The following is a 72,089-nucleotide window of genomic DNA, read 5'->3' as shown; positions in this document are numbered from 1 at the left end:
GAAGTCAGGGTTTCTTTCCTATTAGCCAAGTCTCTAGGAAGTAGCTAGCGTCGAGCTCCAAATGACCCACTTTGAGTAGGAACAAAAGATTCAAAGCAAATTTATGTTGCACTTGGTTCATAGAGAATGGGAAACGAGAGGGATGCACCGCTCAACCTCTCTGTCCGTAGGGCATTGTCCCACTCCGGTCCCCTAAAATTGATGCCACGAGGCATATTCCACGGTGGATTCCGTGCCACGGTGGATTCCGTGAGATTTTACGGTGGATTCCGTAAACTTAGATGACCGGGGCTCATACACAAAGAGGATTCTTTGTGCGAGAAGTTGAAGGGGACGCCTGTCCTTTTCGGGCGTTTATTAATTTAATATGCATTTTACGGAATCACCCGCTATGGAATCACCCATGTACACAAGCCAGGAGGCATATTCCACAGTGGATTCCGTGCCATGGTGGATTCCGTGAGGTTTTACGGTGGATTCCGTAAACTTAGATGACCGGGGCTCATACACAAAGAGGATTCTTTGTGCGAGAAGTTGATGGGGACGCCTGTCCTTTTCGAGCGTTTCATTAATTTAGTGTGTACATGGGTGATTCCATAGCGGGTGATTCCGCAAAATGCATATTAAATTAATAAACGTTTATGAGTTTAGAGTGCGCACTCGTAATAAATTAAGGTTAGGATTTATTTCTAACCAGTTGATTTATTTATGTAGCTGAAGATTGCTAGGTATTCACTTTTGTCAGTTTAATTGTATTATTTTACTAACGATTGTGCATGCTTTTACATGGTTTTTTGTGCAAAAAGGTAGAGTTCATTGTTCTTGGGGACCTTCCGGGATTCACTACGTGAGCATACTGCGTCCGATCTGCGCACCAAAAATGGCATGAATTGGGTTCTAATTTAACAATACCTAAAGTCATCCGATGATAAATCCTTGTGAGAAGCCTCCCAGTTCTCTGGGACCATCCAACCGTAGGACGGACCCGTCGGGGGATTCTGTCCACCCGCTTCCCTTGATAGCTTTAGTTATCTAATTAGATCCTACCACATTTATGTGTGACATTTAAAATCGGCTTCATTAATTAAACATTTTAGGTCACAGAGTTCGTTCACATAATTTACAACACATACACAAAAACAAAACAAGCAGTCCTTTGATCAAACAAGTTCCTTACTTATTTTTAAGTTAATCTTTGTCTTCTACCCATACGGGAGAATTATGTATCCCTTCTGTCCAACAGAAGTACCCGGTCCAAATCTCATGGCACCAAAATTTCCATCCTTTATCTAGAATAGGATCTTCCAATGTCCTAGACATTGGGCTCACGGAGGTCTTCAACTCCATTCTAGACCTAGCAAGGAGTGTCCAGAGCTCCAACTGACCCGCAAGCTATCTAGGAGTGAAACATCATTCTTGTGGTTGGCCTTTTCACCACTCAACCTTTGGCCCATGAATCGAGCAATGCCCTCTAGGGTTAATCCGCAGTGCGATCATGGAGGTGATCCACCCGTGCAATATATCCTTCCTTAATTAGATCCTTTAAGAATCAAGCACAAACAAGGCATTCAGACCTAATATCATTTTTCAAGAAAACATTCCTTTATTTCCATGGGGACTTGTCATCACAGACCCTTGCCATGCATTTACCATAAATTACAAGCACTTGGAATAATCATCCAAACAACAACTAACAACCAGTTGAATGTAAAAGCATTGAGGATGTTGTTCGATCAACCAACAAAACCAATTGCATTCTTTCCAAGCAATGCAAGAATAGACGACATAACATTTCCATTGTATATTTGCTCTTCCCCTTCGGATCAACGAGCAATTCTATATACATTTTACTTAACACTTGTATGCACAATTTTTAATGTCATGATTATACCATTCATAACCCTTGCCCAATTCTTCCTTGTAATTTCTCTATCAACGAATAAGCCACATGCAACTAGGTGTAATTAACTTTCCTTAATATATACACTTTGCAAGCTCCATCTTACAAATATGTGAGACGAAAAGATCTATACTCGTGCATCATAGTATGGGCCTAATGTATCTCATATGAGAATCAAAAAAAGCATCTATCAATTTGAAAATGCATTACTTACGACCGGTACCGCAATTGGATTGATAGTGATGCGTTCGCCCGAAGCTCTATTGTTGCTGGTTGTAGGATTGTCATCCTCACGCGACATTCTTCGCTTGGAGGCCATCGTCCACAAGTAGACTCAAGAGACTAAGAAGGTGGAATAGATTCGAGATGGGAGAGTGTAAGAGAAGATGGTTAAATCGAGGATCGAGATAAAGAGAAATTGTGCAGCCTCTCGGGGTAACTCTTCTCTCTCTCTCTCTCTCTCTCTCAAGATCTCTCTCACAATCTCTTGGAGGGGTATACTCTCTCCCCCTCTCTCTTACAGCCTTTTGGGGTCTCCTTATGCTCCCTTGTATCTCCTCATGCCTCATATTTATAATGAATTAGAGACAAGGGGATAAGTTTGAGAACAAGAGTGGAGGGGCTCTTAGAAGACTCAGTGATCTGATGCTCAGATCATAATTTGATGGTTGCATTGGCTCCAAAATGGGGGTAAAACCCCAAGACACTTGATTAGAAAGCTGTTAGTTCACTCCTTTTTCTTTTCTCTGTTTGAAGTACTGTCTACTGCCTATAGATTGCGATCGCGGCACGTGCGATTTCACAAATCACTTTTCTTTATTTTTCTTTTTATAAATTCTCCAAAACTAACTAAAACATCACTTGTCTTTTCTTTTAAATGACTTTTAGTTCTATCTTTTTAGGATAATATCTAAATATAATAGTTTTTTTCCCCCAAGAATCTAATATTTTTGGACCAGTCAAACTATACACATTAATACTAGTGATTAATATGGCTCATAAGTCCCATTCACATTGTACTTTTTATGAAGGGTGGCTACGGTCCTTATCAATCCAAGAAAAATGTCAGATTTATGACTCTCGATTTTTTTAAATATATTTTTAATTGAATGAAAATTATTAGCTATTAATGCTAGTTAGTTTTTACCTTAGTTAGTCTTTAGTTAGTAATCTTACTAACTTATTCATTGACTAACTAACTTTTGAGCTAACCAACTAACTTTTATTGCGTGGAAATATTACATAGATTTTGTAAAAGTATTGTGCTCTTTGGCCAATCAGTGTTTTACAAAACTAGTAAGGTATGTTAATGTGACACAAAGCTGAAAAGTGAAAGCGCTAAACTAATTCATGAAACTTATGGTAGCCCAGGATAATACAACTATCACTAGTCCTAACTAAAATTTAGGAAAAGAAGTATCTCCTTAAGCAAGTTAAGCCACAGAAATTCGATGGCAAGGGCAAAGACGTGGAAGCCGAGGTACAAATTTGGATTGAGTCCATGGAGAACTATTTTTTTTCCGCGAGAACTACCCCTGCTAAATCAAGCTATGATTGCCAAGTTGAAATTGTTGCCTTGTGAGGCACGCATGTGGTGGAAAAAATGGTGTAAAGACCAGGGACTTGCTAAGACAGCTATTACTTGGGATTGCCACCAGCTTATCGCACACCAAAAATGAATGAGTTCTTTAACTTAAGACAACTGGGAATGAGCCTAGATGCCTATTACTCAAAGTTTATCTCACTGCTTAAATATGCACCTTCCATGACTATTGCTCAGTAGGTGTCTAAGTTTTTTCACGGATTGAATCCTCCTCTGAACACATGCCTTTAATCTATGCGCCCAACTAATATGTAAGATGCTTTGATTCACGCAACACCTCTTGTTTAGGAGATTTATTCAAAGGCAAGGAATAGTAGGCTCTGGAATCAAAACAAAGGGACTTCATGGGGCTATCTTAAATGAGCCCAAGGTCAGCATTTGCTTGGTCAAGAAAAGAGGGCCAAAACAAATGCAGTTAGGAACTTCATACCTACGGGAAGCAATTCAAGAGTACCTAGGTGTTTCCACTGTAATGACCCAAGCCACTTTAAAAGGCAGTGCCCAAAGCTTGGCCAAATTCCTCGCCAAGGATAGTACAGAGGCCAAAACCCAGCTTCAATTGCAAAAGGAAAAGCATCTATTGTAATTATTAAAGAGCTTGAAGAAGAGGGAAACCCAACTATGGAAGTCGATATGGAGAGGGCATCAATTCACGCACTCTCCATCAGAAAGGCCCAAATCACCAAATTTTAGTGATTCAAACACTAGTAGAATAAACAAGACGAGGGAGAGCCATATTGGCTAAAGGAATATGATGACATCTTCCTAGAAGAGCTGACTGAGTTACCACCTCGAAGAGAAGTTGATCACGAGATCAAACTTGAACTAAGAGCCACACCAATCACTAAGAGTATATATAAAATATCTATTCCTAAAGCAATTGAGCTAAAAGAGCAACTCAAGCAGTTACTGGATCAAGGATACATCAGACCCAATAATTCACCATGGGGAGCCTAGTATTGTTTCAAAAGAAAAAGGACGGAACTCTTTGCAAAGGTAACAATCAAGAATAAGTATCTGATTCCAAGAATAGATGAGCTACTTGATAGGCTGCAAGGGGTGAGAATTTTTTCCAAGATTGATCTTCGATTTGGTTATTACCAAATAAGGATCAAGGAAGAAGATATCCCCAAAAACTGCCTTCAATACCAGATATGGTCATTTTGAATTTCTTGTAATGTCTTTTGGTCTGCCCGTGCTACATTTAACAGATTAATACATGACTTTTTTTTACCTTATCTTGATGAGTTTGTCCTTGTCTTCTTTGATGACATCCTAACATACTCCAAGAGTGATAAAGACCATGAGTTGCAATTATGCATTGTGTTGGATACAATGAGGACACACAAGCTCTATGTAAAGAAAAAGAAGTGTGCTTTTTTCCAAAGACAGATGGAATATCTCGGATTCATAGTATATGCTGAAGGAATCTCTGTAGATCTAGCCAAAGTTAGAGATGTTCAAGAGTGGCAACCTCCAACGACAGTTAAGGAAGTGAGAAGTTTCTTATGGCTGACTGGATGGTATAGAATTTTCATAAAAAATTATGCCCTAATAACTGTACCTCTCACTGATTTGCTGAAAGGGAAAATTGCTATTGTATGGACGCCCATTGAGCGAGCCAGTTTTGAGCAGCTCAAGAAAATTTTGGTAACAATACCCATTTTAAAGCTACCGGACCTAAGTCAAGAGTTTGAGGTCGTAACATATGCAAGTTCTCTTGCACTAGGTTGTGTGCTTATGCAGCAATGTCATCCGATAGCCTATTCCTCAAGGAAACTAAAAATCCATGAGAGGAATTACGCCATCCATGATCCCGAACTATTAGCTATGATCCATGCTCTTAAATTGTGGTGACACTATCTGCTTGAAAGCAAGTTTACTTTGGTCACTCACCATAAAAGTCTCAAATGGATCTTTACTAAACCAAACCTCAACATGAGGCAGCGTTGGTGGATTGAAGTCTTGCAAGAATTTGATTTTGAAATCAAGTTCATGTTGGAAGAGAGGGAGAGAGACAAAGTGGAGTGGAAGATGAGCCTCAGCTCATTGTTGTTGTTCTTCCATTATTCTTCCTTCATACTAACTAAAAGAGACTTACACACATAGGTATGACTAACCAAGACTAATTGTGGTTAAGTCACTGACCACACTGACTTATTGAATGTCACATACGTGTATAGCTGTATCCAGCTATGTTGATCACACACATAAAGATAGACTAACTAAAAAGTAACAGGAGCTTGATATTGTAACACTCCTCCTCAAGCTCAAACCATCTGATAAAATCCAAGTATCTCTCTGAAGTATATGAACTTTTCTTTACCAAGAGACTTGGTAAATATATTTGCTACTTGGTCTTCATCCTTCACATGAATCAAGTCAATCTATCATGTAAGAACCATTTCTTTGATGAAATGGTAGTGAACATCAATATGTTTGGACTTAGCATGGTAGACATGATTGTTGGCCAGCATAACACTACTGAGGTTATCACAATCCAATCTCACTCTACTTTCGAGCTGTATTCCCAAGTCTTTCAGCAGTTTCATTAGCCAAATTGCTTCACAAGCCGCTAAGGCAGCTCCTCTGTACTCAACTTCTATACTGGACAATGCAACAATAGGCTATTTCTTACTCTACCAACTGATCATACTACAGCCCAATCCAAATGCATAACCACTGGTTGACCTCCTGTCATAGGCACAACAAACCCAATCAGCATCAATTAACCCTATCAAGTCAAGGGATTTTCTATATGCATAAAACAACCCATAATCTGTAGTACCCTTTACATATCTCATGATCCTCTTGACTATATCTAAATGTGGTTTGCAAGGCTTGTGCATAAACTGACTAATCAACCCCACTGTATAACATAAGTCATGACGAGTGATAGTCGAGTATATCAAGCTACCCACCATATGTTGATACATGGTCACATTCTCTATGACATTCCCAACATCAATCTGCAACTTGACATTCTGATCAAGATGTGTCTCCATAGGCTTGCATTCATCCATACCATACTTCTGTAAAATGTCATGAGCATATTGCTTCTATAGTAGCCATATACCTTGAGGCGTAGAGACTATCTCAATCCCAAGAAAATGATTTAGTTCACCAAGGTCTTTGACTTTGAATTCAGCCTGTAAACATGTTTTAATTTCAGCAGTGCCCTCTTCATCATCTCCAATGATGATAAGATCATCTACAAAAACCACTAGAAACGCATATCTATGATCTGTCTTCTTTGTGAACAGACTGTGATCTGCATCACCCAATCTAAATCCATGTTGCTATAAATAACTGTTGATCCGAGCATTCCATGCTCTAGGTGCCCATTTCAGTCCATATAAATCCTTTTTCAACTTACATACATGTGTAGGAAAGGCCGAGTGAACATAGCCTTCAGGCTGCTCCATATATACTTCCTCAACCAAACCACCATTCAAGAAAGCATTCTTGATGTCCATTTGCCATAATTTCTAGACTTTGCATTGCCATCAAAGCAATGATAGTTTTGATTGTTTCCATTTTAGCCATTGGATTGAAAGTCTCCTCATAGTCAAGGCCATATTGTTGTGCATACCCTTTTGCAACCAACCTGGCCTTATAGTGTTCTAACGAACCATCTATCTTGCACTTAACCTTGTACACCCATTTGCAGCCAATGGTGACTTTGCCTTCAGGAAATTCAACCAATTCCTATGTCTCATTTTTAGCAAGGGGTTCATACTCCTCATCCCCATGGTAGCACACCAATTATCATCTATAATTGGATCATCAAACTTTGTAGGTTCTTTGTAACCTGTCACACTAGCCATGTATGCATAATGGCAGGCTAAATAACTAGTGTATGTAAAACTATCAATTGGTTTTCTGACTCTCTTAGATCTCCATAACTGTGGCTCACTTCATGCTTGCCTCTCATGAGGCGGTACATAACAACTGTGCCTTACTCCAGGCGTCATAACATATGGAATGCCCAACTCACTATCCAAACTATCATTGTTGGATGACTCATAGCTTGCTGTAAGTAGACCTATCACATCCTTAAGCATATTTTCTTTTCCCGTATCCAATCTCCCCTCACTGACATATTTGTGTCAGTGGACGTAGGAGTAGAACTCTGCAAGCATTCTAACCAAGGACTTACTGTAGGTGACCCATCACCTGTAGGACCACTCATAGATGTACTCACTGTAGGTGTATTTTTAGCATTTCTAGTGCTGGCTGATCCATCAGTAGCCGCTGCAATAGGATTACCATACCAGAATGTCAACTCATCAAAAACAACATCTCTGCTAATCAATGTCTCATGTGTAGATGGTACATAATACTTGTAAGGTTTCCAGTCTTGTACGCATAACCAAGAAACACACTCTTGGTAGCTTTAGGATCCAATTTCTTTCTCTTTTCATCAAGAACATGCAATATGCAATGTTGTCAAATACCTTCAAGTGTGAAATGTTAGGCTTATGACCATACAACCTCTCATATGGAATTACATCATGAATCCTTGCTGTGGGGGTTCTATTCAGCACATAGACAACAATCAATACTGCTTCAGCCCAATAACCATTTGGCAAACTCTTCTCATTCAACATAGCTCTTGCCGATTCCATCAATATCCTATTTTTCCTTTCTGCTACACCATTTTGCTACGGTGTATAGCTACAAGTTAATTGTCTTCTGATCCCATGTTTAGCAAGGTACTTGTCAAATTAATTAGAGACATATTCTCCACCTCCATTTGATCTAAGACATGAAATTTTACAACTCAACTCATTTTCAGCATGCTTCTTGAAGTCCTTGAATGCATCAAACACATCATCCTTATGTTCCAGTATGTAAAGCCAAGTATACCTATTGAAATCATCAATGAAGGATACATAGTAACGAGCACCACCAAACAAAGCATTATGAGATGGCAGACCCCATACATTTGAATGTACCAACTGCAAGGGTCGTGAGCTATTCCGTACATGTCTCATAAATGGAAATTGTGTTTGCTTTCCAAACTAGCATGCATCACATACATGTCCAAATTCATGATACTTGAACTTAGGTAGTCCAAGCACAATCTCCTTATGCTCCATAGATTTCAGCTTTTGTACATTCACATGGCCAATTCTCTTATTCCATATCTCAACATCCCGTATAGCACCATCATAATGTGCAAACATGGCTGCTTTCAATTCTGGAATTGACGCATCAAGAGTAAACATTCTAGCATCTCTTCGGTCTCTAGCAATCAATTTGTAGCCATTACCATTCTTCAACAAAGCATCCATCTCTATAAAATATCACCTCCAGATTCTTTTCTGCCATCTATTCAACTGACAAAAGATTCTTGGTTATTGTAGGTACATGTAGTACATCATACAGGCTCTTTTTCTTGCCATTAGGGCATAAAAAATGGAACAATTTCTATGTGTTGAATGTCATGTTGGATGTCATCCCCAGTACACACATAACCATGTAAATCTGCAACCATCTCATCAAACTATTCTCCATGGGGTAGCATACGATTTGAAGCCCCTGAGTCAATGTACCATCTCTCATCTATGTTCTACCTAGATGCATTCTTAGACACATGTTGCATGGCAAACAATTTGTCAACCTGATCATCATGAGCACTACTAGAAGATGCATAGTATCCATGTTGTTTGCCCTTTGCCTTCATATCTCCCTACTTCTTGTAACAATCCTTTGCAATATGTCCATATCTGCCACAGTAATGACAGTCCTTATCTCTGTTTGAATGATCATTTGACTGCCATGAACCAGATCCACCACCTCTACCATGGGTGATCTCCCCCTACCTTTAAAGCCGCCAGATCCACGCTGGTCATGTGTATTTGTGCCATGACAGGCATTCTGCTGATGTTGTCCATGAGCATTTCGAGTGTCTCCTCGACCTCAAAAAGAGCCATAGACTTTGCCACCTCTACCATGTTGGCTAGAGTAAAGAATAGTATCTTTGCTTTGAGATGTAATATAACCTGTATTTAGCCCAAGCTTAACTTCCTCATGTAGTAATAAAGCAATTAGATCATCCCAATCAATGGATTCAAATCTCACAAAAGTAGATGTATCAAATGCTTTATACTCTTTGCCAAGTCCATTCAATGTCACTTCAATTATGTCATGCTCAAACATGAAGATCCAATGGTGGCAAGCTGATCCGCTATGTTTTTTATCTCTCTAGTGTAGGTCTGAATACTTTTGCCATTCCTAGACATGTTATTGAACTGTTGCTTAAGTTGAATCTTTCTTGCATGTGTTACATTTCCATAATTCTTCATAATTATGTCACATGCATCCTTTGGAGAACTACATCCAGTAATCTGTATAACTATAGCATCTGATATACATAAGGAAAATCATTGTAATGCCTTGCATGCTCTCTCAGTCCATAGCTTATGAGTCCTTTTCTCATCATTTGTCGGATTCATTTCATGTATCTCAGCTTCAACCTCATCACCTATACATAAGTCCCAATAACCTCTGCCAACCAAAAAAATCTTCATACGAAACTTCCATAAAGAAAAAATTTTGTTTTCCAGATTTTCTCCCATAATTTAAGTGATATTGTTAGTGCCTTGAGCATTTGCCATAGTTGCAGTTTAGGTATTTAGTGATGTATACAATCTGTAAGTATTTGACTTCTTTTCCTACAGTTCAGGACCAATTTCCTACTATTTAGAACAGTTTCTTGCAATTCATGATAGTTTCATGACAACCTGCTTGCTGTAAATTGTATTTCAATAATGAAAAAACAGAGTCAGCTAAGCATAAACCAAGCTCAAATCAGTTCAAAACATTCTATGGTACTGAAAAAACATCCCAGCAACAAACTATATCCATACAAGTATCAATGTTTGTACTGTATGCAAGTAGCAGTATAAAATACAACCAGCCCACTGCTATAACCAACAGTATTTTCTCTATTAAAACAAGAGTATTCATACCTCAAAATAGATCCAAAACATCTCATTTAGTTGCCACTCTATGCTGGAGTTGATACATGTCCAACCGGTCAGAATATATTGCATGTATGTCAAGTGAAGATGATAGGTATCCTTCGTGCAGACAATAACCAATCAATACCCTGGTGTATAGCCAACAACAAATCAATCCAAACTTTGGACTTTAAGCACTCAAAATATCCCAAAAATTATCTACCACTCAAGTGGTATGATCCAAGCATTTGTCACTAGCAAATAAGCATCACAGATACTTCAACCATGTAGGTATATTGTTTCCAAATTCAAGGCAGCAACCAATTCACTGTTTCTAGCCTACAAATAAGCTCCAAAATTGAGCATTTAACCCTCCAATATCATGCTCAAATGCATGATAATGGGGGCATATACATTGTTAGGATGAAAGTCACCAGTGCCTTGGAATCATCTATTGTTTACTGTAGTAAACAGCCAGTCTGCGCATGCATGTGCTCAATATCTCAAAATCTATGAGGAATTTGAAAAAACTTTCTTTTGCAAAGTTATAGAACACGTCAAAATGGTTCGAAATTGTGGTTTTTTTTTTCCAAAAACCATTTCTGTAGCAAGATATAACTTCTGCAAAAAAACGGGATGTAGGCACAGTCTCCTTGGATGATGTTTTCTTCATATTTGATGCCTTGATGTCAAATGGCCACTACCAAGCCTTCAGGCTTTAGGCATTCAAGCTCTGATACCATGTTGGAAGAGAGGGAGAGAGATAGAGTGGAGTGGAAGATGAGCTTCAACTCATTTTTGTTCTTCTTCCATTATTCTTTCTTCATACTAACTGAAAGAAACTTACACACATAGGTATAACTAACCAAGACTAACTATGGTTAAGTCACTGACTACACCTACTTATTGAATGTCACACACGTGTACAGTTGTATCCAGTTAATGCTATGTCATGAGTTGTCTTCTGTATCGACAAAATAAGGATTCCACACTTCTACCCAGCGGTTTGCTTCAGCCACTACCTGTTCCTCATGGAAAGTGGACTGATATTAGCATGTATTTCATAATGGGATTGCCTACAACAAAGCACGGGTGGAATAGCATTTATATGGTGGTAGATTGATTGACTTAATCAACCCATTTCGTTCCAACAAAGACTCGATTTACAGCAAAGCAAGTGGTTGATCAATTTATGGAATGTGTCTTTAAGCTTCATGGAATGCTAATGAAAATTGTGTCCGATCGTGACACCAAGTTTATGGGCAGCTTTTGGAGGAGTTTTTTCTCTTCTATGGGGATTATTTTGACTCCTAGTATAACTTATCATCCACAAACAGATGGGCAAAACTGAAAGGGTCAACAAATGGCTAGAAGTTTATTTGTGTTATTTTTGCCATGACACACAAAACACATGTGACCATTGGCTTCATCTTGCCGAATTGATCACATGAGTATTGGAATGTCTCCTTTTTAAGCATTATATGGTTACAAGGTTGAAATGCCTTCTGTATTGTTTCATGATGATGTAAATCCTAATGCTTGTGAAGAGTTAGAGAAGATGGAGGCTCTTATGAAGCAATGCAAGGACAACATTGTAAAAGCTCAAGAGACAATGGAGGCTCTTATGAAGCAATGCAAGGACAACATTGTAAAAGCTCAAGAGACAATGAAGGCCTATGCGGATGAGAAAAGAAGACATGTAGAGTTTGATAAAGATAAATGGGTTTTCTTGAAGGTTTCAAAATAATGACATGCTTCTAAGAGATGACATAATAAACTCACTCATAGGTATTATGGTCCATACAAAATAGTTAAGAGAGTTAGGGATCTTGCCTATCAACTTGATTTACCTTCAACTACACCCATGCACAATGTCTTTCATGTATCCGAGCTTGTTGGCCCTAAGATCCAAGTTCTTGAAGAACTACTTCTCATTGATGAAGATGGTTTGATGATTTATGAACCTAAAAAGATTTATGGTAAGTGGGATAAAGTTCTAAGGAATCGAGTTCTTGTGAAGTATCTTATTAAGTGGAAGGGTTTGCCTATGAAGAATCTTCTTGGTAGCATGCTTCCTATTTGGAACAATTTCCATGCCTTCTTCAAGAGGATATTTCATTCACTGGATAGTAATCAACTTATTTTAATAAATTTCTATTCTCAAGTTAAATGCATCTTCATCAAAATTTGACTTTGATGGCATGGCTGGATACTACATGTTGTCCACTACATTTCTATACCTCACACACGGAAATTGGTATAACGTGTCCAGTCCTTGACACGTTTTAGTAGTCCATTGGGATTCTACTCTATATGACACTGCCTGGTACTCCCACGAAATGTCACAGGGTTTGTCAGATAGCGAATCCCGAGTCTACTCTGCAACAAAGCATATCAACCAACCCGATTAGGATCGACCTAAATCTTTCTAGGTTTCTAATGGTCAAGTCATACTACAGCCTTCTAGCGTCAGTCTTTAGATGTGATCTACTTTACACAGAGCATCTAAACCAAGGTAGACTCATATCACACTTGATTCAAGGAGAATGGACAATGATAGGAATGCATTGCTCGACCTCTCTACCCATAGGGTAAAGTCCCATTCCGGTCCCTAAAATGATATGAGCCATGGTTCTACCCTACATTAACTAAGGTCAACATTACGATTTGAATGTTGAGAAGCCTCCTAATTCTCTAGGACCACCCTGTGGACCCATCGAGGGTTTCGCCCACCCTCTTCCCTTGGTAGCTTTAATTTTCTACTTACCTAAGAGGTAATGCAACATAATTTGGTGGTTTGCTACCATAAATTTTTCCATGAGTACTTCTTCCTACCTAATGTAGTTGATCTACATTTATTGTCCCTTCAGACGTTTCCTACTAGAGTAAGATATATGGAGTGCACTTGGTTACTGAGCGTCGTGGTTCCTTGACCCATAGCTCCATCAATTGATGTGGGATTCGCGTTCGATTGGATATTACCTTGTTTTGGAGGCATTTTCTAGCTTGGGTTTTCTTCACAGATGCGTGCTTGGAATACTTGTAAAAATATGAGAGATCTAGAGCATGGCAAATGCTGAAGCTATGGAGGTTGAAAGAGGAAGAAGAAACTCATGAAGACATTGACCTTGTCAAAGACAAATTGTCACACAAGTGAATTAGGTTCCAAGATTGAGACTTGGACTCATAAACACAATCTTGTGTATTGACAGTGGCAAGACAATTTACTGGAAAGAAAAGAGTACTATCATTGCATTAGAAAAAGAGTGCAAGTACAATGCTTTATAGAAATTGAGTGGTGGCACTTTCTCCTACTATGCATATGGGATTCCAGTCCTGAGACCTCACTGCTCCTTTCAAAGGGACTAAAGTAGGTGTGATTGCAAATATCTCAACACCTCTCCTCAATCACAACTAGAAGTACAAAGCGTATAGAGGCTTTAGTGAAAGCAATACGTGTAAAGTGTGTGCACACCATAAACATGGCAAAACACTAGAGGCTATCGCAAAAAAGGCTAAGTGTGGGTACCACAAACATGATGGTCATCCAAAGGATGTAGCAAGGGCCTCACAAAGTTTATAGAGTCTATAGTACAAGGCTAACTGAGGAGTTTACAAGTTTATATCTCAAGCATTAGGGCTAGGCAATACAAGGCTAAAAAAGTCTATCTGAATAGAAGGACTGATGAGGTTTGTCCTTCTCCTGGTGGTCTTCTTCTTCTTCTTCTTCTTCTTTTATTCCGTGTTCTTATTCTTATTTAACAACAACTAGATAGGCCTTTCAGGACCTCTTTCTGGCATGGCAGAACTTCTCGGTGTGTCCGATCCTAGCAAAAGTCACAGAAAAGTTGGTCCTTCTTGTATTTGTACCTATTGCCAACATATAATGCATGTTCATCTCTAGAGGTGCTTGGTTCTTCCTTAGTTTTTTTGGTTATTTTCCTCCTCTAATAGTGATGCTTGATATCAACAAGTTCAAGGTTCAGGGTTTGGCATATTGATTAGAGTTGTTGATACATTATTATATTTAGGAGGCAAACTCTTAATTAGAACACCGATGCAAACATCTTCTTCCATTTTAATGTTGATTCCTACAAGTTGGGTTAGAAGTCCTTCCTTGTGATTCAGATGTGTAGCAAGTGATGTTCTAGACTTCATTTCAAGCCTGAAAAACTCAATCAAGAGTCCATACTTTGATGATTTAGACTATGCACCAAATAAGGTGTCAAGTCTCTTCCATGTATCTTGTGAGGTATCACAGTTATCCACATGGTGGATATAACTATCGTCTAGCTCCATTTTGATAATGGCCTGAGCCATATCATCGTTCTTTTGCCAAGTGACAGCAAGGTCTTCATCACGAGGCTTCTTTTCTTTTCCAGTGGTAATGGCCCAGAGGCCCTTCTTCATCAAGATGAGTTTGATGCGGGTTTGATAGGTGTGAAACCCAACTCCTTTGAAGCGATTAGTTGGAGAGCCTTTGCCCATGTTAAACTTGTAGGAGTAGCAACAAATCAACTTCAAAATTATTAGATTTAAGCATCAAAAGAGTTGGTTGAGATGTGTCAAAAGACACAAGTGCTAAGAGTACTAAATGAGTGTCAATGGACACTATGATTCTTCCTTGATTCTTCCAAATATGCAAAATCCTTCAATTTCTTTCAAATCCAAATCTTACCTTCTTGATTTGATGTTGGGACCTTCAAATTTGAGTGATAGCACCTTCAGTATGTTGGAATCAGTTGAGTAGATGAAGTAAAAAGGAGCTTCAGTGAAAGAGAGCTATGGCAGCAGATTAGGGTTTTCAGAAACATGCAATGTGATCAACATGAAAGGAATTATCATGAGCCCTTGTAGGTGATAGAATCCTACTATGTGGGTTATCATTGCCCTATGGTAATGGCTAGGATTGCGCCCTGTAGAGCACATAGTAGTAGCATGACCTGATCAGGTGCATTTTGGAATAGCGTGACAAATCTTCAGCAATACTGAAGCATAGAATGGTCAATGTTGTAGCATGATGTGCCATAAAGAAGCGCTTGATGTTAAGATAGATTTTCCTAGAAGACATCATGAAGAATGGTGGCCTATAGTGTGAGATCCATAAGCTCCAAGATGCCTAGGTGGCTATGGGGGCCACAGAACATAACCTAGGAAAATTGACAATGCTGAGTAGTGGATGGGGCAATGTCAAGTTATGAGAAGATACAGAGAAGAATCGGTGATCAGTTGATCATATGCAGCATCACATTTTTCCCTAGTAGTTTCTGCATAATGACATTAGGGTCTTCAATACCAGCAACCATGCCACGGGCCACTACGGAAAAAAGTGGCCCAGACCTAGTACTAAAGAATAAGTAGAGGAGCTTTGAACGTCGAAGAAACACTACTTTCTCCAAGCTAGAGTTTGTTGGGATGGTCTTGAAGGCCCCAACCTTTGTTAGTACCCCTCAACTTCAAGAATTTCTCAGCAAAAGCCAAAAGAGTATGTCTTATGGAATACAATAATATCGCTGACAAGCTGACCAATATACTCCTTGAATGTTAAGTCCTCCACCCTTCCTTGACTACCAGATTGGCCACCTTGTGTAGATGGAAATTCATCTATATAGACAATGTCTTGCATCACACAAGTTCAATGTCAAACTCACCATGTCAGACTCACTATGCATGGAGTGTGCTAAAGACATATACATCGGATTCATGTAAAAATTTACGAGTAGGGCCTCTAGGACATTGGGAGTGTGGACATAAAATTTTGCTAGGATCGGGCCCCCAGAGTAGCCTTGGGTCAGGGCTACTTTGGGGGCCCGATCCTAGCAAAATTTTATGTGCACACTCCTGATGCCCTAGAGGCCCTACTGGTAAATTTGTACGCAAATCTGATAACATTAATCTAATAACATTACCTTCTCTACATCATCTATCTGTTGCTGTAATGGAGCATCCAGGTTTTCTCCTACAACTAAGCCACCCTCGTCTTTCTCTTGGGAAGATACTGTGTAGTCGGGTTGAGGTCCAAAAATGTTTTCTTGCAAGCTCTCAAACTCCTCATTCGAGGTCTCATACTGTAGCACTACATTCTCAATCTGCTCTTGGATGCTCGTAATGGCAGAGATGTCATCAACACTCATGCCATCATATTGAGCCACCCCATCAACATGTGATGCACATCTTGTATATCAAAATCTATAAAATCATCTAATGCATCATACATTATGATACAATATAGCTATTCTTCCCTTAGCTCCAAAATTTCTAGTACATCCTACATAAGTAAATATTCCACCCCCTCGATGATGATAGTATGGAGAGAAGTGAGGGGTAGCTCATTGCTTGTCGGCATCTCAACAAGGTAAGGAGGTGGGTGCACAATGGCTAAGTTTTGTGCTGCCTCTACTCTCTGATCGAGTGTGATCTCCTCATACTCCCTCTCAAAATACTCTAGCTGTGGCCAAGAGGGTGTGTTGATATCTTCCTCACTGTCCTCTTGCACCTCATTGCACAAAACATATATGGCAAATGTTGCATCGTGCTCGATGAGATCCATCATGGGGTGGTCCTAGGATGAGGTGGACAGTGCTTTGGTGCAGAGATGCTATCCCACATTCACGAGGACTAGATTTATTACATTTTCATGGCTTGATCCAGGATGTAAACTATATAAGAAATCTATGGGAACCCATCTGTGAGAAAAGTCAGGAATAGAGTAGGTGAGAGGGTTTGCCGCATCACAAAATGATGCTAGTATACTAAAGCTAGGGTCTATGGCAGAAAGCAAGCTCTCTAGACTCAAGGTTGTGCAAAACCTAGGGTATATCTGGTCTCCTATGTGTGCCTAGCATGTGGAGCTAGTCCATGTGACGAAGACGTGAGTGGTAGCCATGGCACACAAAGAGAGAAGGAAGGAGAGCACAAGTGTAGGGAAGTAGAGAATGAAAGTGAAAATGAGTTTGGAGTTATAGCTTTTATGTATCTAGGGTTTTAAATAAAGTTTCTTTTTTAGTTACCTTGAAGTTTCAAATTAAAACTCTTACCTTAGTTTCTTTATTTCAATACTTTAAAGTAATAGTTAAATTACTCATACAGACAAATGCTTTGTTCTACATTATTGTATCCTCGAATATACTTGGATCGCTGAATATATTCAAGTCCAACTACAAAAAATATAGAAAATTTTTAAGAAAAGAAATCTAAAAGACCTTAAAAATCCCTTGGATCCAATTTAATATTTAATTTTAAGAAATAATTAGAAGAGATTAGCTACAATATATCATTATGCAAAGACAATATTGCATAGATTATAGAACTCCAACTTGCAATTTAATTATGATTTTAACCTGCGCAATTGACTAATTACACTATATATTATCACACGCTTGGATCATAGTAAACTAAGATTATCTAAATTGGGAACACTTTTCCAGAAGGAGCTCAGTAAGATTTGGCTTGTGGAGTGAGATATAAGAGCTTCAAGCTAATAGGGTGCAGTTGGCTATGGCTACCATGGAAGCTTAAGTGAATGTAGAGTTGAGAGTTGAAGTCATGAACTCAATGTGAGCTAGGAAATGATAAAGAAGAACCAAGAGAGGCTATGCCATGACCGATTGGGATCTAATACCATGTAAAAATATACGGGATCTAGAGCATGGCAGATGCTGAAGCTATGGAGGTTGAAAGAGGAAGAAGAAACTCATGAAGACATTGACCCTGACAAAGACAAATTGTCACACAAGTGAATTAGGTTCCAAGATTGAGACTTGGACTCATCAATACAATCTTGTGCATTAACTGTGACAAGACACTTTACTGGAAAGAAAAGAGTACTATCATTGCATTAGAAAAAGAGTGCAAGTACAATGCTTTATAGGAATGGAGTGGCGGCACTTTCTCCTACTGTGCATATGGGATTCTGGTTCTGAGCCCTCACTGCTCCTTACAAAGGGACAAGGGTTCCCCGAATCCACTTTGCAATAGAATGTTCACTACCGAACCCACTAGGATCGACCTGAAATCTAGGTTCCTAGAGGCCAAGGTCTCCTAACAGCATTCTAGCATCGGATCCTGGATATCCTACTTTACACAGAGATACCCAAACCAAAGTTGACCCATGATGCACTTGGTTCAAAGAGAATGGAAAACAAGAGGGATGCACCGCTCAACCTCTCTACCGATAAGGCATGGTCCCATTTTAGTCCCCTAAAATGGCATGAAGCGAGTTCTAATCTAATATTACCTAAAAGTCGTATGTCTATAGAACCTTGTGAGAAGCCTTCCAATCCTCTGGGACCACCCTACCATAGGATGGATCCATCAAGGGTTCCGCCCACCCTCTTCCCTTAATGGCGTTCTTTAGTTATCTATTTAGGTCTATCACGTTTATGTATGACATTTAAAAATAGCTTCCTTAATTAAGCCTTTTAGGAAATAGGGTTCATTTGCGTAACTTATAGCACTAACACAAAAACAGCTCAAAAAAATTCTTTGGAAGTGAACTTTATATTATCCTTTTAACTAAAATACAAGTCTTGCCCAAAAAGGACGAATTCCATAATCTGTGAGGTTGCATCTTATTTCCTCCAAGATTCCGCCCTTGTACTAGTAACATGGCCTCAAGAATCTATCATGAGTCACGTAGATCATTTGAGTAGGACTCGGAGGCAAGGAATTTATAGCTAGAGCCCCCCTGGCATCCAAGCATCCTCCTACATTCAAACTAACCCACGGAGAGTTCTCTCGTGGTGAGTTCGGTCCACATTCCCATCATGGTTATTTGGAACCCCCTTGGCTAGGGTTGGCGGCCAGTCAGAGGTAGCTTGGCACGCCCTCCTTGAATTCAACTTGATTCATTATTCAAATTTATGTTATGAGCTTTGGTCATACATTTCTTTCATAGACATTGAATCTAGAATTACAAGCACAAGCAACAATCAAGGCGAGTGCTCGGGACATTTGCCAAGGTGGAGTCCTCATCGTTGATGCTAGCATCGCCCTTTTTGGTCTTTCTTGCCTTGGCATCATTTACCATTATCTTCCGAGGGATGCAAAATACCCTCCTTTTGACCTCTTTTCCATGTAATATAGGTGAGAAATTACGCTTTGGCTCTATGAACAATAGCTTCTCTAGGTTACTATCATTTGGTTCTTACCTTAAGATCTTGGTCTAGGATCTTATTTGGTCTATGGGAAACCATTTTTCCCATCTTTAGAATTTAATCGGGGTTCTAAATTTTCCCTAGTGTTCACTCCTCTCATAAGTCAAGCGTAAACTAAGCTTATTTACCATAAGTCAAGTGTAAACTAAGCCTATTTACCATTCTGAAATAGTTGCGAACATCGAATGTAATGTGGTGGATAGTCATTCTTCTTGTGGATATGATATTCAAGTTTCTTGTGTTAGCTTCAAGATATATCATATTTTGGAATTGATATTTTCAAGGGTGTTTTGGGACCCTTTGCACAACTGGTTATTGGGGTTGAGACCAAAGAGCATGTTGACTCTAATTGAAAATATGGATGTATGGGCAACTTATCCTATTTGCAGTTAGAACCCTAGTTGAGTAGAATTAAATCTTAGCCTCACTCTTCATGTAAGGTTTCATTTTCTAGACTGACCCTTCTAGTTAAGTTTAACACTTGACATGCACATCTTAAATCTACCTTTTTAGGTGCATTTCCTATTATATGGTGCAGTTGAGGCTATTCATGATTGCATGCAAATCTAGATGCAGGTCTTCCATGAGTTGTCGATGCGATGTGAGATCCCCATTCATAAAAATCCCTTCTAGTGCATTTATGCAACTCATACGGCATGAGTTAATTATTCAAATGCTAATTATTCAAATGCAAGTGAACATATATTTATTATAAATGCGAGTTAATTCATTATGATGGTCTATGGGATGCAATTGACATATATGGAATATTTATGTACCCCAGCAATCTATGATGCATTTGCAAAAGTTTGATCCTAACACTTGACTGAATTTCAGCAAATAACCCGTAGACGCTTAATCTATTCTTGAAAATTCATGGTTATTAAACCCTTTTCAACTACCTTTCAAAATATGCAAGTTACTCAATGCGAGGTATGACTTCTTCCTAATGATGCCCTTGCCTAAGTATTAGATTTCAATTTTTGGACACTGTAGAAGTACCTGATTTTGGAGTGTTGAGTTAGCGTTCTTGCCTGATAGTCCATTTGTATTGATGGTGGCGTCTTTGCTCAATCCTTCTCCTATAGTCGCAGCTTTTCCAGTTACTTGGGAGAGTTTACACTTTGGGACCATCTTGAAACTAGAATCTGACCTTCACTTCTCCTGAAGGACTCTTTGGTGTCGAAGTTTCCCACTCTGGCTTGACTTTCATGGACTCCTTGTCAATTAGAGGCAGTCGATGGAGTGGCTACGGGACTTGTGGTGGGAAGATGCGGTACTTAACCTTTGTCCAATAAGGGATTTGTTCTCGAACCACTTCTCTCCCTCTCTTACTCTTCTTTACTCTAGATTTCCTTTCCCTCTCCTCTATTTCTCATTCTCTCTCTTACTACCTCTCCTTCCCCTTCTCTTTCTCACAATTTTGGCAACAAAGGGAGAAGAAGAGTAATAATATTGCTCAAAGGAAGGGGGGGGGGGGGGGGAATTATAAGGGAAAGGTGGCAATAGTAGGGAAAAAAGAAGAGGGTTCGTCTGTCTTTTTAAAGGGGGGGTGGTAATAAATGGGGGGGAATGCTATGATAGGGGGTCCTTAACTACACAAGACCCCCAAATATCCCGCCATCATGCTGCCTGTCAAAGGGGGTGGAGGTTGGAGGTGGCAGATGTATGCCCCTCCCCCATCAAAGTTATCGTTGGCCTCGTGTTCTTTGGTGGTTCTTTTGCCCACCACACCAAATCCTATTCCCCGCCATGATCTCCTCCTACCGCATCGAGTGCCAGATGTCACTTGCCTTCACCTCCGTTTTCTCCTAGTTTAACTCCCCCTCCCTCCTCCATCTGACGGCATCGACAGGGGGGGAGGAGAGGCATAATTAAAAAAGAGATTTCATTTTTATTTTGAAAATAGAAGGGGGAGGAAATTGATGGTGACGGCGGCGGGATAAAAAGGAGGGGTCTTTATAATGGTGGTGCTTTTTGATAGTGATGACGGGATGTTACATCCTTTCCCCCTTAAGGAATCGAGATATCCTCATCTCAAAAGGAATTGGGGGTGTTTTTGGTTGAGAGTACTCTCATCAATCCATGTGGCATCCTCCTATGGATAGTCCTTCCACTAGATGAGGTACTCTTTGAGGGTTCTACTCCTCATCTCTTTTCTCAAATGTCTAGGATTCTATCTGGTCGGAGCTCAAGGACTCCTTGGCTTGCATTACAACTTTTTGATCATTGAATACATGGTTAGGATTGGATACATATTTCTTTAGTAGGCTAATATGGAATACATTGCGAACCTTTACGTTCTCAGGAAGTTGGAGTTTGTAGGCATTGGGCCCTAAGCATTTGAGGATATTTTAAGGTCCACAATACCTTGGACTCAATTTCTTAAATTCTCCTAGTGATAAGGAACTCATCTTGGGTACTCGAATAAAAACCATATCCCCTTCTTTGAAGAGTCTCTCTTGTCTATTTAGATCCGCATAGGCTTTCTGCCTATCCTTGGCGGCTCTAATGTCTTATCTGATGGCCTTGACCTGTTCATCCATCTCCGCAAGCATCTTCTTGGAAGCTTCTACCCTCAAGATAGGGTCTAAAAAGTTCAATGGGGTACAAAAATCATGCCCATACAATGCTTGAAAAGGTGTCATTTGAATGCTTTGTTGGTGAGAAGCATTATAGGAAAACTCTACCAATAGTAGATATTAGATCCATTTTCTAGGTTCGCGATAGCAATATGCCCTAATAATGTCTTCAACAACTTGGTTGACTCTCTCCGTCTGGCTATCAGTTTGAGAGTGATAGGTTGTACTGGAACAGAGTTTGAAGAGGGAATCGCGGTCACTAACGATCCTTCTAGGTAATCCATGGAGTCTAAATATCTCCTTGATGAACAATCTAGCAATGTCTAAAGCTTTATAGTTTGTCTTGACTGGAATGAGGTGTGCAACCTTAGTGAGCATGTCTACTATAACCATAATTGAGTTGTACCCTCCATGGACTGAAGGTAATCCAACAACAAATTCCATGATGATAAATCATCAAAGAAGACAAGCAAAAAAATCATCAAGATATGGTCTAAAAATGTCATGCATTAGCATGTCAAAGGTAGCAGGGGCATTAGTCAATTCGAAAGACATTACTATGAATTCAAAATGACCATATCTTGTGTTGAATGCCATCTTAGGACTATCTTCTTCTTTGACATGGATCTAGTAGTATCCTGACCCCAAATAGATCTTGGAGAAAAATTTTGCTTCCTGCAATCGATCAAGTAACTAGTCTATCCTTGGGATAGGATGTTTATTCTTGATGGTTACTTGGTTCAGGCCTCTATAATCGATGCAAAGGCAAAGTGCACCATCCTTCTTCTTTAAGAACAAGACTGGAGCTCCCAAGAAGAACTACTGGGCCATATGTACCCTTAGTCCAATAGCTATTTGAGTTGTTCCTTTAACTCAATAACTTCATGAATGGACATCTTTTAGGGCCTTTTTGCAACTAGTGTCGCTCTTGGTGTTAGCTTAATCTCATGATCCACTTCCCTAGGTGGTGGTAATTCACTCAACTCTTCTAGGAACACATCTGCATACTCTTTTAGCCATGATGGTTCTTCATTGGAGTCCTCTACTTGTTCTGGTTTATTTAGCTTGATCAGGTAGGTGGGTAATCCTTTCCTTATCCCTTTAACTATTCGCATTGCCTTAGCTATCTCGATTTTTGGTTTACCTGCTTCTCCTTATGTTGTAACTAGCTTGCCTTTAAGATTACGAAAGGAGACTTATCCTTTCCCACAATGAATGTGAGCATCATTGGGGATTAGCCAATTCATCCCAAGTAGGCACTCATGGACTCCTAAATTCATTACCCTGAACTTAATAGATGAGGGCTCATTTCCAAGTAGGAATTCCACCTTAGCATTTTGTCTAGTGCAAGTGATTTCTTGCCCACTTGCTAGTTTGACAAGCAAAGTAGTGCAACTATAGTGGCTGTCCCTAACCTTCTTGCACAAGCTGGTGGAATGAAAGAGTGAGTGTTGCCACAATCAATCAGGGTTTTGAATTTCCAACCTTGGTAATGTGATGGTGTTTGGATCATTGAGAACTGGCGGTTTTGCCCCTTTTTATGGAGGCATGAATGGATGCCCTCTCAATCTCAGCTTCCATGGACGGGTCTTCTTCTTCATTGATTCCCTTAGTGGAGATATTTGAATTTTTTGCCCTTCCCATTGTTGCACAACCATGACCAGTGACCATGGCCATGGGTAGCTTTGGCTTGACCACTGAATTTTCCTTGGTGACGATCTCTACTAAGTTTGGGACATTCCCTTTTGAAGTATCAAGGTTCATTGTAGTGAAAACATCGCAAGCTTTGATCACTTCATTGAGTAGGGAGATGAAGTCACTAATTGCATTTGCCCTCGGCTTCTTCCATTGGCCTTGACTTTTTCCTTGAGTCCTCTTGAATTGAGATTTCAACATTCTTGGATTCTGGTCTTTATAAGATCATGGTCTATTTCTTCTGGGCTTTGGCTAGACTTCTTGGGCAATAGGCCCCGCTCTTATCAATGCATAATGCAAATCTGAAGGATGCATTGATTCCAACCAATTGCTCAATGGTGGGTTCAGCCCATCATAGAACTTTGAAACTTGTTGGGGAATGCTCATGGCTGGAGCATATTTCAACAAGGAGACAAATCTCGAGTAGTATGCCTCTGGAGAGACAAGCCCAAACTATTTCAATTTGAAGAACTTATTCATCTTCTAAGTTCTATATGTAGGTGGCATGTATCTTCCCTACACCGCTTCCTTTAGTTTATCCCAAGTTATTGTGTTTTCAGAGACTACTTGGTCCTTACACCATTGCTTCCAACAGAGCCTAGCTTCTCAGATAAGTTTGAGCTTGGCAATCATGGCTTGGTTCACAGGTGTTGTTCTTGCTGCACTGAAGTAATCTTCCATGGATTCAATCTATACTTCGACATCAGCTTCAACATTCTTCCCCTTTCTGTCGAATTCTGGTGGTTTAATTTGTTTGAGAAGAAACTTCTTCTCTTGTGCCTCTACTGCACAAACACAAGACTCTGGTTCTATGCTTGGGGTTGTATCTGATTTTACATTAAAACCTTTGTGTTAAGATAACATTTACGTTTCTCTACACCTCTTGAATCAATGCACAAAATTATTTTTCATTGATACCATACAAAAATTCAAATGAACATAAAATTCTTATTTATTCATAAAGAAGCATAAGCCTCAAGTACAATTATTTGGGAATAGATGGGATGATTTTCTTTTCAATAGATACATCAACACCAAGTTAATAATTCCCGATTGGATTCAGCTCAGGGATAGAATAGTAATATGGATTGGGAGAATGGATTCTCAGGAAGCGATAAGTCATGGGAAGTTCGGGAAGTCCCCGTTTTTTATAACCATGATGATCATTTTGCCCCATTACTTTAATTCTGTCAGCTGGCAAGACTTTGACAACCTTGTCATAGATATAGCAATTTTGTTCTACTTGTCGACGATGTGCAGGATCAAATTTACATGGGCCTCATGGAAGATGAACAACTTAATGACCTTCAAGTCCTCCAACCATTTTAGCCTCTTTAGATTTTTTTGAAGATAGGCGAGACGGTTGGCATCTATATAGCAGTATCCCGCCCTCCAAGTCCCAACGCCTTTCCACATACAATGGTGAAGGGTTGTAGAGCCGATCTAGGATCCCCATCATGTCGGATCATTGGCAATAACTTGAAGAGTTCATAGCCGTCTTGAACATGATGTGAAATATGAGAAACCTAATCCATGCCTCGTAAGTCTGGAAGAAGCAACAAACCATGAATGAGTACACATAAAAATTATTTTCCTAGTGAAAAACATCACTCCTCCCTTCCTGATTTTTCTTGTCTTGGTTGTTTTATTCATTAGTTGGCTCTGATACCAATTGTAATGTGCCCACCTAACGGCTGTCCAAGTATGTTTTTAGTAATCTAACGAAGATTGAATCTAGGCATCATTTTCCCTCACTCCCATGGAATGTTCCGAGTGAGAGCTGAAAAGATGAGTGGGTTGCCTCTTATTCATCCAGCCTCCACTCTTCACTACGAGAGCTAAAGAAGGGCACCACCTAGCCAAAGGGAGGATAGGCTAGGACATCCCTTTCCTAAGTGAATGGAAAGAATCAAAACACAACTTCACAAGAGAGAATTTGTAGCCCATATTAAGGAAAATGAAGATTATGGAAGGTTAAGAGAGATGATGGCTCCTAATTTCTCCCATGAACATATATATAACATGAGGAAATAAAGATTCGCCACCAATAGAGTATATGGCAAGTCTTACTTAATAAGTTTAAGTATGAATGTAGAGGGAGAATTAAGAGAGAGTACATATGACCTGGACACCATATGATCTAGATGTCACATTAGAATATGAGAGAGAGAGAGAGAGAGAGATGAGAAGAGAGGGAGACAAGAAGAGAAGAGGTAGAGGAAAATTACCATTATGTATTCATGGAATGCTATATAAAAAAAGAGACTCACTCATAGCTTAGCTCAAAGAGATGGACTAGCATGAGGGTGTTGCATAATGTGCTCTTAGTGGCTCCCCTTTGGGCTTGGTGATCTAGAGTGCTCTCATGTGCTTGTGATTGTGTGTCTTTACATCTCCATGGGCACCTTATATAGCCTCCATGGGGGATTAGATTAAGCTAATATTCTTGATTAACATAATCCTAAATTATGTATGGAACCTTTGATAATATAGAGAATAGTGAATGGGACAAGTCCCCACCTTGGTCATCATGCAAGATGATGCCAGGAGGCATATTCCACGGTGGATTCCGTGAGGTTTTACGGTGGATTCCGTAAACTTAGATGACCGGGGCTCATACGCAAAGAGGATTCTTTGTGCGAGAAGTTGATGGGGACGCCTGTCCTTTTCGGGCGTTTCATTAATTTAGTGTGTACATGGGTGATTCCATAGCGGGTGATTCCGCAAAATGCATATTAAATTAATAAACGTTTATGAGTTTAGAGTGCGCACTCGTAATAAATTAAGGTTAGGATTTATTTCTAACCAGTTGATTTATTTATGTAGCTGAAGACTGCTAGGTATTCACTTTTGTCGGTTTAATTGTGTTATTTTACTAACGATTGTGAATGCTTCAGTTGATGTGTAGAGATAGCAGCAGTGGCGGAGGAAAGCATTGGAGTCTAGCGGGTTTTCGACCTTTCGACTATATTTTGATAGGCGCCACGCCTATATTTTGATTATGTCTATAGAGACATCGACTATTTATTATTATTTTGTATGCGCTTATGCGCCTGGATATGTTATTTTTATTTGGACATTGAGATTGGGCGTGCCAGACTCTTTGGGCACCGTCCATTAGCTTTATTTTCCTATTTTTGGTAGAAAGCAAACTCAAAAGCTAAAAGCTTGTCATATTTTTGTAATTGGGCTATTTTTGAGCAAAAAGATTGGAAATATATATTAAATACATGCTTTGTGAAGCGCTCACACAAGGCATGGGGGAGATTGAACCCAATTTGTCTCTTGTCTCATGTCGTGCTTGCTTTCACATTGGTTTTTGTGCTAAAAAGTAGAGTGCTTTGTTCTTGGGGACCTTTGGGAATTCACTACGTGAGCTACCTGCGTCCGATCTGCGCACCAGTGGTATCAGAGCGGAGCAGAGATCAAGGGCTTCCAATCGCTACCAATCTCGGGCGAAGGCGGAGCTCCAGGAACAAACGACCTCTACAGTCAATCTCGTCGCGAACCGTCGATACAGGCAGACTTCTGGCGATCAAGAACCCCTGTTTCCACTCTCAGATCGCGAAGGACCACTCTCCGTCGGCGGAGGACCACTCCCTCAACTCCATGAACAAGTCGTGATCAACCAGTGAGAAATTTCTTATCTATTTCATCAAAAAGCTTAGTTTTAAGCTTAAGAAGCTTGATTAGCTTCAAATCTTCAAATCGTGGCAAGAGGAGATCATCCCGAAAAATCCGCGCGGAATCAAAAACGCCCCCCCCCCCCCCTCACGATTGAAAAACGGCGGCCTATTTCTCCATTACTTAAGCTTATTAAGCTTAAGCTTAACTAATTAAGCTTAAGTTACTTCTATACTCTGCAAGTCAGTGAAGGCAGATAAGTCTGCAAACTCTCGGTCACGCACTCCAGAAGACAAGTTTCGCAAGTCGACACTAATCAAGTCCTGCAAGTCAGCTAAGTTCAGCAAGTTCACAACCCTGCAAGTCTGTTAAGTCTGCAACTCTGCAAGTCAGACTAAATCAGAACTGACTAACGCTTGAAACTCCTAGAAGACTTGTTCGTTTGCAAAAATTCAGAACTGGAAAGTTGTTCGCAGCAAGCTGTTTTACCTATCTGCAAGTTCGTTGAAGTACTTTCAGCAAACGGAGACAGAAATATTTCAGAATTTCTGAAAATTGAAGAAGAAAATACCCAAAAATACATAGCCTTGTAACCCCAAATTTGAGCTACGCTCATCCCGCTAACTGATTTTGAGTGAGAAAGGTTTGTTGAGTTTTACAGGATGACTTCCCCACATATGGATGATCCTATGGCTGAAGACGACCTACCCGAGCCTACCATGGAGCAAAAGCTGGATCTTATCATGTTGCAATTGGACGAAGAGCGAAGAGCTAGGCAAGCCTTGCAAGCGCAATTGACAAAGCTACAAGGAGCGTCCACTGATAAAGAAGAACCTCAAGCTGAAGATTTGATACGCCGTACCATCGACGCCACTCTTGAAGCACAAACCATTCGCAAGGAATCCAAGATAAGTAAACGAAGTTTCAAGTTTCGCACTTTCAATGGCATAAGAGAAGGAAAGACTGTTTTATCATTCATTAGCCAGTTTGATGACTATTTCCATGAGGAAACTTATCCTGAGAAAGATAAAATCAAGTGTGTTACTAATCATCTGATAGATAGAGCATCACTTTGGTGGACTGTCGTCCGCAAGAGCATAGAATGTCCTGCTACATGGGAAGATTTCAAGAAGAAGTTTATGCAAAATTTCCTTCCACCGCAATTTCATGAGAAGGCTATCAAGCAATGGGATTTACTCCAACAACGCGACCGTGAGCCTATTCCACAGTATACAGAGCGTTTTTGGAATGCACTTCTACAGCTACGCATGCTTGAAGACGTACCAGAGACGACCCATAAGCGGAAGTACATGTCTGGACTTCTTGGACATTACTACGCTGAGGTGAATATGTTCAAGCCTGCTACCCTTGAAGATGCCATCTCCTTAGCTCACGACACTGAAGATAAGTTACGTGGAAGAGATCGACGACCACAGCCATTCCAAGCAAACGGTAATTATGGATCTAAACAATTCAATTCAAATTTCAGAAGGTTTAATCCAGGTCGTTTTTCATCACCATCTTTTCGCAAGAATTGGCCTAAACCACCCGCATTACCATCCACTGTCAATCCAAATCCTAAGCCTATCCAACAAGCAAATCCAAATATACCCAGACTCCCAGCCATTGCAAATAATGTGACCAAAGCCAAGCCTATCGTATGTTACAAGTGTCACCAGCCAGGCCATCTCGCAGCAAATTGTCATTCAAAGAAGCCATCAGCACATATCAACTACCTTGGAGCTATGGACGAGGACGAGCATGAGGATATGCCGGACTTCACTGAAGAAGAAGATGATCCTACTACTACTTCCGACACTTTACCAGGTATGCCTACTTTACATTCATTGTTGACTATGAAATGTATGGTGCATGGAAAAGAAAGAACTGTATTGCATGATGACGGTAGTACGCATGATTTTATTTCAGCAAAATTGGTAAAGGAATTGAAATTGCATACAGTACCTACGCACTATCGCATAAAAGCTGCATTTTTAGGCACTAGGTACAATGGCACACAAGAAGTTCAAGATTTAGAAATTCAAATTGGTCCATATATTGAAAGAAGAAATTTCTTAGTTGTCCCATTACAGTCTAGCGACATTATTCTAGGAATGCCATGGAGACACCAGCATAATCCCAATATAGATTATTCCACACACACAATGAATATTAATTTTCAAGGAAAATCTATTACATTATTTGGTATGCATGCATCTCATATGTTTCCACTGCTTTCGCATACTCAAGCAAAACGTGCACTACGCAAGAATACTAAATCATATCTCATTTGGGTGAATGAATTGCACGCAAAAGAAACTCATATGCACCCTAGGCATAAGGAATTTCTTGCATATTTTAAGGACTGTTTTGCAGAAGACCTACCACCAGGTTTACCTCCATCACGTCCAGAAGACCATAAGATTGACCTAATACCTGGCACACAACCACCTTGCAAAGCCCCTTATAGGCACAATCAAATAGAGCAAAAAGAAATCCAGACTCAAGTAGAAGAATTACTAAATAGAGGTTTAATTCGACCTAGCAGTTCTCCATTCGGTGCACCTGTGCTCTTAGTCAAGAAAAAGAATAATACTTATCGGATGTGTATTGACTACCGAGCATTAAACAAGATCACTGTAAAGAATAGGTATCCTATACCTAGAGTTGATGACCTTATGGATAAACTGCAAGGATCTTCTATATTTAGTAAAATTGACCTTAAATCTGGATATCATCAGGTGAGGTTAGATAGATCTGACATATTTAAGACTGCATTCAGGACACAGTTTGGCCATTACGAATTCTTAGTTATGCCATTCGGATTAACTAATGCACCTGCCACTTTCAGTAGAATGATGAATCGTATTTTTCTAAAATATCAGTATTGTGTGATTGTTTTCTTTGATGATATTTTAGTATTCAGTCAAAGTGAAAAAGAGCATTATGAGCATTTATCATTAGTTTTTCAATTACTGAAAGAAAATCAATTGTTTGCAAATCCTGACAAGAGTGAATTCTTTAAGACAGAAATAGAATATCTAGGTCATATTGTATCAGAAGAAGGAATAAAAGTTGATCCTAAGAAAATTGACGCAATATTGCATTGGCCTATTCCTAAAAATGTACATGAATTACGCTCATTCCTTGGTCTTGCTAGTTTCTATAGGAAGTTTGTACGTAATTTCTCATTACTTGCTTTACCACTGACCAAACTTCTTAAGAAAGGCATTGTTTATCAATGGACTGAAAACCAGCAGAAATCCTTTGATTTACTTAAACGTGCATTGACCAATGCCCCTGTCCTACAATTGCCTGACTTTAACAGACCATTCTTTTTAGTTGTGACTGATGCTAGCGGATCAGGAATAGGAGCCGTGCTAATGCAAGATAACCATCCAATAGCATATTCTAGTTCTAAGCTGAAACCCTCTGAGCTCAAATATTCCACCTATGACAAGGAACTCTTAGCAGTTGTCCAAGCATTGAAACAATGGAAGCATTATTTAATGGGTTCAGAATTCATGATAAAGACCGACCAGCAAAGCATTAGACATCTACTTAGCCAACCCCAAATTTCTGATCGCCATATCAAATGGGCTTCATTCATTCAAAGTTTCCATCCTATCATTCAATACCAACCTGGAAAAGAAAATGTAGTTGCCGATGCATTAAGTAGAAGACCTGCAATTCATAACATTTCTATCATATCTTTTGATTCTTTGATTGCTATGAAAGACACATATCACCACGATATTACTTTTCATTCTGATTGGCAAAAATTAGTTCAAAATAATTTCATTCCTGTTGATTCATTGTCATATAATGATGGATTCATGTTCTTTGAAAAGAGACTGTGTGTTACTATTCCATTCCGATCTTTTGTTTTGAATGAAATTCATTGTCCCCCATATCAAGGTCATAAAGGTATCATTTCTACATTACGCATGTTAACTGAAGATTTTTATTGGCCGCATATGGATGCAGATGTGTCTAATTTTGTTTCTGAATGTCTGATTTGTCAAAGAATAAAAAGACATCATGGTAAACAGTATGGGTTATTAATGCCTTTATCTATTCCATCTAAACCTTGGGAACATATATCTATGGATTTCATTACTGGCTTACCAAATACTAAATCTAACCATGACATGATTTGGACAATTGTAGATAGATTTAGTAAGCAAGCATATTTCATTGCATGTAAGAAAACTTTAACAGCATCACAAGCAGCACAATTATTTTTGAAAACTGTTTTTACTAACCATGGATTGCCGAAAGTCATTATTTCAGATAGAGATTCTAGATTTTGTAATAATTTCTGGATTACACTGTTTTCAAATCTAGGCACAAAGATTGATTTTTCATCTGCATTTCATCCAGAAACAAATGGACAAACAGAAGCCACAAATAGCACTATTTTAGATCTTTTACGTGCATACACTATCTCTAAACCTCAAACATGGGATACTCATTTGCATTTATTACAGTTTGCCTACAATAATACACCGCACACATCTACAAAGAAAGCACCTTTTGAAGTTATTTATGGACATAGATTATCTACACCTGTTGCATCTTTGTCTAATAGAATACAAAGTGCCGATGATATTGCTGTTATGCATAACACTATTTTTGATGAAGTAAAGGATATGATTGCTAAAGCCCAACAATCATATACCAAACAAGCCAACAAGAAAAGACAAGCCATGAATTTCAAAGTAGATGATTATGTTTGGCTTAGAATAGAAAAGCGTAGACTGCAAAGTGTAGATAGACATCCAGTTGTCAAATTAGCCCCTAGATTCTACGGACCATTTAGAATCATTCATAAGATTAATGACAATGCATTCAAGTTAGAATTGCCATCTCATTGGAAAATTCATAATACATTTCATATTAGTTTATTGAGACCATTTAGAGGACAATTACCTATCCACCCTGTCTATGAAAACCCACCTTTACTAGAGGAAGAGACTGAAATACTTGAACCAGAAGCCATCATAGACACTGACTACATGACCACTAGAACTGGCCGAAGGTACTCTAGATATCTCGTGAAATTTAAGAACCATCCTGTAGAGGAAGCACAATGGATGCACGCTAGAGACCTAAATGCTTTCCCCACTCTGTTAGCTCCACATTGAGCTAATAGCAATTGAGGTCAATTGCTATCCCACCCCGGGGGTATGATGCCAGGAGGCATATTCCACGGTGGATTCCGTGAGGTTTTACGGTGGATTCCGTAAACTTAGATGACCGGGGCTCATACGCAAAGAGGATTCTTTGTGCGAGAAGTTGATGGGGACGCCTGTCCTTTTCGGGCGTTTCATTAATTTAGTGTGTACATGGGTGATTCCATAGCGGGTGATTCCGCAAAATGCATATTAAATTAATAAACGTTTATGAGTTTAGAGTGCGCACTCGTAATAAATTAAGGTTAGGATTTATTTCTAACCAGTTGATTTATTTATGTAGCTGAAGACTGCTAGGTATTCACTTTTGTCGGTTTAATTGTGTTATTTTACTAACGATTGTGAATGCTTCAGTTGATGTGTAGAGATAGCAGCAGTGGCGGAGGAAAGCATTGGAGTCTAGCGGGTTTTCGACCTTTCGACTATATTTTGATAGGCGCCACGCCTATATTTTGATTATGTCTATAGAGACATCGACTATTTATTATTATTTTGTATGCGCTTATGCGCCTGGATATGTTATTTTTATTTGGACATTGAGATTGGGCGTGCCAGACTCTTTGGGCACCGTCCATTAGCTTTATTTTCCTATTTTTGGTAGAAAGCAAACTCAAAAGCTAAAAGCTTGTCATATTTTTGTAATTGGGCTATTTTTGAGCAAAAAGATTGGAAATATATATTAAATACATGCTTTGTGAAGCGCTCACACAAGGCATGGGGGAGATTGAACCCAATTTGTCTCTTGTCTCATGTCGTGCTTGCTTTCACATTGGTTTTTGTGCTAAAAAGTAGAGTGCTTTGTTCTTGGGGACCTTTGGGAATTCACTACGTGAGCTACCTGCGTCCGATCTGCGCACCACAAGAAGCCAAGGGTGGTGGTAGACAAGCTAGAGACAGGGAACTAGATTACAAGAGGTGGGAGCCCAAAGCACATTATTATGATATATTTACAAGAAGGATAAAATGGTAAGTTGATGCGATAAGGGTAAAATAGAGAAGAAAATTGCATGCAGCCAACAGTCTGCGCCTTTGTAACTTCAAATCGGTGAAGAATTTGAAAAAAGTTTCTTCTACAACTTTGTAGACTAGGTCGATTTTGATTGGGATACATGGGAGTTTTCTTGAAATTCAATTTTCCCTAGGATTTATTAAAATTATTAAAAATAACTTCTAAAAGCTACTTTGACTTTAATTCCTTATACACACACACACACACACACATAAGCATGTGATAGAGGAGATCCATGCTCGTAAGCTTTTGTGTGAAATCCAAATGACACCATGATGTGGACATTGACTTGTGTACAAGGGTGAAGTGTCCTCGAATGATGGTGACAGATCCCAAATCTTGGTGATGTAGGTGGAACCCAAGTATAGTTGGAGGTTGGTCCTTTGAAAAAAAATCTATGCGCTCACTCAACCCCTAGGTATAATCCATTTACATCATCACTAAGATAACTCATCCCTTTTACCCTTTACATTGACATCTCTCTTAAGAACTTTTTTCTCCACTTGCTAGAGTTATCATAACCGAGAAGCAATATAGCATACCTAGTGCTTGAAGAGCAATCCAAAGTGATAAAATGTATGGTTTAAGCTATGGGTAAGACTATTGATAGGGTTTTCGCTAAATTTTATGGTAGAAATCTAGTTTGTAAAAAACCTGGATCATTAGCCCTCCCCTTAGGCTAGAGGCATTCATGTCTCTAGCTTGCTAATGATGGTCCAATAGAGCAAGGAGGACTGCACCCCCTCATTGGTGGCTCTTTGTCGAATGGCTACTCTAAAGTGTCCCTATTTCTTTGAAAATAAGGCTTGAGTCACCATCCATTTACCCTGGTCTTGTGAATCCTCCCATCCATGTCACCTACCCTATAGATGTCATTTGGATATCTCCTTAGGACCATGAATAGCCCTTTCCACTTTAACACAAGTTTAGCATCATTTCTCAAAGCACTTATCATAGCGTAGCACAAGCGATCCTTCCCTTATGTGCTTGCTAGCCAGCTTCTTATTAAATGTCTTCCTCGTCTCTTTAGCCTGCATAGAATAGTGTTGGACTGATGCTTCTCTATCTAACTCCAGCCTCTCTAGATCCAAGATCCTTTCCTCTAACTTCTTACCTTGATTCTTCTCTTGACTAGCTACTAAAACACGAAGCTAGCCAGTTCTACCTCTATAGGACGCAAAGCCTCTTGGCCATAAACAAGATGAAGAAGTATAGCCAAGTGAGTTTCTAAAGGAAGTCATGTAGGCCCAAAGATCTGCACTCAATTTTTTATCCCAGTGCTTGGGGTGCATGTGTACTTGCTTGGTATTTATCTTACAAATCATACCATTCACCTTTTTACCAAACCATTATACTGTGGGTAGTAGGGACTAGAATGCATGTGCTTGATTTTTAGCCTTTCCATTAGCTCCCCCACTAGATTAGCCCTAAAACCAGGACCCTGGTCAGAGATGACTTCTAAAGGTGTGCCAAATGTGCAACAAATGTTTTCAAACACAAATTTCTCCACTACTTGGGCTGTGATCCTACTAGTCACTGAAGCCTCAGCCCACCTTGTCATGTAATCCACACCCATTATGATGTATTCCTTGCCAGACTGAGTTTGTGGGAGTGTCCCTATTGCATCAATCCCCCATTTCTCAAATGGGCCATATGTAGTTATGGGATTTTGTTCCTCATGCACTAGCTTCCTTAGTCCGGCCGGCCTTTTGGCAAGGGCCTTTTGGCAATTTGGCAAGCATCACAAGTGCGACACGAATTTTGTACATCTCGATGTAGACTAGGCCACACAAAATTAGCTTGGAGAATGTTTTTGCTGGTTATTTCTTGAGCAAAATGTCCATCACAAACCCCCTCATGGTAGCTCTTAATCACATCCATAATCTCCTTTGCTATTGGTACCCTTCTAAGCAATGCATCCTTTCCTTGGCAATACAACACATCATTTATTAAGCGGTATTTAGGGGTCTTAGTAGCCAACCACCTTTTCTCACTCTTATTCATATGTGTAGGTGCCCCACCATGCTCAAGAAAATAAAGCACATCTTGTAGTTGAAACTTACCCTGAAATAAGGAGAGCTTTATTGCAATGATGCCCACCATTACCTCTTTCAATTTTTAAGCTACTAGAGCATCTGCGTCACCATTTGTGCACCTTGGCACAAAATAGATTTGGAATTTCTGTAGCTTCCTCATGAGAGTTTTATCTTCTCTCATTTTCACAGCTAAGTTATCATTTTTACAAGCCCAGATTCCTTTCATTTTCTTAATAATTGGCATAGAATCTCCAAAAACATCAAGTCAAGTGACACCATGTGAGAGACACCACCTCAAACCTAAAAGCAAGGCTTGATATTCTACCTCATTGTTAGAATGGACATGCTAATACATTCTCCATAAAGTATATTACCTTCGAGATTGAACATCACTATTCATGATGCCACTCTGTCTTTGATATGCTTGTAGGCCCTATCAAAGTAGAGAGCATGGAAATTCTCCACTCGTGGTGGGCCCTCAAGAGAAGGTGTCTCCTCTTTTACCTTTCCCTTCTCTTTTTCCTTCTTTTGATGGCATCTATGAGTCAAAAAATCAGCTAGACAGGCCGAGTAGAGTCCCCCACCTTGAAGGTGTAGTCAAATTCTTGGAGTTGTATCACCCACTTAGTGATTCTAGCTGAAATATCCATATGGTGTAAGGTATAGGGAAAATTATCTTCTATCGTGATAACTGTGAATGACCTAAGTAGAAGATAAGGATGAAACTTACTTATAGCAAACATTAAAGACAAAACCATCCCCTCCAACATCATGTACCCTCGTTCTAATGTTGTCATTACTCTGCTAGAAAAGTAAACCGACCTCATCATGTCAATTTTAGCATCCTTTTGTATTAGTGCTGCCCCTAGAGCATCTTTCCCAAAACTCGGGTTGACAAAAAACTCTTAATCCCAGCAAGGCTGTAAAATTATGGGAAGGGTACTGAGAGCCTTCTTCACCTCGTGAAAGCACCTTTCGCTTTCGTCACTCCACAAGAGCTCCTCAAAGTGGGTTAACTGTTGTAGTGGAAACACTAATTGGGAGAGGAGATGAATGGACCGCCCCATATATCGTACCTTTTGAATGAAAGAGGTTAGTTGCTTTTCATAGAAGATGGTGACGGCATAGCCAATAGGGCCATAATTTTGTTTGGATCTGCTTCAATGCCCCTCTCACTTACAACATGCCCTAACAAAGTTACACTACTTTCTCCAATACGATACTTCTCATGGTTTACTACCCCCCCATTTGTGTGAGGCGGTTGAAACCTTTATCCACCTTTCCTAAATGTAGAGCCTTAAAACTATAAATACAAAAATCATCAATAAAGACCCTGATGGACTTACCAAAATATGGCTGGAAGACATAAATCATGAATCATTGGAAGGTAGCTGGAGCATTTGTTAATCCAAATGGCATTACTTTGTAAGAAAAACACCCCCAAGGCATGATGAAGGTGGTCTTCTATTGATCCTCCTCAGCTATTCAAATCTAGAAATAACCCAAATACCCATCACAAACAGTGTATCTCTCATGCTCGGCCACCTCATTGAGTATTTTATCCTGAAAGGGAAGAGGGAAGTGATCTCTCTTTGTTGCAGCATTTAGTGGCTTGTAGTCCACACAAATCTACCATTTACCGTTCTTATTGGGTGTCACCACTATAGGTGAAACCCACTCTGAGTCCCCTACTGGATAGATGGAGCCTGCCTTCAAAATTCGATGCATCTCAGTGAGTAGAGTGTTTTGTTGAACTACTCCCAATCATAGTCACTGCACCACTAGCCTTACTCCATCTTTTAGATTAATGTGATGTTGTACTGCCATCACACATGTGATCTGTTCATAATCAGAAAAAGAAAGTGCAGAGTGTTTTATCACCACTTCCATGTAGGTTGCTTTCTCCTCAGCTAATAGATCCTTAGCCAACATTTTTTCTAACCTCTCCTTCTCGACCTTTGGAAGCTATTACAGAATTTTAGTACCAAAAGGTCATTTCAATGTAATCCCCATCACTTCTAGCGAGCTTTCTTCCTCCCCATTAGAAGACTTGCCCTCTGTCGTAGATGACCAATCCTCACTTGAACTCCATTCATCAGTGGTGGTCTCTAATGCAAGATCCTCCTGTCGGCCCTCCTTCATGTGGTAGATAGTGCTCTTCCATTTTTTCTGCAACCCCTTCTGTGGCCTTAGCTCTAAAGCCCGTGTCTCTCAATCTTGTCTAGCTTTCATTCCCATTAGCCATGGTCGCCCAAGAATGAGTGGATAGTCGTCCCCCTTCACTGGCATCGCATACATGTCAAGCTCCAATTTCACTCCGCACACCTTTACCTTGAATTTCTTTATAACTCCCAAACAATTTACTACTACATTGTTAGTCATTTTAGCCCCAAATTCAATAGTTTTACTTACCTTGAATCCCAAACGATGCATCAAATTTTTTGTCATGACACAAATCTCTACACCTCCATCCACATATGTCTTTGATTCTCTATGCCCATTGATTTCAGCTTACACTAGAGGCACAATATCTTTTGTCTTTCTAGCCTTAATTGCATTCACATGTCTATTCTTCATGGGCCTAATGCTTACCATCTTTGACCATTGTCGCCACACTGTTGAGATAGATGCACTAATTGTGGCCATGAAATTTTTGGCCCTTGATCCCTCACATCAACAGCAAATCATAAGCTATAGTACCTTTAACCATGGAAAAATCATCTACCTCAATGCGTCAGTGTGAGCAAGCCCTCCTCTTTTTACTGTCGCATGTCTTTGAAGCCTTAGAAGACTCTGCCTCTTCTTCCATATTTTCAACCTCCTCTGGTGGTATAGGCTCCATCCTCTCAATTCTACAGTCTTTCTTCACTGGCATTGCTTAAACCTCTACTACTTGGGCCTTCCCTTTGGCATCAAGGGTGGCACCTCTACAAGTGGTCGAGGGTGCTGGAGAACTTGAACCGGCACTAGAGACCCTGGATTCGGTGGAACAAGCCTCTTCCTAGGTGGTGTCACTTGTTGTCCCCTACTTGGTTGGAACCCATTTCCTAGCAGACACCTAGGATGAGGGTAAAAGTACATAACATGGCCAGTCTCCCCACAATTACAGCAAACATACTCTCTTTCTTGTCTCCTTGGGCCCTGATTGCCTTCATTTGCGAGGGAAGGGAGCTGTACTCCTTGCACTAAATTCAATGAAAGGCTTTCAAGTTTATTAGTAATACGTTGTATGAGCTCTTTTTGTGGCATTTTTGGTTCGGGTGGGACCTCTGCTATTTCTCTAGGCCTTGGCATGGTTGGTAAAACTTGCATGGATTGAACTCCCCCTTCGAACTGGGCTTGATATTCAATTTCCTTTCTCCCTAGCATAAGTTGATTGATTTTTCATAGGACGTGGGAAACTTGCCCTTGACATTCTCCCTTAGTAGAGGGTGGATTCTGACCAAAAAATAATCTTTCTTAAGGCAATCAGGTACTCTCTCTCCCTCGAATAAGGAGGTTGTCCATTTATCCCACAATTTTATAAACATGCCTTCATATAGTTGGTACTCCCTTAGTAAGGTTTGGCGAAGATCTAGGAGTTGTCTCCAAAGATCTTCAGGAGGCTCTATATCTTGGTACTCGTGCAAGAATACAATCTTGAGATCATCCCAGTTACCCCTTGTAGCCTTCGAGAGAGCTTGATACCACACTCGAGCATCACCCTTTAAAACTAAAGAGAATTCCCGTACTTTGGTTGCTTCATCATACCGGCCTGTAACTAGGAAGGCCATTTCTAAGTCATCTAGGAAGTCTAGAGCTTTCTTCCCTTTATGCCCAAAAAAGCTTGAAAAAGCCATGATAGGAAGATGTTGATCTAGCTCAATACAAAACAAGTCAGCCCAAGTCATACCTTATTAAGGGTAGAATAAATGGATTCAATGATGCATTAACCTTATTAAGTCCCTTTATGATATTTTGAAACCTGAGCTTTGTGCTAGCTATTATGTGTGCAATTTGCCTAGCAAGAGGATGGATTGGTCCGTACAAATCCCTATGGTTCATGGGATGCACATAGAGTAGAATGAAGATGTGCACATTAAAGGAGATGTTATAATCCAAAATAGGGAATATTATGGGGTTAGGGGACAACAAGATCTCTCTCAACCTCTCAGCTCCAAAATAGAAGACCCAACCTTTACTGAAAATGTATCTTTCTACTAATGCAAGCATCCATCCTAATGTTTTAAACTAATTGAAAGTTGTAGAAAATAGGTTTGTTCATTTATGCATTAACTACAAATTTCCACTACAAACTTTCATGAAGCATGTTGCTGAAGCTCTGGCCTCTTAGATCCCGCAACTCGAGAGATGTGAAGGACTTGCTCATCAGTGATTAACCTAGCTTTGGTGTGACAATCATCAGCCTTGTAAAGTTCATAAGCCTTGATAGCTACCTTCTCAATTACTTTGAGCCTTATTGCTAGTAGTAGTTGAAGCACATCACCATATGTAGCCTCTCGCCAATATCACACACCATTGATGTGTAACTCCCCCTCCAAAAACTTGTTAATCCCCGATTTTGAAAGAGCCTTCACCACTTGAAGATGAGGCTCCTTATGGAGTGTCTTTATACTAGACACAAAGCACTCAACACAATGCTTTGACCTAGATACTTGATGAGAGAAAGATTTCTCTTCAAGTAAACAAGGGTATGTGTAATTAACTTGCTTTACTCGCATACTTATCGTTTGTCGATAAAGATTCTTCTTCTCTTGAGCTTTTTTTGAAAACCATAGTGGTACTCTTAAGCAATGAATTCATTGAATAGGATTTGATGGAAATTCCTCATTAGTGATCTCTTGACAAACACTCGTTGAATAAGAGGACAACTCCTTAGATGTTTCTTCCTTCATAGAAATTGTAGAGTGTAGCTTGAGAAGTTCCTTAGTGGAGGTACCAAAATGAGAGCTGAAAAGATGAGTGGGTTACCTCTTATCCAACCAGCCTCCAATCCTCACAAAGAGAGCTAAAGAAGGGCACCACCTAGGCAAAGGGAGGATGGGCTAGGACATCCCTTTCCTAAGTGAATGGAAAGAACCAAAACACAACATCACAAGAGAGAATTTGCAGCCCATCTTAAGGAAAATCAAGATGATGGAAGGTTAAGAGAGGTGATGGCTCCTAATTTATCCCATAAACATATACATAACATGAGAGAATAATCATTCCCCACCAATAAATTATATGGCAAGTCTTACTTAATAAGTTTAAGTATGAATGTAGAGGGAGAATTAGAAGAGAGTACATATGAACTAGACACCATATAATCTAGATATCATATTAGAATATGAGAGAAAGAGAGAGAGAGAGAGAGAGAGAGAGAGAGAGAGAGAGAGAGAGAGAGAGAGAGAGAGAAAGAGATAAGAAGAGAGGGAGACAAGAGGAGAAGAGGTAGAGGAAGCTTGCTATTATGTATTCATAGAATGCTATATAAAAAAAGAGACTCACTTATAGCTTACCTTAAAGAGATTGACTAGCATGAGGGTGTTGCATAATATGCTCTTAGTAACTCCCCTTTGGGCTTGGTGATCTAGAGTGCTCTCATGTGCTTGTGATTGTGTGTCTTTACATCTCCATGGGCACCTTATAAAGCCTCCATGAGGGATTAGATTAAGCTAATCTTCTTGATTAACAGAATCCTAGATGATGTATGGAACCTTTGATAATATGGATAATAGTGGATGGGACAAGTCCCCACCTTGGTCATCATGCAAGAAGCCAAGGGTGGTGGTAGACAAGCTAGAGATAGGGAACTAGATTACAAGAGGTGGGTGCCCAAAGCACATTATTATAATATATTTACAAGAAGAATAAAATGGAAAGTTGATGTGATAAGGGTGAAAGAGAAAAAAAAATTGCATACACCCAGCAATCTACACCATTGTAACTTCAAATTGGTGAAGAATCTGAAAAAAGTTTCTTCTACAACTTTGTAGACTAGGTCAAAACCGTTCAGGTTGCATGTGAATTTTCTTGAAATTAGATTTTTCCTAGGATTTATCCAAATGATTAAAAATGACTTCCAAAATCTGCTTTGACTTTAATTCCTTATATATATACATATAAGCATGTGACAGAGGGGATCCATGCTTGTAAGCTTTTGTGTAAGATCCAAATAACACCATGATGTGGACATTGACTTGTGTGCAAGGGTGAGGTGTCCTCTAATGATGGTGATAGATCCCAAATCTTGCTGATGCAGGTGGAACCCAAGTGTAGTTGTTGGAGGTTGGTCCTTTGAAAAAAATCTATGCACTCACTCAACCCCTGGGTGTAATTCATTTCCATCATCACTAAGATAACCCATCCCTTTTAACCTTTGCATTAACATCCCTCCTAAGAACTTGTTTTTCCACTTACTAGAGTTATCATAACGGAGAAGCAATGTAGCATACGTAGTGCTTGAAGAGTAACCCAAAGTGATAAGATGCAGGGTTTAAGCTATGGATAAGGCTCCTAATAGGGGTTTTGGACAAATTTTGTGGTAGAAATCTAGTTTGTAAAAAACCTGGATCACGAGTTTTATCCGCCTAGGGTTCCTTGAGTCCGCTTCGCAATGGAAAGTTCGTGGCCGAACCCACTAGGATCGACCTGAAATCAGAGTTCCTAGAGGCCAAGGTCTCCTAACAGTATTCTAGCGTTGGATCTTGGACGTCCTACTCTACATAGAGATACCCAAACTGAAGCAGACCCATGCCATAGTTGGTTCAACGAGAATGGGAAACAAGAGGGATACACCACTCAACCTCTTTGCCCATAAGGCATAGTCCCATTCCGGTCCCATAAAACGGCATGAATCGGGTTCTAATCTAATATTACCTAAAAGTCATACATCTATAGAACCTTGTGAGAAGCCTCCCAGTCCTCTAGGACCACCCTACCGTAGGACGAATCTGTCATGGGTTTCACCCACCCACTTCCCTCAATGGCATTCTTTAGTTATCTAATTAGGTCCTATCACGTTTATATATAACATTTAAAAACAACTTCCTTAATTAAGCCTTTTAGGAAACAAGATTCATTTGCATAACTTATAGCACTAATGGGATCTAAAATGGGCCGGCACTGGCTATAGCACTAGCCGGACCTCATGCTGATAACACAAAAACACCCTCACAGCCTCGTGGACCAGGAGCGTCAATCTAATGCTAAGGGACACACTACCCTAAAGCTTAATTCATGCATTTATAGTTTATAGTCCAACATTTTCCTAAAACTCCTCAAAGGGAGATCCCAAAGTACTCAGGCATAATGCCTCGTCACACACACATATAGGAGGCACTCCACCGACAGCCCCACTGCAGCTCTCCTACATCTCAGGGATTGGCCCTTTGATGCGTTGCTAAACATATAACACAAACGAGCACAAACTCCTCTATTTTATATTTCTTGTATTTCCAAGAGATATACCATGCTTCCTCACTTCACAGTCCCTTAGGAAATCGACCCTCTACCCTACAGCAAGGGATAACCTCACACTCTCAATCGTGGGTCAAAGTCCTAAGAAAGCAATTGCTATGTAGTCCAGGAGATTTTTTCTTCGATACCATGAACCATGCATAGTGCATAATGTGAATGGTTTAGTGCACAAACAATAGAAAATCAGCATTGTGTATCATGTGCAACCAATCTTTTTATGATTTCCATACTAACGTTTATGTATTGAAACGAGGAGAGACACCGAGCCTTACGCTCATGCTGCCTTTTCCTTTATTTTAAAATAACGTCCTATAGCCATGATGTAACACATAAATTAGGTTTAAGATTGTACTTTGACGCTCAAACTCCCCTCTCACCCTACCGTTTAATGTTTTGCAATCGTTGATAGGTGTAAGGGTCGTTTTATGTGTATTTCTTTGTAGAGAAAGCAATAAACGGACAAAAACATAGAAACAAGGGTAAATCGATGCTAATCTCGTGCTCTACCTTCATTATACATTGCACCAACACTTAAGTAATTTTTTGGAATTTTCTTTTTATCGTTTCCTAATTTTTCCCCATTTAAAACCAATATTCCACCATTTTTTGGTATTTTCCCGCTATTTTCTCCAATAAAAAATGACTAGAAATTAAGATTAATTATGGATTGTGGCCCCTAGGTTTCTTGATAGCAAAATTTTAGGTTTCATTGATGTTATAACTCATATTTCCCCTTTATTTTGCAAAAAATCCCCATTTTGCCTCTTAAACACGTGTTTTACGGATTTTATACCATTAATTTCAGCCATAACACTTATGATTTTCTGATTTTCTGAGCATAAACTGATCAAACTCATAGCAAACAACAACATAATGCATCATCAGCCCATGGGAACAATATTTCATCAACCAAATAGCATAAAAACCCATTTTTTCTTCATAAAAATTGAATTACCGCTTAGGCTTTGTGTCTCAGGATCTCGGTTTTGCTATGGGACTGCGTGTCAGCCCTCATTCAATGTCCAACATCTTCAAAATCAGCACTCTTCATATCTTCATCCACCCGGAAGCAATCCTGTCTCATCCGGACAAGCTTTCCTCCATCATTCTTCATTGTCTTTTTCCACACAAGAATAGCCTCTTAAGGGAGAGAGAGGGAGGAGAGAGAAAGACTAGAATCAAAGATCTCCATTGAGGCCACCATTTGATGGGCGAGAGGCGGCGATAGACTCAGCATCCAGAGGGGATTCACTGCCAATGATCACTTGGGTAGGTTGCATTGAGGCTGGAGATTGATCATCCACCCATGGAGCGCATTTTTCGGGCGCATACAGGTGCCATCTTCTCCACGATTCCATGCTTCTCATTTGCATGAAAGTTTCATGCCACATTAAAAGTTGGGCTCCCAAGGGTCACTTACCCATTTTGGCCAAATTTTGTCCACCTCTTCAAATCTTGACCGGTTGCTTGGCCATTTCCCCGTCCGGACTCCGAATTGAGCTCTGAAAAATCCTAGGCATCTAGCTTGGCATCCCACATTGGCCGGTAACTCTTGACAACCCACACAACAGTTTGAAAAATTATCAAAAATCAACAAGTGTCGCTCGGGCGCCTTTAAAGCACTTTGACACTTAAAATCAGCCCGCCGCCTTCGACGTTGAATATTTTTCCCTTAATATTCGTAATTTTTAGCTATTTTTAGGCACTTCTCGGCATCAAAACTCTGCTCTCAAGCACTGACACTAAAATAGTTCAGACAAGTTCTTTGGAAGTGAACTTTATATTATCCTTTTAATTGAAATACAAGTCTTGTCCAAAAAGGACGAATTCCATAATCTGTGAGGTTGCATCTTATTTCCTCCAAGATTCCACCCTTGTACTAGTAATAGGGCCTCAAGAATCTATCCCGAGTCATGGAGATTGTTTAAGTAGGACTTGGAGGGAGGGAATTTATAGCTAGAGTCCCCCTTGGCATCCAAGCCTCCTCTTACATTCAAAATAACCCACAAGGAGACCTCTGATGGCAGGTTCAGTCCATGTTCTCATCACAGTTATTTGGAACCCCCTTGGCTAGGGTTGGCGGGCCAACCGAGGGTAGCTTAGCATGCCCTCCTTGAATTTGACCTAATTCATTATTCAAATTTCTATTGTGAGCTTGGGTTATACATTCCTTTCATAAACATTGAATCTAGATTTACAAGCACAAACAACAATGAAGGCGAGTGCTCGGGACATCTACTAAGGTGGAGTCCTCATCGTTGACATTGGCGTCGCTCTTTTTTGTCATTCCTGCCTTGGCGTCAACTTCCATTATCTTTTGAGGGATGGAGAATACCCTCCTTCCAACATCTTTTCCATGTAATATAGGTGAGAAATTATGAAGGCAAGTGCTCGGGACATCTACTAAGGTGGAGTCCTCATCATTGACATTGGCCTCACTCTTTTTGGTCATTCATGCCTTGGCATCACTTTCCATTATCTTTTGAGGGATGGAGAATACCCTCCTTCCAACATCTTTTCCATGTAATATAGGTGAGAAATTATGCTTTGGCTACAAATGATAGCTTCCCTAAGTTACTATCATTTGGTTCTTACCTTAAGATCTTGGTCTAGGATCTTATTTGGTCAGTGGAAAACCATTTTTCCCATCTTTAGAATTTAATCAGGGTTCTAAATTTGCCCTAGTGTTCACTCCTCTCATTCTGAAATAGTTGCGAATATCGAATGTAATGTGGTGGATATCCATTCTACTTGTGGATACGATATTCAAGTTTCTTGTGTTAGCAAGATATATCATATTTTGGAATTGATATTTTCAAGGGTGTTTTGGGACCCTTCACATCTGGTTATTGGGGTCGAGACGAAAGAGCATGTTGAATCCCTTGTCGAAGTATTCGATTTCAATTTCTAGACACTCTAGCGATACTTGATTTTGGAGTGTTGAGTTAGTGTTCACGCCTAATAGCCCATTTGTATTGATGGTGGCCACGTCTTTGCCTGATCCTTCTCCCATAGTCCCGAATTTCCAATTACTTGGGATAGTCTACCTTTTGGGGTCATCTTGGAACTAGAATGTGACCTTCACTTCTCCCGAAGGACTCTTTGGTGTTGAAGTTCCCCACGCCTTGTCTTGACTTTCGTGGTCTCCTTCTCAATTAGAGGCAATCGATGGAGTGGCTATGGGACTTGCGGTGGGAAGAGCTGGTACTCCAACCTTTGCCCAGTAAGGGATTTGTTCTTGAACCACTTCTCTCCCTCTCTTACTATTCTTTACTCTAGATTTCCTTTCCCTCTCCTCTATTTCTCGTTCTCTCCCTTACTACCTCTCCTTCTCCTTCTCTTTCTCACAATGTTGACAATAAAGGGGGAAGAAGAGTAATGATACTTCTCAAAGGAAAGGGGGAGAAATTATAAGGGAAAGGTGGCAATAGTAGGGGAAAAAGAAGAGGGTTTGTCACGTCTGTTTAAGAGGGGGATTTTATAAGGGTGGGATGGTAATAGATGGGGGGGGATGCTCTGATAGGGGGTCCTTAACTACACAAGACCCCCATATCTCCTACCATCATGCAGCTTGTGAAAGGGGGGGAGTTGGAGGTGACACACGTGTGCCCCTCCGCCATCAAAGTTATCATTGGCCTCGTGTTCTTTGGTGGTTCTTTTGCCTACCACGCCAACTCCTATTCTCCGCCGTGATCTCCTTCTATTGCGTCGAGTGCCAAACGTCACTTGCCTTCACCTCCATTTTCTCCTAGTTTAACTCCCCCTCCCTTCACCATCCAACGATGTCGACAGGGGGAGGAGAGGAATAATTAACAAAAATATAATTCATTTTTATTTAGAAAATAGAAGGGGGAGAAAATTGACGACAATGGTGGCGAGATAAAAAGGGGGAGGGTCTTTATAATGGTGGCAGCTTCTGACAGGTGATGACGGGATGTTACAACAATCTTCATTGGCATTCTATGAAGCTTGAAGACACATTCCATAAACTGATTAGTCACTTGCTTTGTTATAAATTGAGCCCTGGTTGGGATAAAATGGGTTGATTTAATCAACCAATCTACCACCACATAAGTGCTATTCCACTCATGTTTTATTGTAGGCAATCCTTGTATGAAATCCATGCTAATATCAATCCACTTTCCATGAGGAATAGGCAGTGGGTAAAGCAAACAACTAGGTATAAGTGTGGAATCCTTATTTTATTTTTGACACAGAAGACATCTCATGACATATTCTTTAATATCTCTCCAAATACCTTTCCAATAAAAGCTCTTATAGATATTATCACATGTTTTGAACAGGCCATGATGTCTCGCTAAAAATGAAGAGTGCATCTCTCGCAAAATATAGTCTCTCACAAAATGAAGAGTGCATCTCTCGCAAAATATAGTCTTTGAAAGATGATTGAAGAGTCAAGAATACCCATCCTTGATACCATTAAAAACCATTGTGCCACTTATAACTTGGATACTCTTCTCCTTTGCCTTGCTGCAATTCCTTCATCATTTTGGATGCTTACTCATTAAGCAACTCATTAAGCAAATACCTTTCTTGAATGTCATGGATCCAATCCTTATGCACGGTCGAAATGGTAGAAATAGAACATGCCCACATTCTTGATAAGGCATCTGCTACCACATTATCTTTTTCCACCATATAGGATATCTCAAAGTTATATCCTTGAAGAGTGGCTAACCATGTTCATTGCTTAGGAAAAAAATTTGGTTGTGAAAGGAAATATTTCAACACACACGATGATCACTTTTGACCTTGAAATGGCGGCCATAGACATAATGATATCACTTTTTAATAGCGTGTAGTATTGCCAACATATCTTGCTCATAAACATGTAATTAATGCTCCTTTTCATCAAGCTTTCAGCTTTCATAAGCTATGAATCCATGATCTTGAAACAAAACATCCCTAACTCCTCTTCCACTAGCATCCACACATATGATAAACTCCTTATAGAAATCTGAGCATACAAGGATAAGTGTTGAGATTAAAAGAGATTTCAGCTCATTAAAACTTTTACAAACTATGGAGTCCCAAAAGAAAGCATATGTTTTTAAGAGCCTATCTATCGATGGAGTTGTCACATGATTATAATTCTTGATGAACCTTCTATAGAAAGACAATAATCCAAGGAAACCTCTCAAAGAAGTCATATTTATAGGAGTAGGTCATTCTTTAACAATTTTCACCTTGTTGGAATCCACTCTAATACCTTACTCTCCCACAATATGACCTAAGTATTCCACTTCATCTTCCATGAATGAATACTTTGTCATCTTGGCAAAGAGTATGTGTGTTCTTAATTTGTCAAATATCTCTTGTATGTGTTTCAAACGCTTATCCTTGGATTTTCTATAGATAAGGATATCATCAAAGAAAATAAGGGCTATTTTGAGCAAGAAGGGCTGTAATATTTTATTCATTAGGGCTTGAAAAGTAGCGGGTGCATTGGAAAGCCCAAATGGCATAACCCAAAAGTAGCATACCCCATTTTAGTCCTTAAACTTCTTTTGAACTCATCTCCTTCCTTCATTTGAATTTGATGATAACCCAAACAAAGATCTATTTTGTTAAAGACCTTTGCATCTTTAAGTTCATCCAAAAGATCATCCATTCGGGGAATATGATACCTATTATTAACCGTTGACTTGTTAAATTCCTATAATGCACATGAAAAATTGTCCATCCTTCTTCTTGACTAATTGCACTCATGGGAGAGGCAAAATGGTGATTGACTTGGCTGAATTAAACCCATTTGCAACAACTCTTTAACTTGTTGCTCCACCCCTTCTCCCTCAAACTTGGACAAGTGATAGAAGGGTTTCTTAATGGGCTTTGTGTTGGGAAACAAGTCGATAGGATGGTCAACCTCTCACTTTAGAGATAAAGATGATGGTGGCTGAAACAAATCCTTGTATTTCTTCAATAGCTCTTTCAATATTGCATCCCTTTTCTTTAGAGAAGAAGATGGCTGATTTGGTGGGGCTGGTCTTTATCTAGTTTCACAAGCAAAAGAGTGAAGATACATCACTCTTGGATTTATTTCCTTCCACAATTTATTTATGGAGATAAGTTCTCTATGTTTGTAGTCTATACCTTTCAATTGAATGTGCTACCCTTACCAATTAAATTCCATTTGAATTTTTTCCAAATCCAATGTAAATTTGCCACGGGTTTTTAGCCAATTACAATATCGATAACAACATCAATAAACCCCATATCCAAAGTGATCAAATCCACTTGTATTGTGTAAGAGGGTGATAGTTTAATTGGAGTACATGGACACACACTTCTTTACTAGACTCATATGCACCATTGGCAACTTGTATCCACAAGGATGATTCCATGTCAATGGGTAGCAACTTCAGCCATGTTGAGCAGATCAATGTGATACCCTTATTTAATTGTGCCATGCCTTACAACAAACCTTGGCTCACATGTATTAAGCCTTCATTCAATGTTTTCAAGTCCATGGAAATATCATCATTCATATGTCCCAGCTCTTTAGACAATAACAAGTAATCATTCAATGCATGTACTATGTATGCATCCTTCGTTTCTTAGTGTATGCTATAAGCAATTCCAATACTTAAGTCTTCATCTATTTGCTCAAAATTTTTGAATTCATTTGTGTAATTTTAATCATCTTGAAAGTTTTTGACACCCTCATTCATTGCTTCTGTAATAAGGTCGTTCTTCTTATTCCTTGCCATTAGAAACAATGTTGTAGTGGTAGACTATTTTGTCAATAAGTCCCCTTGTTTCTCTTAGAATATAGCTCCAATATCGATGATTAAGAACTTAATAAAAATATTATTATATGGAAATATATATATTTGAAAATATTTCAACTTGGTTGAAGACTATATGTAAAAAAATGATAAACAGTGTCACCCTCTATTCTGACCGGGTGTTGTCTCATTGTACCTATTGTTAGATAATCAACAATTACTTGAGTTCTTGATATCAGATCAATAAATTTTTTTATTAAAATCAAATATTAGGATCCCATTTTTGTAAGAGAATATCAATTTTTCAATATTGATTAGTACAAAAAGTTTCTATAATAGGATCTTCACTGTTGAACAGAAATTTCATGCACCATGTCCACAACCCATAAGTGCCATGTTTAACCTTATGGGAATTCCCTATGTGAGAATAACCTCTGTAACAATCTAGAAAGGATTATGGAAAACCTATAGGGCTAAAGAATGACTTGTGAAATGATGGATACCTATTTTATAAACTTGTAAAATTGTGACTACATGTAGGTATCTAAAGAACACGAGATGCCTTGCACCTCTTAAAATATTGTTCCTATGGAACTTCAACCACCTGTAGGTCTCTGATTAGGGCTCATCACTATTTTACTACTATAAAACTCTATAAATGGGCATGTACCTGCACCTGAACTTGAAAATTTCATGGCCTTAGAGACTTGAGGGGTGTGCAAGGTTCCTCCTCAAGGTGGGTTGTGCACCCCTTTAGGGTCATAATCAAGAAGGGAGGATCACCTCACTATTGTCTTCCTAACTCACCTAGCATCTGCTTTTAACTCAAAGGAATCAACATGGCAAGTACATTCTAATGACTAATCAAACAAGGATATCATGCATTGACTGAAAAAGCTTTGGATTCTTTAATGAAATGCAAGTGGATATAAGGAAATGACTGAATTGAAAGGGCTAATGATAAGAGAATTACCCTTTTGTATTGACTCACTGCTTTTACAAATATCCCAGTTATCATTTTTATCATTATTTTTGTCATATAGCATCAATGTTCAATCATCTAATCAAATTCGAAGTTAGGTAGCTAGTGAATAGCACTATGCAAACAATTTGATATCAATTTATGACTGGGCAAAAAAGAGAAATTATAAAGCAATCATAATCAATCCTAGATTGAATTCTACATGCTCTTCGATTGTGATTTCAGAGGATTTATTACACTCAATCTCTCTTTATCAATAGTAGTACTAGTTCAACAATACGATGAAAAGAGAGATTCAACTAAAAACAATAGGATTACCTCTTAATGTTGAAGAGTAGTAGATAAACCACAACTGATCAATTCTCAACACAATCCATCATCAATAGATCAAGATTGAAGAACATAAGGCCAACTTTAAGAATAATTTGTCCCATGATGATTGCTTCCATGTAACTTCAGCTCCCAATCATAGAGATTACTCCAATGAATCAAGAGAATCCCATAGAATGATTTCTTAGAGAAGGTCCTTTGAACCTTGAAGAATCCAAATTCTTCATATAATCAATAATTTCAAGTATTTTCATGTATTTTCAAGTTGAAGTGGATGAAAATTCCATCAATCTTGATGGAATACTTCAATGTAAGTCAATCCTTGATAAAATAGCTTCAATCTAACCTTCCTTAGGGTGTAGACAATAAAAGCCCCATGGTTTGGAGCTTCAATAAAACAAAATTTGATGAAAATTGATGGTTGCCATGTTTTGCCTCAATTTGAAATGGAGAAAATGCTTTCAACCTTGCTTTAAAGCTTCAATTTATGCCCATGTCAGTCAATTTTAGCTAAAAGGAACCAAGATTAAATCTTCAAAAAAACTCTAAAATTTTCATGCTTATATCAATGTTCTGCCATAGCTAAGATTATGATGAGAGCTCAAGGTTCAAGAAGAGTGAAAGATTAGGTAAGAGATGGTTAATACTCCATGTTAAGGCTTCATTTGATCAAGTAAATGAGGGCATAACTTGAAGATGAAGTTGTGGATTGATTCAAGAGGATAAGAGCATGCTAAGAATTGGTGCAAACTATCTTGGAACCTCCTCTTGCATCACATGGTGAAGTTGGGGCTAAAGATGAAGCATATAGGTATTCCACAGGTTGCTCAAGACCTTAGCAATCATCCTCTCTAGGTTACATGAAGAGAAATGGCCATGGGCAAGAGGTAGAAGAAGAGATCTCCATGAAAGCTCTCACATGGAAGCTTGGAAAGAGGAAAGAGAAGTCTGCTTCAAAAAAGTAACCACAAGAAATAAATCATGTTTAGACTCAAGTTAAGTTCAAAAACCTTCAAAATGGTCCCAAATTGATCATGAGCCACTAAAATGACCTTGAACCCGCCGTTATTCCTTCAGAGCTTCTTCAAGATTCTCAAATTTAGTCCCGACTTGCTACAGAGAACCTTAACTAGTCATGGTTTTAACTATGTCAAGTCTTGTATTCTTGTCCTCCAATTATCCTATGCCTAGTCTTTTAACGAGATCCACCATGAAAATGACCTTCCCATTGGATCAAAGATTTGCTTTGATACCAGTGTAAAGAAGCTGATTCCCATGATAAACTATAAAATTGAAAATACAAGAAAATAGAATAAATTGCCAAGAAACCATAACCAAGGTGATTAGGATGAAATCATGCTACCATTAATGGTTGGGAGTAAATTGATGAGAGGATGTAGCATGATATGCACCCCAATGCTATGGTGCTCAAGAGTATGCACCCTCTTACATGGTGGGAGGTTGAGGCCTTAAACATGAAATGTTAGAAATGGTAAAAAGATCCTTGGCAAGTTACATCTAAGCCTTTTATACTTAACCCTAGTTGGCTAAATATTGGCTAAGGCATTAAGGAATTTTTACTCTATTACAATAGCACCTTGAAATGGCCATTAAAGGTAGCCACCTTTTTATAATAGCTAAGAAATATCATGCAATTAGTTTTCTAAGAAAGGACCTAATGTACTATGAGTCAACATGCTTATAATCTATCCTTTAGTCTTGCAAACTGGATGCAACCAAATATTTGCTCCCTCGTCCATTGTTGGATAAGATCCTAACAAAAGAGGAGCTTAACATTGCTAGTTTCTTTTATGGACCCTCATTACTCAGCAATTCCACATCCTAATTGTGCATCCTTATGGTTCAAATCTGTTAGATATGCTCAATGCCCCACCCTTGTAAGGTGCCACCAATGATCCATGGCACTCAAAGTTGTAAGGCCCCCATTATGAGGAGAAGCCATGTGTGAGCATAGACATTCAATGGATCTTGACCTATATGTCAGATTAATTCTATGTGACGATGGAAAAAAATGTGACCTTTTGTGGATCTCGAGGCACAATGCATCAAGTTGTGGGGTGTGGGAGTTATCACTGACCCCTATATTTTGGGATCCGGGGGCCACAAAAGTGGCCCCTGCATGGGGGGGTCTCAAGGGGGCCAATAGCCTCCCTAATGAGGGTCCGGGGGTACTGCTCCCAGTTGGATGGTAAAAGGAATATTCCCTAGCTAACTAGAGAAGGCTCATAATAGGGTCAAGCATGCTGGCTAGACTACCTTCCCTAGCTAACTGGAGAAGGCTCATAATAGGGTCGAGCATGCTGGCTAGACTACCTTCCCAAGCTATAGAAGGAAGATCCCTCTAAAGCCATCATCAAACTATCTTTCACCCAGTCAAAGTTTTTCTAGCTACCCTAAGCTCTTCACTTATCATTTGTCTAAATCTCTATCTAAGCTTCACAATGGAAGCCCACATGTGGAGAGATCCATCTTTGTATCAATTTGTTTGAATTTAAAGTAGTCTTTGTTCTTCTCATATTTTTTGTATATTCTCTACTCCTTGCTCAAATTCTATCTATGTTGTGCCATGTAATTTATACATGGTATCAAAGCCCAAGGGTCGAGTGAAGAGTACATGAGAGGCAAGGGCTTCAATAGAAAAGTGGAGAAATGCCGTCTGCTACATCAAGTAGTGGTGCTTATGCATTAGGTGGTGGTGCTATCATATCAACAATTCAAACACTGAGGATTCATCCACCAGACCTTCAACGAAGGCAAGTTAGATGGTACAAACTATACTTTGTGGAAGTTTAAAATTACAACTATCCCTAATTCTTATGAGCTTTGAGACTAACCCAAAACCACAACACATCTCCAACCCATCAAATTCATGTGTTATGATTCCTCCAAATGTAGATCTTTTAAGAGCTTGGAAATGAAGGAATGCAAGTGCATTGTGTGCCTTAGTTATAAACTATTCTAATAGTGTTTTGACCTTGATTCAACACACAACCAAAACTTCAGAGGCTTAGAATGTATTAAGGAGTCGATACAAAACACAACATCAAACAAGGATTTAGAACTTGGAGACTCAACTAGTAGCAAAGAAGTTTATCAAAGGAGAGATAGCTAAAGCATTTATCACTTAGATCAAGAATCTATGCAACCAGATGGTTGGAGTTCGTGGGATACAAAAGTCTAGTGAGGAGCTACCTCAAAGGTGTCTTTGGATTTTTCCACCAAAGTTTGATGGATTGGTAATTGCCCCAAACACTCAATTGAAACCCCAAGCTTTGACATTTGAGGAATTTAATGCATGAGAACATAGCTGCAATGAGGATACTGCATTACTATATAAACAAGGATAGAGCATCACTTTTTTTTAAAAACCCATGTTGTCTCTCTGTATTGACGTAACAAATTTTTGTTACAATCAGCCAAGCCTCTCTCTCTCCACACCTACGTGGAAGCACTGCTCAAATCCATCAAGCTTCTTCCATGGCTGCCAAGAGACATCGAGATACTAAGGGAGGTCATGCTAAGAGAGCTCCCCATGTGAGAATGTAACTACTACTGAGAGAACTCAACACGAAACTGAAGCACAAGTGAAAGTTACCCCTGAATCTATTCAACTCAAAGGACCTTAGTTATTTCACAACAAATTGAGGTTGCAGTTATACCCCATAATCACAATGGATGGCCGAATGGAGATAAACATGTTTAGTACATAAGAAAATGATTACTTTTAAGATATTAACTCTACAAATTTCTAATTTTTCTATTTCATATTATTATTATTTTGCATCTTACGATAAAATGATTCCATGTTGACCGTGTAGACGGAGTGTGATCACATATAGTCCAATCCTATGAGATTGGAAGGTCCTATCCTAGGGACAATGTCTTTTTGTAGAAAGACTATTTTGGAGTAATGGTTCTACTTGTTATTATGAAATAAATTATTTGATTTATGAATTATTGGTTATGTGCTAAAGATTGAGTTTAATGAATCCACTTTAATTAAATAATTTAAAAATTATTTTTTTTAAATGTCCAAACAATGTGGTAATATGCTTCGCTAATTAGAAAACTAAAGCAAACCTAATCGAGGAAAGTGGGAGGCTTTGATCCTGATGATCAAATGCCATTTGGTGGACCAAATAAGTTGCAACACTAGATAGAGCTGATTAAATCATGATCCTTCTAATATTGATGGGATTAGTTACCAACTTTAACACTATTTTAGGGTACCGGAGCTAAGATTTTACCTTATGGGTAGGGGGATTGAGTTACGCTCTCCCTCATCTCTCACTCTCTTTGAAACAAGTGCGGTGTTAACCTCACTCTTGCTTTTGATTGATTACAAAGTGGTCTTTCTTAGGTGGGCATTAGATTGTTATTAGGGGTGACTTGTCCACACTTCCCCTTTGAAGTAGAACTGGGATTCCCATGTTCAACTAAGTCCTAGGTTTTCCATGGGGAGACTAGATGGTGATGTGCATGGATATGAATTTTGGTTGACTGCTAAGAGGACTCCTACTAGTCTGTTGGAGGAGATACCTCACAAGAAGACATGTGAAAAGAATGACATTGTGAAGATTAAAGGGAAAGAGACAACCAATATAGCTAAAGTAGATTTAGAGTTATTCATGTGACCATTGAGAAAGTGTATTTCTTGGTGCAAGAAATATCTAACACTAACTCATGGGTATTGGAGAGCAGTGTCTCTCATCACATGACCAACAAGAAAGATCTACATAGTTTTATGAGATCTCTGTAATAATCCATTATTGTGACAGTTGGGAATGATTGAAAACACCTTGTTAAGGGCACATATACTATGTCATTTGTTACTACGAATGGTAAAATCAAGAATCTTTCAAATGTATTGTATGCTCCAAAGATTAAGAGAAATTTGCTATCAGTTGTTTCTATATTTGATCTTAGCCATGAGATGAGGTTCACTAAGACAGGTGTAGAAATTAACAATAGTGCTAGCAAAGTTATAGACAAACAAGAAAGGAGGAATAACTTGTATGAGCTAAGTGCTCTTACAACCACCACTGGTGTTGGCATAAGTAAACTTTGGCATGAAAGATTTGGTCACATTGATTTTGCTGTATTAAAGAAGATACATAAGCAACTTATGGTTGCTCACCTACCTACAGAAATAAAGGAACCATGTGAAGCTTGTATGATGGGCAAGCAACACAGAAAGGCATTTCCACAAGAAAGCAAGAATAGAGTGAAGAATCCTCTAGAGTTGGTACATGCTGACTTGTGTTGTAAAATGCCTACAAAATCCTTATGAGGATCTTGTTATTTTATGTTGATCGTCAATATTTACAATAGGAAAATGTGGGTGTACTTCCTTCATGATGATAAGGCTCAAGCTTTTGCTAAGCTTAAAGAATTGCTAAAACTTGTTGAGAATGAAATAGGGCAAACTGTGAAGACGTTTAGAATAGATGCTGGTGGTGAGTTCGACTCAAAGGAGTTTGAAGACTTTTGCAAGAGTAAAGGGATTAATTGTCAATTGACGATGCCTCATACACCTCAGCAGAATGGCATGGTTAAACATCAAAATTGCACTCTTGTAGAAATAGCAAGGTGCATGCTTAAGGGCAAGGGATTGCCTAACTAGTTTTGGGAAAAAGCTTTTAAGACTTTAGTCTACATTCTTAATTTGAGTTACACAGAGGATCTTATGGAAAAACACCTCATGAGGCCTATTCACGTAAGAAACCATCTATCTCACATTTTAGAACTCTTGGTTATGAATGTTGTGCACATGTTCCAAAGGATAAGAGAAACAAGTTAAATCCAAAAACCACAAAATGTATCTTCTTGGGTTATAGTGATGAGAAAAAGACTTACAAATTGTATGATCAACAGGAAAAGATCATAGCAAGTTGTGGTGTTGTGCTCAAGGAGTAGCCACATACAGTGGAAGAGGAGAATAGAAGTTCTTTCACTTTATCATCAAAGCGAAGAAGTAGTCCACTATGAACCTATCCCAAGATATGTACCTACTCTCAAGGAGGAGGAAGCATCATCTTCAAATGATGACAAAAAAATTTACCAACGTACAATCAGGCCCACAAAACCCACTGCGATGATGGATAAAGCATCTCTATGATCACATCAATCCTATGCCTACTAAAACTGAGAAAAATGTAGATGGATCAAGAAGGTCTCTTTGAATAGAGGAGCAAAGAAAGGCTTCTACTCACATAGTCAATATGGTCTTGATGACTAAGCCTATGAGAGAAGTAAAAGAGCTAATAGACTTGGAAGAAGAACTTACTGATCCAACATGGAGAGCAACTATGCAAGCTAAGTATGATAGCATAATGAAGAATGATACTTGGGATCTAGTGGATTGGCCAAAAAAGAGGAAGGTTGTTGGCACCAAGTGGGTCCGGAAGGTAAAGTATAAAGCTAATGGCAGCTTAGAAATTTACAAAGCCACATTAGCTGCATAGGGATTTTCATAGGCTGAAGAATTTGATTTTCAAGAATCATTTTCTTCAACTGCTAGAATGACCACTATTTGCATAGTACTTGTAGTGGATGTACTCAAATGGCCAGCTTACCAAATGGATATACAATCAACATTCCTAAACGGTGACCTCAAGGAGGAGGTGTGCATGGCTAACCACTAAGGTTTGAGACCCCTCATTCTGAGAACAAAGATTGTAAGCTGAAGAAGGCATTGTATGGTATAAAACAAGCCCCTAGAGCATGGTAACACAACAGATAGATCAATTCTTTCTAGGTTTCAATTTCAAATAATGTGCCATAGATGATAACTTGTATGTTTACAGGGATAGTAAAAAACTGTAGTGATTGTCTTATATGTGGATGATCTTCTTACTTGTAGAGACAAAGAGCTCGAGCTCAACCATCAAGACCCACGGACTGCTTATTGGTCAAGTGTTTCAAGTGACCACTAATGGCTACCTCTCACATAGCTGACACGCTATCCCTTTCTACGAGTGTAGTGATCTTACCTTAATGCCCAATTGAGTTTCTTCCTCTCTCAAGCACTCTAATAGCTCCAAGATTCTTGATGCATGCTCAAGCATCCTCAAGCCTCTTCCTTCAAGCTCCATCCTCCATAGCCACGCGTGAGACAAGAGAAGAGAAGAGAAGAAGAGAAGAAGAAGAGATGGTGGAGGGCTGCACCTCCGAGATCTCTCACCCTTACACACTCTCTCCCTCACTCACTCACTCCCTCCCTCAAGCACTCACAAGCAAGCAAGCAAGAAAAGAGAAGAGAAGAGAAGAAGAGAAGAAGAGAAGAAGAAGAGTCCACTTTGCCACACACAAAAGAATGAGCTCTCATTCACTTTTTGAAATTTATATACAAAGCGCTCTTTCCCTTGGGCGGTCATCCCCTATTTACATGGCCGACCTAGGCCCTTTTTTCCATTGTTCTCCTATCTTCCTACCGCCCATCTACCTTTACAATTTCGATGGGCACTCTTTTACAGATGTTTTGGCTACACCTTTGTATTTAAAGATGTGTCTTCTTGCTTTTGGCTCCTTGCGGCTTCCATGGTTGCATCTTGTACTCCTGGTGGTTGTTCCCCTACTTTTAGATTTCTTTTGGGCCCACTCTCTTGTAGGGCACATTTTCCTTTTTTTCTGCCTCGTGCTTTTTCTCTTGATGCCTCTTTTTTTGCTTCCTTTTCTTTGCAATAAACATTATCTCCCTCCTAGTTGAGTGCCAATCCCATGGCATAGTTGGATGGTGAGTCGAACAGTGTTTCTGGGGTAGCCAGGTGGCTTTTGAGTGTGTATACAAGCCTGTTGGGAAGTGTGTTGGAGGGATTTATGGAACTAGAAGTTCATTACAATTGGAATGAGCCATGGTGTTAGAGGGATTTATGGACCTGCTAGAGGGATTTATGAAACTGAAAGGTCCTTATGTTGGGAATGAGCCTTGGTATTAGAGGGATTTATGGACCTATTGGAGGGATTTATGGAATTGAAAGGTCCTTGAGTTTGGAATGAGCCGTGGTGCTGGAGGGATTTATGGACCTGTTGGAGGAATTTATGGAATTGAATGGTCCTTACATTGGGAATGAGCTCTGGTGTTAGAGGGATTTATGGACATATTGAAGGGATTTATGGAATTGAAATGTCCTTGAGTTTGGAATGAGCCCTAGTGCTAGAGGGATTTATGGACATGTTGGAGGGATTTAAGGAATTGAAAGGTCCTTGAGTTTGGAATGAGCCCTGGTGCTGGAGGGATCTATGGACCTATTGGAGTTTTTTATGGAACTAAAATTGAATGTCATGTTGGACGGATCCCTTTGTTGGCCCTCCGTCCTTGTCGTCTCTTGTGTTGTTCCAAATGAGCTTCTTCATTCTGTTTTATTAGGGTTATTGCATCTACCGCTTGCTTTGTTGTGCTTTCCTGGTGGTGAGTTGCATAGGATGGGGAGTGCATTACATGGATGATGGGGTCTCTGGAGTTGCTGGTTGGGGCCTTTGTTCATACCTGGAAAGAAAAGAAATGTGCACTACCTGAGGGGCATTTCTGCCTTACCGTGGAGTGTGTGGTGCCCATGCTTGTGGATCTGGGAGATGGGTCTACTAACCTTGGGCAAGCCCAGGGTGGTGTCCCACACTTCAGGACCCAATTTGTGCATAAGGGAGGTGCGGTGCAGGGGGCTTAGGGTGACAGGTCTACCCATAGGCGAGACCTCCCTAGGTGTCCCCTACCCTTGATGTGCCCTAAACGTGAAGTGGGGAATCAAAATAAGACTAGGGGGCTAGGGACAGAGCTGGTAAACCAAGGCCGTCAGACGCACCTATCTTGAGGACCCCTAGGTACAGTGATTGTGATCGATGTGCAACTTGTGGTGTCTATGTGTGATATCTTTTTCTTGTTCTTTCTTTCTTTATTTCTTTATTTCTTCTTTTTTTAAAAAAAAATATAAAGTTACATATTCATGAGAGAAGTTTAATATTTGTCATCGGAGTGAGGTGGAGAAGGGGGCTTAATAGATTTGTTAAAAAACTAGAAGCTTTGGAGATACCCCTTGAGGTTTGTGGTGGTGGAGAGGAATGGATGATTGCAGCGCGGGTGAAGCGGCTGTCATTCATGCCCTCTAGAAGGGCTAAGAAAAATAAAGGTAATAGAGCAGCTCACATCATTAGTCGAGCCATTGCACAATTATCTATAGCGTTAGGATCAAATGGAGTATTGAAAGGCTGTGCTCCTGCGGAGTGGGGTCTTGCCTAAGCCCAGTGGGTCATATGATGAATGCTATGAATAGGGTCTTGTGTGACTTCATTACACAACTGACTATGCCTTTTTTGGATGATGCATCTATTAAAGGCTTTGCCTAGGAGAAAAAAGATGAGTCTTTGGATAATTATGGTTGCAAACACTTTGTTCTTGATGATATTTTGGATTGTGATTGGAATTTGACTAGATTGGAGGAGGTATATTTGACCTTATTAGGTGCAAAGTCTATTTTTGGAGTCAATGAGATGCTTATATTTGGACACATGTGTGATTATTATTGCAGCAAGCCATCTCCAACTAAAGTGGATGCCATAAAGAAGATTGCAGAGTTTTGTACATCAATTTTTGAGGTGAGTAGATTTCTTGGTGCATGTGTATTTTATATGATATGGATTCCACATTTTGCACATATTGCAGATGTTTTATATCAGTTGCTTTACAAGGGGCAAAAAAGCTAGAGGTATGAGAAAGCTCAAACAATTATTGCAACTTGCTCCAACTCTTAGAAAGGCAGATTGTGCTTGTGGGAGACCTATTATGGTCACAATTGACACTAGCCCTACTAGGATAGGATGGGCTATTGGGGCCAAGATGATGAGAAGGGACACAAGTATACAATTCGCTTTGGAGAAAAGGTCTTGAATGAAAGGCAGCGTAGGTATCCACAAATCAAGTGAGAGCTTTGGGGTGTTGTGACCACACTCAAATGTGATAAGGAGTATTTTTATTGGTGCTTCAATGGTTGCGGAGTCTAATTACTTGCCTCTTTTGGGGATGATTACTAGTTGTTATACCTCCGATATAGTGATGCTTTGTTGGATTGCATATATCAAGTCATTGAATCTGAAGTTTAAGCACATCTAAAGTTTAAGCACATTGCAGGAAGAGAGAATCTAGTAGCTAACATGCTTTCAAGAGCCAAGTTTGATGAGGAGAAATCACTTCTTGTGGAAGATGGAGAGATTGAAAATCTAGCCAAATTTGATCACTTGTGCCATGTGTCTTCTTTTGAGGCTTTTTCAAAAGAGTTGTATTCAAGTGAGTGATTGTAGATTGGATGGTATTTGAGTACGTTCACTAAAAGGGCTTATTGGTTTGATGTGGCTTACTGGAAGATAATGCATAAATCCTATGGTTATTTTGTGTGTTATGGTTGCTTTGGAAGCATCCTAAAAAAAGAGGTGGAATTCCCTTATGCGTATGATGGGATAGTCTTGAAGACACCTATTGCAAGCAACTGGATCAAGATTTTCAAGAGGACAAATAAAGATGGATATGTAGTGAAACATTTGATTGAGGATGCGTCTATAGCTTGAAAGCCTAACGAGGAGGTAGAGAATGATATTGTGGATGATGATGCTCTCTTGGATGTTATGGATGAGCAGCTCCATTTGTTTGTAGAGCTCAAAGGTGAGGAGGATGAGTAGCTGTGGCTTGCTCCTCTAAGGGATAAGTAGGTTTAGAGGGGGTGGATGTCATGTTGATTCTAGTCCACCATGTGAACTTCTCTACAGCTACAGGAACTGAATAAAATTTTTAGGTAGTTTGGATATTCAAATTATAGAACCTTGGATGAATAAAGTGATTGCAAAGGTTCATATGTAGGAGAATGGATTTCAACTTAGAGCATGTGCTTGCACTAAAAAACACACCTTGAAATATGTGCATGGTAAATGCACATATTGGGTCAATGGAGGTTGTGTTGCACAAAACATCAATTGCACTACAAATGGATGCTTTGCACCTTATGTTGATGGAGAAAGCTAAGGTGGAGAGAAAACAAGAGTTAACTCGAAGCTAACTCTAAGCTTAAGGAAAGTGATCTATTAGCTTTTACACAAAAGCTTGTAAAAACGAGCAGCCAGCTTTGCATTTGGGGGGAGCCATGAAGGTGGTTAAGTAGCTGGGGGAGGCCAGACATCATGCTGGGCAAGATTTGTGGATGCAGCTGTATGATTCTCAGACAGCACTGAGTGCGAGGTCCTTCAGCTCTGTTAAAGCTTCTTTCTTGTGACTCTGGTCGCCTTGCCTATTGGCCCGAGTATCTTCCCCTCTTGCCATGGGAATTTTCTATCGCTCAAATCTAATGGAATTCAGTGCAAGGATCTGTGTGCAGATCTAGCATAGCTCCGCCTTAAAAGTCCACAACTTGTTCACTGTGTTTGATACTGCCAATGCTGCTTCTCATGTAGCTTGCATGCAAGCATAGTGAATTTGCTCAAGTCACCGCTGTTCTGATTCGCTCCCTCTCTGTCTTCGGAAGAAGCACCGGAGCTACAACGGCAAGAGCAACGAGGAGATTTGTGAATGTTTTGACGAGTGGTTACGATGGGCAATGTCGACGTTGTGTCCTTTGATATAGTCTGCACCAATCTCTGAAGGAGAGAAGAGAAGACACAGGTCTTGATCTAAGCAGGTTATCTGGATAGGCTATCGCAGTGAAGCAAGGGGCCGCCATGGACTGCAGAGGGTGCTACTGTGAAGCTATACATACAATATGCCACCATGAACTCATACATGCAGTAATATATGAGACATGAGGTTTCAGTTACTAGATACCACCTTTGCATGGTACTATGTTGAAGCTGGAATGAAGAGTAACCAAAAACGGTCCCGTAAATACGGCTAAGAAGAGCCATGGGAGATATGTAGGCATGCCAACAGTAGCAAAGGGACATAGCAATTGATTTGAAGGAGTAATGAAGCACTTTTTAGTTAAAAAGACGAATTACTAGCTCCTCTTACTTGCCTTGAACCTTGATTTCTTGGGCTTCAATCTTTGAGTTTTTTTCAAGCCTATCATGAGTTCACTACTCTCAAAATATTTACCTTACAATCCATGCACTCAAGCATGAATAGGCTCCATGTCATCTTGATGTAATGAGTGTTTGAACTCCTTTGGAGCTACACCACATGAAATATCATCGACTTCATGAAGTTTAACTTCAGCTGCCTAATACTCTCGTAAATCTTTTGGGATCAAAGTAATTGAGCCTATAATGCTTTCCTTTGAGAGTAATAGGTCAAGAGTTCTGTGGTCTAGATTTGAGCTATAAAGGCTTGTACTTCCAATCATTGTGCTTTTTCAATTCAAAAGGAATCTCACTTGTTATAGTTTCAGAGACTTTTTTCATCTTAAGATATCTTTTATTCTCCTGTAGATTTGTGGCTTGACCCAATCGCCCTTTAACAATACTCCACCATTCAAGGACAGTGATAGCATTGGAAGTAATCAACGTTTTATTTCCTTATGACCCATGGGAGTTTGCTTGCACCTTTGTAACTTTGCTTCTACAATATTCTTATCCTTCTCCATTTGCTCCAAAAGTGATTTTAATGAAGCATTTTCCTCCCCCAAGGTTGAATTTCTTTGCATGTCTATTGCCATGTCTTGTTCCTTGTCTTTATATTGCTTCAATTCTTCTTCAAGTTTTTGCATTTTGATATGTTGATCTTGTAGGGCTTTTTACAACACATTTAAAGAACCCTAGGATTGTGACAAAGATTGATAAGTGCTATATAATATTGATTGATAATATTGATGCACGTGCATATTTTCATCAAAGCTTTTGCAATAGCCTATTAGACCATTTTCACCATCCCCAATAAAAGTAAGTAATGAAGAAGTGGAATTGAAAGGTGGGTTTGTCCTAGTGCAAGGATCATTAGGATATAAGGAACAATCCACTCAAATATCAATATTTTTATTTCTCTGTAGACCATATTGGGAAGCAGTTGTTGCATCTAGACTATGCTTGCTATAAGGGGACTTTGCAATAGCATAGTCTTCATCTACACGAACATGCAAATCCACCTTTCTCTTACAATTGCTTGTGTTTGTAAGTGGTTTCATTAGAGAAGGAGAGGAAATGGAGTAGATTAAGTTCTCATAAAATTATAATGCTAACTTGGAAGGGCTAGAGGGCAAAAGAGAGCATGAAAAATGCTTAGATGCATATAAACTATGGTTAGGTACCACTAGAGATGAAAAAGGCTATATTTTGAAAAGGAGCAAAAAAAAAATCACTTTTTGGGGTCAAAATTAGTCTACCCTACTACTATGGCAATTAGGAGGGGTAGTGGAGCATAAAGTAGGCTACCTCTGTAGGGTCCTAGATATCACATGTGCGGGTACTAAAAAATATGAGATATGAGTTGATTTTGGGGGCCTTCGATACAAAAAAAATGTATAGAAAATGAGTATCTCAACTTGCAATATAATTGGATGCCTTTTGAGAAAAAGAAACTTATTTTTGTGAAAACTTTTAAAAAGTTATTTTTGGGTCAAATAAATTCAAGTTACTAATGTGGCACTTTAAGAAGAGTAGTGGTCCCTTCTTGGAGTTGAACTGATTTAGATGGTCTTTAATGCAAAAACATATACAGAAAATAAGTATTTCAACTTGCAATATGCTTGGGCACCTTTTAAGAAAAAATCTAATTTTTGTGAAAAAAAATTGAACTTTATTTTTTGAAATAAAAATAAATGTGAATTGTTGATGTGGCACTTTTTAAAAAGTGGTGATCGCAACTTGGAGGATGAAAAACGCTAGTTATTAGGGTGAAATAAAAGGAGAGACTCCTCTCCTTTTTAGATAGGTTCCATGACAAAAAGTGGGAGGAGCCTAGAAATGTAGTGGGGCCAAGGGACAAAAGCGCATGCAATGATGACCATTGAAGAGGGACTAATCCAAGATTAAAGATTCATAATCACTTTCTTACGATACCCTTTTTGAGTCCATATTCCCCCAAGTGACACTTCATGCACTCTACAGAATAATTGAAAAGCTCATTCATCTTTACATAGGGTTTGCTTGGAAGATAAAATCCTTATCAATTAGACAAGATGCTATAACAAAGATCGAGTAAGTTTTATATGCAATTGAATTGCATGGAGGTAATGTTATTATTGAACTAGATCTTCAAAAGTCCAAGGATGGAAATTGTATCTCCAAAAAGCCATCTATTGGTGGATTGAAGGCTAGAAGGTTCCTAGGCTCTTAGCAAGATTAGTTCTAGAAATGGGGGTTCAACCATTAAATATAATCAATGGAAATCCCTACATAATGCAGTTGAGAATCATGTTGATAATGGACACAACAGAAAACCAAAGTTTAGAAAATACTAGATAAAATATTCTTTCTTGTGATAAATTTGATTGGAAAGATTATCTTAAAGACTTCAAAGACCAATTGAACCTGTTCAAAAAGGAAATAATAGAAGCTTGGGTTAATCAACACTTCACGGTAAGAAGTTATTGTGTTTGTATGGTTACAAATTGTTATGTTTCTTCATTGTCTAACTCATATCATATTTTTAACTAGCTCTCTTTGTTTATTAATTGGCTAGCATATTTTATACAACCATGCTCCATATTGTATCAAATACTATCGAAGTCTATATGGCACACAAGATATAGAGTAGATAGAGTCTTGAAAGTAAACACTTTATTAGAGGTCTTTCAATGTTTTTACATATAAATTTGGCATAAACTCAAGCTTAAAGATACAATATATCATGCAATACATCATCTTTGGAAAAACCCATATAAATGGTTACACAAAAAAGGAAAGAGGAATATCTAAATTGTTGTACAAAATAGAGATTTTTAAAATTGTTACAAACAAAACAAAGAGAATGAAAAATATGGGTTTCAATAAACCATTGATTCTTTAGGATCTTTCAATTTGTCTCTATTGCAAATGAATCCTTGGATTCATGCAACTCAAAAAGGCCTCCACATTTCAAAAACTCTTGCTTTTTGTAGCATGAGAGAAGCTTCAAATATTTTCATCTCCCACATGGGAGAGTAAATATAGGAGCTAAGGACTCCAAAGTATCTAGACCCACTGTAACTAGACATGTAGTCGATAACCCTTATGGCTTCTTCCTTCTCTACCAAAAATATCTTCTCAACTCCCCTATTGAAAACTTTAGATCCAATCACTTTGGAAGTAGCTTTTTAAGCCATTATTGGTAAACTTAGGAGCTTGAGAATCTATTATGGTAAATTGTAATAGTTTGATTGTTTAAGCTTCCAATATAGTGGCCAAGTCCTTGACTTTTCCACGCTTTAATGGTCTAGATCCCTTAACACTTCCAAGAAAGTTATCAAGATCTTTAATTTCAATCTCCATAAGAAACAAAATCATTTTCCTTGTTTTTTTATGAAAACATTAAAGTCACTTATCTTTATTACATATTATTAAGCCTACAAAGATCTTAGAAATATTTATAATACCTTTGGGTTTTCATCATCTTCAAAAAGGTTCTTATCATAAAGATTTATTGAGTTCTTTGGCTTCTCTTCAAATGGTTGATTTACTATGTTGTCATATCCCATGTCCTCAATGACAAGCCTCTTTTGTACCTCTAGAAACTCTTCTTTTATGAATAGCCCCTTCTTATCACATTCCACAATCTCATTAATACATGTGTGGAAGGCCATAGAGCTATCTTGAGAATTCTCTTCCTCAACATCCAAAGCTACTAGTGAGCATGGTGCATAACTTATGAAATCATCAATGTAGCCCCATGCTACTAGGATGGCTAAGTAGTATTCTTCTCTTAGATAAAAAAGATGTTAAATGTCATTGAGTAATACATATCTTCTTTGTTGATAAGGTAGGTATGAAATGTAGGGATGAAATCTAAGGGGCCTTCTTCAATCTCTATACTCAATTACATCCCCTCTTCTTCTACCTTTGTAATATTCTGACTCTTGAATATAAAAGGATCAAAACCTTGCACCAATTGGTTCTGAACATCCTCTTGAAATATATTTGCCTTCTTCTCAACCTCCTTATCCAAATATGCGGCATCTTCTCCCTTGCTCTCTTTCTCTTTTTATGAATGAGAATCCCCTATATATTGAAAAAACACAAGAAAAACCTATGTCTTTATAAATCAAAAGATACTATTGTTGATCACTATAAAAAAGGCAGTTTGTTTCATGCCTTTTAAACTCTTTGTTAATAAGATAATACATGGTAATCAAAGTTATCCTTGGAGCATTGGTCACTTGGATGACATCATTAAAATGTACATAATTATCAATTGTGAGACACTATGTATGTCTAGAATAGAACTCTCTATATTCCCTAAGGTTCACATCAAGATGTTAACCCCACCTCGAGACGGAAGAAAAAGAAGTAAAATATAGAGGCAATGGAAGAAGCAAGACGGAGAACAAGCAAGGGTGCGATGATGGCCTCTAAAATCAAGCTAAAGGAAAAAGCACATTTTTAAGAGAAAGGCGCCCCAAAATTTTTGTAAAAGAGCATTGGGCTCCCTCCTGTGCAAATTGTAAAAGGGTAGACGGCCATAAACTAAAGAAATAGGCCAAGTAGAAGGGAATGGGAAAAAGGACCTTGCCACAATGGCCGGTCATGTAAAAAAAGGGATGGATGCCCATGGATTTTAAGGCATATATATATAAAGTTCAAAAAGGGAATGAGAGCTCATTCTTTGGGTGCGGCAAAGTGGATTTTTCTTCTTCTCTCCTTCTCTTCTCTTGCTTTCTTGCTTGTGAGTGCTTGAGGCGGAGTGTGTGAGTGAGTGAGGGATGAGTGTGTGAGGGTGAGGGATCTTAGAGGTGAAGCCCTCCTCCATCTCCTCTCTTCTTCTTTTTTTTTTCTTCTTCTTCTTCTTCTTCTTCTTCTCCTTCTCGCACGTGGCTATGGAGAATGGAGCTTGGAGGAAGAGGATTGAGGATGCTTGAGCTTGCATCATGAATCATGGAGCCACCGGAGTGCTTGAGAGAGGAAGCAACTGAATTGGGCAGGATCAAGGTAAGCTCACTACACTCATAGACAGAGGATGTAATGTCCTTGTTCCGCGTAGGAAACCCCCCCTCCCCTTTTATTAAAAATAATCAAAAAAATTTACCTCCCCCCCTATCGTCACTAAACAGGTGGCGGGGGGGAAAGAACAAAGTGGATGATGGCAGGGAGGGGAGCCATCGATAATGGCAAGAAAGGAGTGGAGTAGGAAGGCGATGATGACGGAGAACAAGTGGGAGATGACATCCACAAAGGAGAAGAAGAAGGCGATAATGGTGAGGGGAGAGGCCACATGGCCTACCACCACTCCCCTAACTCCTCGACAAGTCAACCATGCTAATAGTAAGTGGTGGGTGGACACCACCGCCTCCACTCCACCTCCTCCCCACACCCCCACCCCCAATAATACTTGCCACTCTCCCTATAAACCCCCCCCCCCCCCCCATCGTAAGAAAAAGGGGGAACGAAAGGGCTCGATGTTGCATAGGCAAAGAGAGAGAGAGAGAGAGAGAGAAAGAGAGTGACAAAGAGAGAGAGAGTGAGAGAGAGAGAGGGGGTGAGAGGGAGAGGGAGAGAGAAGGAATATTCCAAGGGGCCTTTTTACCTTTCCCTCCTTAGAAAGTGACCACACGCTCCTTCCTTTCCCCGCGAACTTAATCCTTTTTTCCACGAGGTTATCCGCAAGCTTGATTTCCTCCCAAATTGGTCCCCCGCTATTTAAGTAAAAGGCCGATGAATTCCTGTGCAAACCGCATCTAAAAGAGAAGATCGAGGATGGCCCCCAAGTGGAAAATGTCACGCACAGATGGCAATTCCTCAACAGCAACAAAGCTTCAACCGAGGGCATCACTGCCAATCCATCTGTGGTACCGATCGTAAGTAATGTATTTCCAAATTAATAGATGTTTGCTTTAGATGCATTAGACCCGTACTACACTGCACAAGAATAGGTTAACCAAAAGGATAAAGTTCATCCCAAGTATTCAAAAGATGGAGTTTGCAAAGTGCTTGTATCAAGAGAAGTGAAATTGTAACTAGATGCTATGCGATAAAATTCATGCATAGCATAAACAACATATAAGGTTTCCAATTATTGTCGACTCCCCTTTCTTATAAATAATAGAAATGCCTTTCACCCCACTTAAGGTATGTTACATCTTGCACGCTTGATGGATTGTATGGTAAGCAATCTAGTCTAAAGGAAATCCATTCTCGAAACTCTAAGATCTTTGCCCAAGCTCTTGTTGATAGCATGAACTAATAATTCATGTTTAATAGATTGATATCTTGAAGATGTGTGTAGCTGGGACAAACAAAGATCATAAGGGTTAAAAACTAAGATGCCTTGAGGTTCGTCCGATAGCTACTATGTTTCATCACTCCAATTCAGGGTTGGGTTATTAATCAATGTAAGTGACCTATAGAACTTACGTCGTGTACAATGTTTGAACCCTTAACATATGGCTTAGCCAAAGGAAGGGAGTGTTAAGTAAATTTTACATAGAATTGCTCTTTGATCCCAAGGGGGAGAGTAGATATGTGATGGAAATGTTATCACATCTATTCTTGCATTGTTTGAAAAAAATACAATTGGTTTTGTTGGTTGATCAACCAACATCCTAAATGCTTCCATATTCAATTGCTTGTTGGTTTTTCGTTTGGATGATTATTCCAAGTACTTGTGATTGATGGTAAATTCATGGCAAGGGTCTATGATGACAAATTACCATGAGGGTAAATGAATTTTTTCTTAGAAAATGATATTAGGGCTGATTGCCTTGATTGTGCTTGATTATTAACTAGATTAATTAAGGAAATGATATTTTGCATGGGTGGATCATCTCCAAGGTCACAATGCACTTCAACCTGAGAGGGCACTACTCGATTCACGGGCTGAGGGTCAAGTGGTGAAAAGGCCAACCACAGAAATTGTGTCTCACTCCTAGGCCGCTTGTGGGTTAGGTAGAGCTCTAGACACCCCTTACGTAGTCTAGAACGAAGTTGAAGACTACCTATCATGAGTCCAACGTCTATGGCATTGGAAGATCTGATTCTAGATAAAGGATAGAAATTATGGTGCCATGTGATTTGGACCATGTACTTCTGCAGTGTAGAACGGATATATAATTTCTCCTATATGGACAAGAGACAAAGATTAATGTGAAGATAAGTTAAGGAATTTGTTTGAACTTGTTTGTCAAAGGATTGCTTGCTCTGTATTTGTGTCTGTGACATTAATTACGTGAACAAACCTTGTTTCTTAAAAGGCTTAATTAAGAAAGTTGACTTTAAATGTAACACATAAATGTGATATGACCTAATTAAATAAATAAAGAACGCCTATTGGGTGGGCACAGAACCCCCGACAAGTCTATCCTACGGCTGGATGGTCCCAGAGAACTGGGAGGCTTCTCACCCAACCCTTAGAAATTGTTAAGTTAGAACCTCGATTCACGCCATTTTAGGGGATCGGAATGGGACTATACCCTACGGTTAGAGAGGTTGAGCGGCACATCCCTCTCATTTTCCATTCTCTTTGAACCAAGTGCAACATGAATCTGTTTTGGCTTGAATATCTCTGTATAAAGTAGGATGATGTCCAAGAACCGACACTAGAATGTTGTCAGGAGACCTTGACCACTAGGGACTCAAATTTCAAGTCGATCTCAGTGAGTTTGGCCACAAACGTTCCGTTGCGAGACAAACTCAAAAAACCTTAGGTGACAAAGCCTGTAACATTCCATGGGAGTGCTGGGCAGTGTCGCTTAGACTTGTCTCTCAATGGACCGCTAAAAATGTGTCGGGACAGCAGTCGATAGGCGGGCACGTTACAATAAAAGCATCAAACTTGTGGTACCATTCCCTAGCTGCTTACTTAATGCCATAAATGCTCTTTCTCAATGTACACACCAGGTGTTTCTTGCCTTTTTTCTCAAAGCCCTTAGGCTACTATATATAAATCTCCTCATGCAAGTCCCCATGTAAGAAGCTATCTTAACATCCATCTGATAAAGGTTCATATCAAGCTGAGCAACCAATGCCAGTACCAAACGTAGGGTAGTCATCATGACTACAGGAGAAAAGAATTTCTCAAAGTCAACACCATGCTCTTTTTTAAAACCCTTAGTAACCAATTTGGCCTTATAGGAAAGCTTGGGGCGTCTAGGTGCTCTTCAACTTGTACAACCACTTGTATGGCAATTCACACTTTCCACCAGGTAAAGGAACCAACTCCCACGTATGATTTTTATGTAAAGAGTCAAACTCTGACTGCATGGCCCTCTCCCAAGAGTGACTATCACCACGGTGGATGGCCTCATCATAAGTGAAAGGCTCACCTACATGCATCCTCGGTCATGTTAGTCAAGAAGAAAGATGGCTCTTTCCGCATGTGCATCGACTATAGAGACTTGAACAAAATCACCGTGAAGAACCGCTTCGCCATCCCACAAATGATGACTTGCTGGATGACTTGAAAGGGGCATGCTTTTCACTAAGATTGGTTTACACTTTGGCTACCATCAAATTCATATGAGAGAGGGAAATGAGATCAAAATGGCCTTCAGGATTGATCATGGGCTTTATCATTTTCTAGTTATGCCTTTTGGGCTAACTAACACCTCTGCCACATTTCAAAGCCTCATGAACAAAATTCTTCTACCCTTTCTATTCAAATTTGTGCTCATTTTCTTTGATGACATCCTTATTTATAACAAGTCACCAGAGGAGCACTTGGCACATGTCAAAATGGTGTTTG

This window comes from Lygodium microphyllum, chromosome 13, assembly GCF_053477565.2.
Source record: "Lygodium microphyllum isolate KBCC chromosome 13, Lygodium_microphyllum_v1.1.10, whole genome shotgun sequence".
Lineage (NCBI taxonomy): Eukaryota > Viridiplantae > Streptophyta > Polypodiopsida > Schizaeales > Lygodiaceae > Lygodium > Lygodium microphyllum.
The sequence above is the reverse complement of the archived record's forward strand: the minus strand, read 5'-3'. Positions refer to the sequence as shown.